This window comes from Mustela lutreola, chromosome 7, assembly GCF_030435805.1.
Source record: "Mustela lutreola isolate mMusLut2 chromosome 7, mMusLut2.pri, whole genome shotgun sequence".
In the NCBI taxonomy this organism is placed as follows: domain Eukaryota; kingdom Metazoa; phylum Chordata; class Mammalia; order Carnivora; family Mustelidae; genus Mustela; species Mustela lutreola.
Window position 1 is genome coordinate 53,736,276 of NC_081296.1, and position 71,857 is coordinate 53,808,132.

At 47.5% G+C, this 71,857-nt stretch overlaps 1 long non-coding RNA gene across 1 annotated transcript; it reads left to right on the forward strand.

Moving 5' to 3' along the window:
• The first annotated feature begins 19,033 nt into the window (after window positions 1-19,033).
• LOC131835231 (uncharacterized) lies at window positions 19,034-29,661 on the forward strand. Its single transcript, XR_009355114.1, has 3 exons — window positions 19,034-19,860; window positions 22,415-22,537; window positions 29,423-29,661. It is a non-coding gene; the product is annotated as an uncharacterized LOC131835231 (long non-coding RNA).
• The last annotated feature ends 42,196 nt before the right edge of the window (window positions 29,662-71,857 follow it).

The window sequence follows — 71,857 nt, forward strand, 5'->3', positions numbered from 1 at the left end:
ATTTGAGCCTGTGGATCATCTTTCCTATGGTTCAGGGCCATTTGCATTTCTTTTCCTGTGAATTGCCTGGTAATATTTTTAGTCCATTTTTCTAGGCGGTTTTTGGTTTCCCTTTTCTACTTTTCCAAGTTTGTTACAAATAGGAGACGTTAATCCCTTGTCTGTGATAAAGGTTCAGGTATTCCACTGATTGCTCATTTGTCTTATTTGTTCATTCATTCGCTCCTCCCAAGCCACTGGATGCTGGAGATACTGCGGCGAAGAGGGTGGCCCCAAGGGGTCCCACCACTGTGTGCTGCCCAAGCAAGAACCTCATTCCTGTCCTGGATGCTGTCTACACCAATCCCTCCGGGGTTGTCCTTTCTGCCTCAGGGCCTCTGGCCCCCTGTCCTACTCAGGCCCTTAGCATCTTCCAGTCTGAGCTCAGCAAGGGCCAGAAATGAGCCCAATGTACTCTGTATCTCCCCACATGCCTAGCACCCGATGGATGAGGAAGTGAAGAGTGAGGGAATCAGTGAATGAATGAGTGAATAAATGAATCTTACAAGGATAAAACCGCCTTTGGCTCAGGAAACCAAGTCAGAGGGGAGCTTAGAAAAGCCCCTCCACAATCAAAGTTTCTTTATCCCTTGCCTTCTCTTCTAATTCAAATCAGAATGCTACTCTTTATTTATTTATTTTTAAGATTTTATGTATTTATTTGTCAGACAGAGAGAGAGTGTGCACAAGCAGGGGGAGTGGTGGGCAGAGGGAAAAGCAGACTCCTCGCTGAGCAGGGAGCCTGATGCAGGACTGGATCCCAGGACCCTGGGATCATGATCCCAGCCACACCCCACCAACTGAGCCACCCAGGCGTTCTCCCCCCCTTTTAAAAATTTTTTTATATTTTTATTTTTCAATTTTTATTTTATTTTTTTTTTAAGATTTTTATTTATTCATTTGACAGACAAAGATCACAAGTAGGCAGAGAGGCAGGCTGAGAGAGAGAAGAGGAAGCAGGCTCCCTGCCGAGCAGAGAGCCCGATGTGGGGCTCAATCCCAGGACCCTGAGCCGAAGGCAGAAGCTTAACCCACTGAGCTACCCAGGTGCCCCCCAAATTTTTTTATTTTTTAAAGATTTTATTTATTTATTTGACAGAGATCACAGGTAGGCAGAGAGGCAGGCAGAGAGAGGAAGGGAAGCAGGCTCCCTGCTGAGCAGAGAGAGCCCCAATGTGGGGCTCCACCCCAGGACTCTGGGATCAGGACCTGAGCTGAAGGCAGAGGCTTTAACCCACTAAGCCACTCAGGCATCCATAAAAAGAATTGCTACTCTTTAAATTGCTTGCAGACAATTTATTTTGTCTGTTTCATCTCATGATTTATTTATTTAAGATTTTATTTTATTTTAAGATTTTATTTATTTATTTGACAGAAATCACAAGTAGTCGGAGAGGCAGGCAGAGAGAGAGAGAGAGAGGGAAGCAGGCTCCCCGCTGAGCAGAGAGCCCGATGCGGGACTCGATCCCAGGACCCTGAGATCATGACCCGAGCCGAAGGCAGCGGCCTAACCCACTGAGCCACCCAGGCGCCCCAATTTAAGATTTTATTTTTAAGCAACTTCTACACCCAATGTGGGGCTAGAACTCACGACTCTGAGACGAAGAGTCACAAGCTCTACTGACGGAGCCAGCCAGATGCCTCTCATTTCATGTTTAAAAGAACATCTGCTTATTGTCAAAAGTGGGGAAATTACAGGGAGGTACAAAGAAGAAGAAAATCGATATAACCCCTCGTCCAGCGTAAGCCACTATGAACACTGGTGTGTATTTCCATTCAACTTTCTTCTTCAGTTTACATTTTATTTTTGTCCCTCTGTTTTCAACGTATCTACATATGTATATATGCATACATGTACCCCCTTTAACATTCTCGCATACCTAATGACATTGAACTTCAGCACATCATCATAATTGTAAATGGTCATATAATATGCCAGGCCATGAATGTATCATATCCGAGCTAACCTCTTCCTCCATGTCCTCATCTGTAAAGTGGAGATAACTGTGTGTCTACTTTGTAAATTCCTCGTGAGGGTCCACTGTGGTCCCAGGCATGGCAAGCTCCCGGTGGCTGTTAGACACGGTCATCATTGTTATTACTCTATCCTAATTGTGGACATTTAAATTCTAACCTCATTCTACTGCAAATAACTCTGTAAGGAACCTCTCTCCAGCTCCGGGAAGTTTTGTGGGGGCCTCAGGCTGCTACATCCCACACACCTACTGAGCACAAGGGTAGACAGAGTGAACAAGGTGTGCTGGGGAGAACCAAAGTTAGGATGGCAAATTGGCCTGGGGAGAGGGATGTCTGCAAAGGCTCAGAAGCCTGAAAGCCCATGGGAATTCCCAGGAGCTTGGTGGAGCAGCAATGGTAGTCCCTTCTCTATCAAGAGGGCAGTTGTGACCCAGGAAAGGAGGGTAGCTTGTCTGATAACAGGGATGGGAACCAGCTTTGGACCTCCTGACTCCCTGGCCAGCATTCCACATATGCCGTGGGCGATCCTGCCCTCTCTAGAAACATCTGGAAGACTAGGTGAGCTCTGATCGCCTCCACATCTCCTGGAGGTCTCCCAAATGCAGACCCTCAGGCTAGCGACTGGTAGGTCTCCAGAAGTCCTACCCTCACCTCCCACCCCTCAACACAGCCCCTTGGAGACAAAGGCTGGAAAGTCCCAGGGCCCCTGCAAGTTACCAGTCAGAGTACATAATTCAGCCACGGCCTGCCCTGTGTTTATTTTTTAAAAGACCGTGGCCATGACACCCAGGGCTTCTGCCAAGAGGGTGGAGCCCTAGCAGTTCAAGAAAGAGTTGGGGGCTTGAGTAGCATGAAGGTTCAGGGCCTGCCAGGACAAGCCAGCCTTAGGGACAGATGCTGACAAGTGGAAGTAGAGGAGTCCTGCCTGTCATCATTCAAGGTCCACCATTAAGACTGGTTCTGTAGCATCTCCAAGGCTTTCTACGCATCAAAAGATTAGTAATTCTTGGGAGGGAACATGTCTCCTCTTTTGTGGGCTGAATTCGAAGGCCCTGTCTATAATAGCAGCTTCATAGCTTCATGGTCCAAACACACATGTGTAATTCTCTTCCACACACTGCTCCTGTTCCCTGCTGTTTCAAGAAGACAAGGCCAAGGACTGGGAGATGGCAGTTCCATTATGGGGGAAGGTCCACACTCCAAGCCTTAGACATTTTCTGCGAAGGGGGCCTGATATTTCTCTGAAGGGCCTTTGGAAGTTAAACCTTAGATTCAGATCAAGGGATCCCAGAGGCGTTTGGCTTTTCCTCTCATGGGCAGGAATGTAGGAAGACCTCAGAGATGAAGAGGGACTTAAGCACACCATTTGGTGGCGGAATGGGGCTGAGAACACAGGTCTCCTGATTGCAGTCCCAATTCTCTGGGACCATGGTGTCCCCCTCCAGCAAAGAGCAGCAGTGGGGAGACATTTAGCAGCAGCTGGGGGGAGGGGTAGGGGAGGCTCCAAGTCAGGTTGTGCCAATGAGGGGCTCACTGTACCCCCTCACCCCCCTGCCTGCCTTGAGGAGCTACTAGAGGCTAAGACATCTGAATCAGGGTGGATAGAGGGCTGGCAGGGGCGGATCCCGAGAGCTGTGGGGAACAGGGTGGAGAGAGACTGGAAAGTTTCCAGCGGGAGTTACATAAAAGGTTGAAGGGTGAATGGGATCTCATTACCAGAGAGGTAGAGAAGGGGTGATCCAGGAGCGGGGAAGAGCAAGGCGACATCCTAAGAAAAGGAGGTGGACCTTCCCACTCCTAGCTGCAGTGAGTCCCTGGGGCTGTCGCCAGGACCTCAGTAGCTAGTGCAGACCTCCCCACTTCGGGGCCCCAGAATGCCATCCAGCACCTTTAGAGGGGCATATGCGTTTATACAGAGATTCGTGAGATATGGGTATTTTATTCTAAAAGAGTGAGAGTCTAATGCCGGCAAGCAGGAGTTGTGCCAGCTGGTGAGGAAAGCCCTTTTTGGAGCAGTGGCGTGTGGATCTGCCTGTGCTGGTGGGGGCAGGGGCTGCTGCTTTCTAGGTCTTCATTCTATTGACTTGCAAATTGCAGTTTAAATGCCATCTGTTCACATTCAGGTGTTGAGGTGGCTACCCTCTCCTCCTTTCACCTTGATCACGTTCCGACGCCCACCCCCACCAGCCCCCGTGAGTGGCTCCGTGAGCCTCGGTTTCCCCACATGCAAAATGAGGCAGGCTGGTTCTTAAGGCCACTGGCAGGCTCTTTGCTGGGATGGCATAGGCGCCCTCTGGTGCCCATCATTGTCCATGCAACCTGGGAGCAGGCTCTGCCTTTTGCCTGGCGCTGGGAGAGTGTGCGGCCCGCCCTGTGTCAGAGTGGGACTGTGTATTCAATGGTACACAGAGGATGTGTCAGGCTTGGGGTATATAGAAGGCACAGCTTTCCTGACTCTCAGTCCCTGATAAAATCACAGACAGAGGGGCACCTGGGTAGCTCAGTCGTTGAGAGTCTAAGCCTGCTTTTCCCTCTCCTGCTCCCCCTGCTTGTGTTCCCTCTCTCTCTGTCAAATAAATAAATAAAAACCTTTAAAAGAAAATCACAGACAGAGAGGTAGGGCCACTTAAAACAAAGGCAAACGAGCTGCTCACTCAGTGGGGGTCTACTCTCTCTCTCCTTCTGTACCTCCCCCATTATCTCTCTCTCTCTCTCAAATAAATAAATCTTTAAAACAAAGGCAGAGACTGCCAAGACCTTCCTGGGGTGGGCCTGGGATGCCCATCTTGCTAATACACATGGACTGCATTACTCCTTTGCTCAAAATCTCATCTTGCTACCTCTCTGCTAAACTGCATGAATATCAAACTCCTGGCCAGGGCACTTAGGGTCCTCCTAAAAGCCCCTTCTTGGTCACCCTTATGGCTTCATTTTGACACTTTTCCTTCTTTCCTGTCCCACTTCAGGTGAACTATTCAATCCTTTCCCATCTCCTCGCCTCTCTTTATGCTGGTCCTTTTCCCTAGAGTGTCCTACCCTCTCCTTTGGTCCCCACAGCATCTTTCAAACGTTGCCAAATGCTACCTCCTCCAGGAAGACTTCCTGGATTTTTCCACTTGGGTCTGAGCTCTCCTTCCCCTGAATATCTTGGTAACTCTGTCTACAACTGTCTCCTCAGATGTAGAGAGTTTCCCCAGGTAACTCAGGTTGAAAATGTCCAGTTGTCTAGCTCCTCCCTGGGAATGGCTCCATGTCTGCTTTGTAACCATCCTTTCAGACACTGAACCCTCCCTGCTGGCATCCAGGCTGTCCTCTGCAGTACCGTGACTCCCACGAGGAGTCCCCCTCCTTTGTGCCCTCAGTTTTAGTCAACACGGCTGCTCTTGTGGAAGGAGGTCTGGTGGTAGAGGCGAAAGACATGCCACTTAGGTCAGACTCTTATTGGGTCCCAACCTTCAGAGTGCAAATGGCTGTCCAGGACATAGGTTCCAGCTGCTGAGCTGTGTGTGGAGGCTGGTTTCTGCATGCCCCAAATTAAAAGACCCCATTAGCCTGGCTCTTTCTTTCCTTCAAAGACAGAAGTAGTTTAGCTGTAGCCTTAATAGTCAATACTTCTTTGTTATTTGTTATTTGGTTATTTGTAGAAGTCTGTGATTATCAATGTGTTGTGCACTGTAACATGAAATTCTCACACAACCCATTTATAGATGAGGAAATAGGGAATCAGAGATGGTGGGTTACATAGAGATGGTGGGTTACTGAGCTCAAACTCAGACCCTGCTTTCCAAGTGTCTCCAAATCCTGTGCAGTTTCTGGAATGCTCTGTTGTCACTTTGCCCTGCACATAGTAAGTGCTTGATAAAACACAGCCATGAACAAATATATAACTGTCTCCTTCTGCTAGCCTTCCAGTCTGTGTCAGTTCCAGGCATTCACCTCTGTGTGAGGAAAGAGTCTCAGAATTGGGATTGTCTGAGAGAGGAGTAGCTTCAGGGGCTGAAGGGGGAGGTGGTGCCTGCATCCCAGGAGGGGTGAATTCCCTGTGGCGGGGTGTTAGGGGGTAGTGGGTCCTGGGTATGGTGAGGACAAGCAGGCATCTGCTGGGCCACTGTCCCAGTTGGTGTGTGACTCTCGAATGTCCCATCACTTCAGGAGCCGCGATGTGGCTGCAGGGTGCGGACTGGAGTTAATCTGGGTTCTCTGAGAAGCAGAAGCCAGGGCAGGGTTAGATGTGCAAGAGTTTTATCAGAGGACGTATCTGTGAGGGGAAGCGAGGGGTGCTCCGGAGGGTTAAGTGACTCGCAGAGAACGATGCTGATCTGACTGGGTGAAGGAGACAGGGAAGGAGGAAGGCAGGCGAAGGGGCAGGATTTTTGAGCGTAGAGCACTTCTAAGAAAGTTGGGCAAGACTAAAGAGGAGGGGGGTGGTGTCCTCTGGCCAGGTGCCTGTGTGTAGGGTCCTGCCCCTCCTGGGAAAGGGTCTCCTCTGTAGTCCTGCGTGCTCAGTCACCGTGTGGTGGGCAGCGCCGCCCCTGCAACCACATGCCCGGGCTCCGTGCCTGGGGTGGAGAGGCGGGCATTGTGGGCGAGGGTGAGGAAAACCCTCTCTGGCGTAGAGCTGGTGTGAATGCCGCGTGCACGGACGTAGGCATGTCTGTGTGTGTGTGTGTGTGTGTGTGTGTATGTATGTGCGCGCGCGCCCACACACTCCTCTTTCTCAGTGGTAATTCTGTTGACTCCTGTTCATATCCAGCTGTAGAGGAGGCCATTTCCTCTCCCCTCCTTCACCTTGACCTTGTCACCTCCCACTGAGCCTCAGTTTCCCTGCGTGTAGTATGAGGCAGGCGGACTTGCTGGTCTTTAAGGCCTGAAGCGCAGCTGCTGAAGCCATCTGCTCCCCGGTCAGAGAGCAGAGAGGGGCGTCCTCACCCGCCCCACCTCACCGGCCTGGCCTGGGAGGACCGCCATCAGAGTCCACCGCGGTGAGGAGGGAGAATGTGCACCTCCCGGAAGCCAGCAGAGAGGCTGATTGGCCCAGCCTGTGTCACGTGTCCATCTCTGGTCCAACCAAATATGGCCAGAGGGTGGAGCCACTTGCCACCACCCACTCAGCAGGGCTTTGGTCCTTGGTCTCGAGAGAGCGGAGGTAAGCACGTTGGAGTTGGGGCACTCGCGCGGCAGGTGAGGAAGTATGAGGTGTAGGTGGCACTCTGGCTCGACGTGTCCTCTCAACATGACACACCTGGTACCGCCACAGGGCCAGGGGCTGGACTTTTGTTTTTCCCAGTGCTGGGTCGTGCACACTGCCTGACTCCTAGGAGTGTCCGGGCTGGCTTGCCCTGCGGTTGCCCACCCTGAAAGACTGACCTCTGCTGGCCACTGTAGGCACTACAGCTCCCTGGTGGCCACCACCCCAGGGCCAGAACGCAGGATCTGCCTTCCCGTTAGCCTAGAAGCCTCTTGTAGGTGGGGACACTGCCGTTAAATAGCCCAAGCTCTACTTTTGGGCTCAGATACGGTTCTCCCACGAACTCAAGGAAGTTCCTTTCCTCCTTATGGTGTTTCCCTCTTCTGTCAAGTGGGTATTATCCCACTGAACTGGTAGGAAGAGGCTATGTGGTATGGAGGTTGGGGGCTCAACTTTTGAGCTGATTTGAATTCAGCTTCAGCATAAAATGGGAGGGAAGAATTTCTCTTTTGTTCTCTGAGAGGTGATGTGAAGATTCCATAAGAGAATGCATGGAAACCTCTGAGCATGGCATCTGGTATCAGTCGCATCATTGCGGGGTGACGATGCTAGGCAGTATGCTGGGGGCATGCGCATTTATTCCTTATCCTTCACCTCTTCCCCAGCCCCACCTCTCATAGCGCCCTGGCTAATGGGCCAACCAGTGATAGGTGTCTGGCCCACAGTGGGGCTCAGCCATGCGTGGAGAGTCGGAATGCACTGCAGACCTCTTCCTGGGTGGCCTCAACTGCATCCATTAGCTTTTATCGGGTATTCCTCACCTAGCAGCTAAGTCTCTGTTCTGATGGGTTCCTAGGCATTTCTGCACAGGCAGGATGCTTTCTACCATGTGAGCAGTCACTGCAGGCTTGGGAGGTGTCTATCTTAGATGTCTGAACATCTGGATTTCAGTCCGTTCTTTGCTGTTCACTCCCTGTTTGCTAAAGAATCAACTAAAGAAAGATTCCGTGAGCTGGGGAGGCAGAGGAGCCATAAGGGAAGTGAGAAAAGAGGGTGGATCCCCCAGTTAGGTCTGGGGATCCAAGCAGGGAGAGGCCTTGAGCCTCTGGTGCAGCCAAAGAAGTGGGAGGAGCCTGGACCTCCTTGCACCACAACAGGTAGTGTGGAGTGGAAATGGAAGTTGTTCAGTGGGTATACCCAGGCAGGTGGGCCTGATACGGCCTCACAGAATTGCTAGGATCCCAGTGGGCTAGTTAACTGGGCGGGGGGTGGGGAGTGTCCACAGAGATTTTTCTGCCTGTCTTCACTGGAGTTGGAGCAGAAGAAAGAAAGGTCTTTCCTGAGACTCTCTAGGAAACCAGGACAAGCCTAGTTTCAAGTGAATGTGGTGCCAGAATTCACCCTGCCTATTGCCCCTCCATTCCCTTGCAAAAGAAACAAAACAAAACAAAACAAAACCCCAAAACAAAAAACCCAAGTAAAAATGCAGTTTAAAGTATTCCCCAGATGCCTGATGAAGCAATTGCAAATGCTCCCGGGAGAAATACAGTTTAAATCTAGGCTTCAAAGAATTCTCACACATAAACTTCCAAGGAACAGGAGGTCATACTAAAAAAAGCCATTAAGCAGAAGAGAAAATAAGCTACATGAAATGAGAGTCAGCAGAAAACAACATTGCTGAATCAGACCAACAGTACCACTGACTGAAGATACTGAGATTATGTTATAGAATATAAAATAATTATATGTGGTTTGTTTAAAATAATTAAAGAAGAGATCGAATGTATGATAAAAGAATGAGAGTATCAAAACTGATCAAATGAATCTGAAAAAAAATAAAAACCACGTAGAATTTCTAAAAATGACAAATCAAATTGAAAGTGAAGCCTGATAGATGAAGGGCTGGTTCTGGGAAAGATGGAGTAAACATGATCTGCTTTGTCTCCTCCTGAATGCATTTATAATTCCTGGACAGAATGTGTAGACCATTGAAAAGTAAATGGTAGTCAGTACATTGGTGAAGGAAACAAGGATTTGAAATACAACCGAATTGGGTTGAGTTTCCCATTTTTTCCTTCCAGAATTGGCTGGCCTGGACCTAAAGGCAGCCTGAAATCTAGAAGTGTGTACCATGTACAGGCAAAAAGAGCTTCAAGAGAAGAAACAGAATTTTCTTTCTGGCCTGAAGAGTAGGAAAAGGGCTCCTAAGGATCAGAGGGAGAAGGAAGTTTCTCTGTTTCTTTTTTCCATCTCACCCATGCCAGTGCCTAGTCAGTCTTGCAGTGGTGGTAAGTGGCAATGGTGAGGGTAGCATCAGCAAGGAGATACCTAAAATCCTGAGGGAAAGAAAACCTTCTCTCTGTTAAATGACCTGTGAACACAAGAGCTTGAGCAAATTCCTGTTGCTGTTTTCTCCCTTTGTCCCCCACTGTCTAATCCCACACATGGATGCAGTCATAAGAAGGGCATAGCAGAGCTGGGAAGCTAAAGCCCCAGATTTCTGTCTGGGAGCTAAGGAGGAGAGGCCCCAGGGAGCTAGGAAGTTTTAGAGTGATTGTGGAGACGAAAGAGCGCCAGAGAGTAATTCTATAACTTTGTAAACCTCTGGGGTCACTTCCAAAATGTGCATGCATCAATCTGATGTTAAACAGAATATGAAAGATTTTGAGAACTGAACAATGGGGCAGACCACCACCCAGTTTTCAGACTGGTGTGGCACATGTAGGATACATTTGAATAGCACCACAAAAGGCTTTGAAAATTGAACTGATACTGGAACCAAAGCCTACAAAAAGTGGGTTGAAGCTTGTGGTTGAACCTCGCTTCTATCATTTGTCTGCTAATATGCATATTTTTTTTAATCGACATTCTTTTGAGTATTTAAACAAGACCCAGAGTCACATAACATGATATTTAAAATGTCCAGGATGCAATCTAAAGTGACTTAGGTTATAAAGAACTAGAAAAATCCCAACTCACAGCAAAAAGACAATCAATCTCTGTCAACCCCGAGAAAATATAGATAGTGAAATGAACAGAACAAGATTTTAAAGCTTCTACTATAAATATGAGAAGTGAGTGTGAACACTCTTGAAATGAAAGAAAAAATAGAAAGTCTCAATAAAAACAAGAAGACTTAAAGAAGAATCAAATGAAAAATATAGAACTGGAGAAAACAATAACCAAAATTAAAAAAAAAAACTGGATGGGCTCAATAGCAGAATAGAGACAACAGAGGAAAGTATTAGTGAACTTAAAGATACATAATAAAGATTATTCAATCTGAACAATGGAGAGAGAAAAATTAAAAAAAAAAAATTGAACAGAATCTCAGGGGCCTGTGGGACAATACTAAAATGTCAAACATTCATGTCATTTGAGTCCTGGAAGGAGTGGAGAAAGAGTGGCATTCAGGAAATAATTTAAAAATAATGGCTAAAAACTTACAAAATTGATAGGTTCCAGAAACTCAGCAAACCTCAAACAGGATCAGCTCAAAAACATCCCCTCCCAGGACGCCTGGGTGGCTCAGTTGGTTAAGCGGCTGCTTTCGGCTCAGGTCATGGTCCCAGCATCCTGGGATCAAGTCCCACATCGGGCTCCTTGCTCGGCAGGGAGCCTGCTTCTCCCTCTGCCTCTGCCTGCCATTCTGTCTGCCTGTGCTCGCTCTCTCTCCCTCTTTCTCTTTGAAAAAAAAAAAAAAATCACCTCCCAAGAACAAATGTTTGATCATAAATGTAATCAAATGTTTTCAAACTGAAGACAAAGAAGAAAATCTGGAAAGTAGTCAGAGAAAAATGTGTTTTATTTATAGGAGAACATATATTTGAATGACTGTTGATATCTTATCAGAAACCATGAAGGCTAAAAGGAAATGAAATAACATTTTGGAAATGCTGAAAGAAAAGAACCACTAACCCAGAGTTCTGTATCCACTGAAATTATCCTTTAGGAATCAAGGTGAAATAAAATATCCTCAGATGAAAAAAATCTAAGAGACTTTGTTGTCAGCACACCTGTTCTAAAATAAATACTAAAAGAAATTATTTAGATGGAATGGAGGTATACCATAGGAAACTTGGAACATCAGAGATAAAGGACAAACCAACAGAATTAGTAAATATCTGGGTAAATGACTTCACTTTCTCTTGAGTTCTCTAAAATATGATTGACGGTTGAAAGCAAAAATTTGATTTTTCTGATGACATTTTCAGTGTAGATCTATTATATAAGACAACTATAATATAAATAAAGGAGGGTAAAGAGACTTACATGGTGGTGATATTTCTACATTCCATATAAGTTAAGTATATGTTCAGAGTAGACAGTGAAAAGTTAAGTACGTAAGTTGCAATCATAAGAAAATTGTCAAAGAGATACAGTAAAAAATACAACAAGATAAATTAAAATGGAATGCTAAAAATGTTTATATGATCCAAACAGAGAAGGAAAGGGGAGACAGAGCAACAAAGACCAGAGAGAGCAAACAGAAAACAAATAATACAATGACAGCCCTAAATTCAAAGATAACTATTATTACATTAAATCTTAATAGACTAAACATACCAATTCAAGAAAATGGTCAAAATGGATTTAAGAAAACAAGATACAACTATACGCTACCTACAATTATATTGATACAATGATATAGATAGGTTAAAAGACTAAGACATATATACTAACCACTGAATAGGTGAATTTATGATACATTATAATACATGAATTATATCTAAAAAAAACAGTTAAAAAAGATTTAGATACATGATGTGACACCAATCAAAAGAAAGCTGGAGTGACTATATTAATGTTGGACAAGTAGAATAAAAAGCAAAGAAAATTACTAGGGATAAAGGGATGCATGACATAACAATAAAAGGGCCAATTCATCAAGAGTGCATAACAATCCCAAGTGTGTATGCACTCAATAACAGGACTTCAAAATACATGGAGAAGTGGAAAACTCCACAGTTATAATGGAGACTTCACTGTTCCTTGCTCAATAATTAACAAAACAGGTAAACAGAAAATAGCAAGCATGTATATGAGCTGAGCCATAAACCAGCTGGAACTAATTGATGGTGATAGACCATTCAGTCAAAAACCAGTTGAAAACAAATTCTTCCAAGTGTATGAAGAACCTACATCAAAGAAGACCACATTTTTAGTCATAAAACAAGTCTTAACAACTTTAAAATAATTGAAATCATACAAAGTATGTTATTTGATCACAGTGAAATCAAACTAGAAATTTATAGCAGAGCAATAACTGGAAAATCTCTAAACACTTTGAACTTAAAAAACACACTTTTAAATAACTCATGGGTCAAAGGAAAGTGTTATGGAAATTAGAAAATATTTTGAGCTGAATAAAAGGAAAACATACCAAAATTGTGAGATGCAGCTTGAACAATGCTTACAGGAAAATTGATAGCATTAAGTGGTTGTATTAGGAAAGAGGAAAGATTTCAAATCAACAATCTAAGCTTTCACCTTCAGAAACCAGAACACGAGAAATATAAACCCAAAGCAAGCAGAAGGAAGAAAATAGTAATGACAAAAGCAAAATTAAATGAAATTGAAAATAAGAAAACAATAGGGAAAAACAATGAAATAAAAAGCTGATTCTTTGGGGCCCCCCAGGTGGCTCAGTCAGTTAACTGTCTGCATCTGGCTCAGGTGATGACCCCAGGGTCCTGGGATCGAGTCCTGCATTGGACTCCCTGCTCCTCAGGGAGTCTGCTTCTTCCACTGCCCCTCCTCCCACTCATACTCTCAGTCTCTCTCTCTCTCAAATAATTAATAAAATCTTTATAATATAGCTGATTCTTTGAAAAAAATGTATAGAATTGACAAAGTCCTAGACAGACTGACTAAGAAAAAAAGAGAGAAGACACATTATTACCAGTATCAGGAATGAGAAATGAATAATCGCAACAGACCTCACACACATTAAAAGACTAATAAGGGGGCACCTGGATGGCTCAGTGGGTTAAGCCGCTGCCTTCGGCTCGGGTCGTGATCTCAGGGTCCTGGGATCAAGTCCCGCATTGGGCACTCTGCTCAGCGGGGAGCTTGCTTCCTCCTCTCTCTCTCTCTGCCTGCCTCTATGCCTACTTGTGATCTCTCTCTGTCAAATAAGTAAATAAAATCTTAAAAAAAGACTAATAAGAGAATAATGATATGAACATTACAAAATAAATGGACAACTTAGATAAAATGAACTAAATCCTCGAAAGTCATGAACCACTAAAAACTCATCCAAGAAGAAATAAATGACTCAGATAATCCTATATTAAAGAAACGGAATTTATAGTTAAAAACCATCTGAGAAAGAGAACTCCAAACCCAAAAGATTTCACTGGCAAATTCTACCAAGTGTTTAAAGAAAAAAACTAAACCAATCTTTTGACATATAATCCAGAAATATATACAGAAAATAGAAGGGAACACTTTCCAATTAATTTTATGAGTCTAATTTAATCCTGATGCCCAAACCAGGTGGATAGTACAGGAAAAGAAAACTACAGGTCAGTATCCCTCACAAACACAAATGCAAAAATCCTTGAGAAGATATTCACAGATTGAATCCAGCAATACATAAAAAGATGAGTGGTCTTAGGAATGCAAGGTGCTGAAGATAAGTCAGTGTAATCCACTCTATTAATGATCTAAAGAAGAAAGACCACAGGAACATATAATCCAGCAATGCAGAAAAAGTATTTGAGACCAACAGAGCCAGTGACAGAGGCTTTGCTAAGGCCAGAGTCAGATGGGTACCACAAGGAAAAGAGGAGATGGCAGCAAGGTCTAATGGTGGTGGAGCTTAAACAAAGCCACCCCTGGAAAATAGGAGTTTCGTCCTGAGTGGTGTAATACTGAAGGATAGTGTCCTGTCTATTGGGGCATTTAGTAAAGGGGCTTGAGACTATGAGACCAAGGGTGGCAATCTTATGAGGAGTCATTTTTGTGGGAGAGAGATGACTTGGAGAGAGAGGAATCTCCTGGATGGTTGATGGTGAAGGAAAATAAGGAAGGGAGAGGTAGAAATGAAAGGTTCTATAGAAACAAAGGAAACCTGTGAAAACTACTTCACCTTACTGTAGAAACAGAAGAGGACACTTTTTTAAAAATTTTATTTATTTATTTGACAGGCAGAGATCACAAGTAGGCAGAGAGACAGAGAGGCAGAGAGAGAGAGGAGGAAGCAGACTCCTCACTGAGCAGAGAGCCTAATACGGGGCTTGATCCCACAACTCTGGGATCATGACCCGAGCCGAAGGCAGAGGCTTAACCCACTGAGGCACCCAGGTGCCCCAGAAGAGAATACTCTTGAACTAAAACTGAGAGAACCTCTCAAGTACTTTACCCTTGTCTACACAGAACCACCTGCAAGTCCTGGTTGAGAAAAACATCAGATATTTAAAATAGAACATGGAAGCCAACATCTACACAAACCTATGATAAGACAGGGAATGAGAGTCAAAATATTTTCAGCCGATATAATTCCCTCCAAAACCAGTGGTGAAGGAGAGCAAAAATGTTTGCAGAACACCCTGACTTGAATGAAAGTTCCTTAAACAAATATTTGCAGATAGGAGGAAAAAAAGCCAAAAACAACCCACCTCAAATCATGAATTTGAAAACTCAGACAGGAAGTGGGCAAAACAGAAATGGTAGATGCAAAATGAGTGTTTACTAAATTCAGGAAAGAAATAGGAAAGAACATAATCTCAGAAATGAAACAAATTGCAAGGTGCCCAGGGCGGAATAGATTTGAACGAACAATATAATAGGGGAGGGATGAAAACAGCTAAGAATGCCAAGTTCATGAAGGAAAGAGATTTAATAACACCAAAGAGAAACTTGTGTGGAGAAGGCAAGCAGAAAAGTGTCAACTTGTATGTAATTAAAGTCCCTGAAGAAAGAAAGAAAGAAAGAAAAAAGACAACAAAAAATTAAAATGATAATACAATAACACTCTCTGGAAATAAAATAAGATCTGAATTCCTGTGTTCTAACTGTACCTGGGGTAATAGACCTGGAACGCTCAGCTCCAAGATGTTAGACTTTGGGGGTAAAGAAACAAATCCTCTGGACCTTGAATTTGAAAAGACCAATTCCTTATGATGGAAAGGAAATCAGCTTGGCATCAGACTTCTTCATAGAAACATACAAAGAAGGACAACAATGGGACATTTTCAAGGAACTCAAGGGAAAAAGTACAAACCATGGATTTTTAGGTCCAAGTGAACATATATAGAAAGGCAAAAGGATAGTTCCGAACATGCAAGGTCTCAAAATACCACATTCACAAATCATTCTTGAGGAATCTGAGCATCCCTATTCTTCTTTTTAATCATAAGGAGGCCTGGGCTTGAGTCTTTCTAGGGCCACTCTGTTGTGTGACCTTGGCAAGTTATTTCCTTTCCCTGGACTGGTGGCCGGAAGTCTTTGAGATCTCTTGTGGCATGAAAACCATGTTGGTTTTCTTTGGTCTTAATGAAGAGCCTAGGACTGCGGACCTGGTGAAATGGAGTAGAGAGAGCGGGGTGCTGTGGCCAGATGGACTTGGGTTGGAATACTTTCTCTGCCCCATCCATCACCTATCCATCCTCATGCCAGCCACTCATCAAATTTCGGAGATCCTGCAAAGTTCGAGAAGCCACTAGTAGGCCCTGTGGATGGATACAGGACAGCCAAGCAGATCTGGGGAGCTTACGTCCTAGTGGGAGAGGAAGACATTCAACTTAGAGTCCCACAAATGTCTACTTACAAACTGTGGTAAGTGACGTGAGGAAAGTATGCAGGATTCTCTGAGCATGGATAGAGCATGGGACTGTGAGAGCCCAGGGAAGGCTTCCTCCAGAAGATGACACCGAGCCTGGAATGATGCGTGGTCTCCCAGGGGAAGGGGGCAGAGTAGGACATTCTGGGCAGAGGGGACAACACAGGCTGAGAGTACCGTGGTAAGAGAAAGCACAAATCTTTGTGGCTCCAGGTGGCAGAGGCAAGTGGCCAAGTGACGGGACAGAGGTAGGGGCCGGATCCCAGGGCAAGGATGTGGTCTGTCGGTAATAGCACTGGGAACACATTGAAACTTTTGGAACAGGGAGGCAGGATGAAAAGATCGTTCTCACTGCATTGGGGAGAATGACTCAGTGGTGGGGGAGCAGGCAGGGAGGAATGTGGGCAGCTCATGTCTTTGCTGTGTGGCTCTGGGTACGTCACTGAACTTCTCTGAGCCTTAATCTACTCTCTTGTAAGAGTGGAATAATAATGATAGCCTACAGAACTGCCAGGAGGATACGATGAAATCAGGGATGCCAAATGCCTCGCACCAAACAGAAGGTTCGGCGGCTCTGACTCTGTGTTACTGTTTAATTTACCTCAGAGGAATGTGGAGTCTCTAAAAACAGTTTATGGTATGGTATCGTCTTTTCCTCTCCTCTCCGTCCCTGTCCGGGCCTTCTGCCCCCCACACCCGTTTAGGAATGTCTTTGACAGGAATTGAATGTAACTTCACTTTGAGTAGGTAAAATGACTCCCTGGGTCAGAAACACATGTGGGGAGCACGAGGACCCATGAACCAGAGAAGAGTGGGTCCCTGGGATCTGATCTTTAAGCCTCTCGTTCCCTTGTCACTGTTTTGAGGCTTCAGCTCAGCACTTGATTCAGATCTCCTAGAACAAGGATAAAATCCTTCCTTTCCAAAGGAAGCATTGAAGTGTGAGAGATTTTCTTTCTCTTGCTGCTCTCCTTTTTTTTTTTTTTTTTAAAGATTTTTATTTACTATTTATTTGACAGACAGAGATCACAAGTAGGCAGAGAGGCAGGCAGAGAGAAGAAGGAGGGAAGCAGGCTCGCTGCTGAGCAGAGCCTGATGCAGGGCTCGATCCCAGGACCCTGGGATCATGACCTGAGCCAAAGGCAGAGGCTTTAACCCACTGAGCAGTCGCCCCTGCTCTCTCCTTTTAAAAATTCTACTTTCTGTTTGCTTCAGACATGTAAACTAGTTTGAATCTCCAACTTATTGAGCCCCAAGGCAGTGAGAACCCAGCTTTGACAAAGCTTCCCCATCCGCTCACCTGTTAGGAGAAAGACAGGCAAACAACCATTCATTGCATGCATATGGCCTGTGAAGACTGGCCTCAGAATTTTATGTACTGACCTCTTTTATTTTTATGTGAGGTTTAATATACATATGATGAAATGTACTGCACATTCCAATCTTAAATGTGCAGCTCAGTGACATTTTACAAATCGAACTTCGACTGTATCCAAGATCTAGAACATTCCCAGCACCCTAGAAGGTCTCCTGTGTCCTCTTCCTGGTCAGTACCACCCCTGCCCCCAGAGGTCACGATTCTCTGGACTTCTGTCACCACTGGGTACTTTCACCCATTCTTAAATTTCACACAAAGGAGATCTAGTCTCTTAGTTTCTAAATGAATCAGGAAACCTCTTTCCTGATGGATAAAAAAGAATAAGCCCCTTCTTTGCAAGTATTTAATAAGCCATAACAGCTGATGCATCTCAGCTACAATAGATGGTTAATAAATGTCCCTTCCCTCCCTGTCCCAGCAGAGCAGGAGTTCCTGCAGGGCTGGGATGTGAACCCTTCTGCTTAATGATTCCAACAACTGTGTTTTCTATCAAAGGGCTGCTGCTTCTTGCCATTGGCTTTGGGAACAAGGGGGTCATCACTCTGAACTGTATATGAGCTTCCTGGTGGCTCTGTCAAGTTTACCCTGCACTGGATTCAGTGGGAAAGGAGAGAGTTGGATGCTGGATCCATTAGGAATGATGCTCTGGAATTTAAAACAAATTAGTTTCATTTCCTTCCTTGAATGAAAGAAATATGGAGGCAGACCCACCCAATGCTGATGCAGCCGGTCCTTGATGCCACCAGGGGCCCAGAATCTTTCCTGGTAGAACCATTCCCATCACAGAGTACCCAGTTTGAGCTAGCTGGACGGACCCTCTGCTCCTTGCAACCAAACATACTGGCCTTTAGCAGTTTTAAGTCAAGATCACCGAGTGCTTTATAAAGAAATTCAGCTTATGTCAATAATGGAATCAGAGGAAGTTTTTGTGAGTTCATTCTGGTGAAGGCAAAACATCTCACATTGTTGTCAATAGTCTTCCACATTTGTTTACAAAGTTTAATATGGAAGAGAGGGTTATTTGTGCTGGCAAACACGGACATAAATTTTAGTAGAACACAGCAGCATGGTAAAAACAATATTCACATCCAATTAGGAAATTCATGGAGCAGAAATGAACTTGGAATTGGTGCTGGTGCACATATTTGAAAATAGAGATAAAACAAGCTGTAATGGTATATCAATTGAAATAGATATTGTACTTATTTGTATGTACACACATGCATGGAGAGTAATTACAACATTTTTTGTGGCAAAGATGATATTTAATAGAAAACATGTTTCAATATGGTAGCAGGGCCAGAACTAGGGGTAGGGGAGGAAGGTGTCCATCTCTGGGGCAAAGTTCAAGGGGGGTGTCTCCAAAAAATATAGTAGTCAAGACAAATAGTATATATATATATATATATTTTTTAATAGTTCTGTTTTTTTTTTTTTTTTTAAAGATTTTATTTATTTATTTGACAGACTGAGATCACAAGCAGGCAGACAGGCAGGCAGAGAGAAGGAGAGGAGGAAGCAGGCTCCCTGCAGAGCAGAGAGCCCGATGCGGGACTCGATCCCAGGACCCCGAGATCATGACCTGAGCCGAAGGCAGCGGCCCAACCCACTGAGCCACCCAGGCGCCCCCAAATAGTATATTTTTTAAAAGATTTTATTTATTTATTTGACAGAGAGAGAGAGAGAGATTACAAGTAGGCAGAACAGCAGGCGGGGGGAAGCAGGCTCCCTGCTGAGCAGAGAGCCTGCTGTGCAGCTCCATCCCAGGACCCTGAGATCATGACCTGAGCTGAAGGCAGAAGCTTAATCCACTGAGCCACCCAGGTGCCCCAACAAATAGTATTTTAAAAATCAGAATTAATGTAAAAATCCATGTGAAAAAATATCAATATTTTGAATAGACAGGATCAGGATTATCGATTTTTCCTTTTATCTCAGTCATCCAGTATGATTTGGTACAGCACTGAAAGCAAGATGTTTTGGTTTTGTTTTTGCTGTTTGCCCTCAGTCAGATTTTTTAATGTTTGAACCTTTGGAGAATTACCTTGTAAATCATTTTAAGTGTTTACAGTGGAATTTTGTGAGTCCTCTAAATTGTGTTCAGAAGAAACAAAGTCTTTAATCACAATGTTCCACAAGTGTGCCAAAAAACTCTGTAACTTTTAAAACTTGTATCAAATTTTAGGTATTATAAACAAAGCCTTGAGCAAATTTCAGTGATTTCACACTAGAAAACATTTACATTTATCCCTCCAAAGCGAGAGAGTTGTTGAATAAATTAGCTGATGGGACCTTAAATGGTGGCCAAGATTTAAATTAGGAATTCAGTAGTTTTTCTTTGACTTGTGGGAAGAATGTTTTGATGGAGTGCCTATTTTTAATTGGGCAAATTTATATTTTGTGCTTGAACTGCAGGGAAGACGGAAGGGCTGACATTTTGCGGCATCTGTGATTGGCAAAATATTAAAAAGAATTACAAAGTCAAGTTATGTGGTGAGTTTTATCTTCTCATCATATTTGTTAAAGAAAGATATTTTAAATGGAGGTTAAAAAGACACTACCTGTGAAAATATTTGGGCTTAAATAGTTGACCATTCCTATCTAAAGAAATTAGAAGTGAAAATATCCTTCAGTTGACAAAATTTGCTCAGAGCTTCCTAGGCATCTGCAGAGAAACTATATTCTTACTGAAGAGTATTCTTATTAAAAATATTGTGATTTCAACAATAGCCAAACTATAGAAAGAGCCCAAATGTCCATCGACTAATGAATGCATAAAAAAGTTGTGGTATGTGTGTATATAGTGGAATATTATGCAGCCATAAAAAAGAATGAACTCTTACCATTTACAACAATATGGATGGAGCTAGAGTGTATTATGCTAAGTGAAAAATAAGAAAGAGAAAGAAAGAAAATACCATATAATCTCACTTATATGTGGAATTTTTAAAAAAATTTATTTGACAGAGATCACAAGTAGGCAGAGAGGCAGGCAGAGAGAGAGAGGAAGGAAAGCAGGCTCCCTGTTGAGCAGAGAGCCCGATGCGGGGCTCGATTCCAGGATCATGACCTGAGCTGAAAGCAGAGGCTTTAACCCACTGAGCCAAAAAAGGAGAAAGGTATACAAGCCACTGAAGGTTGCTGGAGGGGAGGTGGGTGGGGGCTGAGCTAGGTGGCTGATGGGCATTAAGGAGGGCACTTGTGATGAGCACTGAGTGTTATATGTAAGTGATGAATCATTGACTTCTACCCCAGAAACCAATATTATACTCTATGTTAACTAAAATTTAAATTAAAAAAATATTGTGATCTACAGAGAAGAGTCTTCAAAGCAGATCAGCAATTCCCATTTTACTAATCCAAAAATATAATCTTGAAGATGATTATAGCAATTCTTTGAGAGAGGAAAAGGGAGACCATATATATATATACATATATATATATATTTTTTTATGAATAGATTTTTAAAAAATTAACATATAATGTGTTATTTGCCCCAGGAGTACAAGTCTGTGAATCGTCAGGCTTACACACTTCACAGCACTCAACATAGCATATACCTTCCCCAATGTCCATAACCCAACCACCCTATCCCTACCCTCCTACCGCCCAGCAACCCTCAGTTTCATTTATGAAATTAAGAGTTTTCTTATGGTTTGTCTCCCTCCCAATTCCATCTTGTTTCATTTTTTCCTTCCCTACCTCCCAACCCCCCCATTTTGCCTCTCAAATTCCTCATATCAGGGAACTCATATGATAATTGTCTTTCTCTGATTGAGTTACTTGGCTCAGCATAATGTCCTCTAGTTCCATCCAGGTCTTTGCAAATGGTAAGATTTCATTTCTTTTGATAGCTGCATAGTATTCCATTGTATATCTATACCATATCTTCTTTATCCATTCATCTGTTGATGGACATCTAGGTTCTTTCCATAGTTTGGCTATTGTGGACATTGCTGCTATAAACATTCAGGTGCACATGCCCCTTCAGATCACTACATTTGTATCTTTAGGGTAAATACCCAGTAGTGCGATTGCTGGGTCATAGGGTAGCTCTATTTTCGACTTTTGGGGAAACCTCCATGCTCTTTTCCAGAGTGGTTGCACCAGCGTGCATTCCCACCAACAGTGTAGAGGGTTCCCCTTTCTCCGCATCCTCGCCAGCATCTGTCATTTCCTGACTTGTTAATTTTAGCCATTCTGATTGGTGTGAGGTTGTATCTCTTTGTGGTTTTGATTTGTATTTCCTTGATGCCAAGTGATGTGGAGCAGTTTTTCCTGTGTCTGTTGGCCATCTGGATGTCTTCTTTGCAGAAATGTCTGTTCATGTCCTCTGCCCATTTCTTGATTGGATTATTTGTTCTTTGGGTGGTGAGTTTGATGAGTTCTTTATAGATTTTGAATACTAGCCCTTTTACGTCATTTGCAAATATCTTCTCCCATTCTGTCAGTTGTCTTTGGTTTTATTGACTGTTTCCTTTGCTGTGCAAAAGCTTTTGATCTTGATGAAGTCCCAATAGTTCATTTTTGCCCTTGCTTCCCTTGCTTTTGGCAATGTTTCTAGGAAGAATTTGCTGCGATTGAGGTCGAAGAGGTTGCTGCCTGTGTAGGAGACCATATTTAAAAAAAAAACAACAACACATATTCTTTAGAAAAATACCAGTAACATGATATTAGAAACAGATGTGCCTAAGAAATTGATTGAAGTATGCGCATATATACCAAAGTTCTTCTTTTTGTTACTTTAATGCTCAGATAATAAATACTGTAAGTTGCTAACAATTTAATGTATATATGAAATAACAATTTAATGTTTCTTAAAAATAAATTTTCAACGTGAGAATAGCTTTATATTGGCTGAAAAATTGCAAAGATGGTACAGAGACCTTCCATGTACCTCCTCACCCAGCTCCCCCCCATACTGACATCATACACTCGTGTGGTATATTTTTTATCATTAATGAACCAATATTGGTGCATTCTTATTAATTAAAGACCCTGCTTCATTCACATTTCCTTCACTTTGGCCTTCTTTTTTCTTTTCCAGGATCTCCTCCAGGCTGTCGCACTAAATTTAGTTGTGAAGTCTCCTTAGGCTCTTCTTGGCAGTGACAGCTTTTCAGCCTTCTTGTTTTCGACGACCTTGACAGTTTGGGGGATTACTGGTCAGGTACGCCTCTCCTGGACTTTGCTGTTTTTCTCAAGCTTAGACCAGGGTTATGAGTTTTGGGGAGGAAGACCAGAGGTCAAGCGTCTTTCTCATCATACTTATCAGCATACACTGTTCATGTTGGCCTTGATCCCGTCAGCTGTCTCCACGGGTATGCTACTCTTCTCACGGTTTCTCCACCATGCCTTCTGGGGGGAAGCCATTAGGTATAACCTCCACTGAAGGCTAGGGGCCTGTGCCCTTCTTTCCTGAGCCCAGAGCATCTGCATGAGTTATTTGGAATTCTTTCACACCGGTGACTTGTCTCGTCTCCCGCATTTATTTATTCATTCAAGCATTGATTTATAGCACCATGGCCCCATGGATATGTATTTTATACGTCGGGTTATAATCTGATACTTTTTTATTTTGTTGCTTAAACTGTCCCAGCTCTGCCCTTTTGAAGCTCTTTCAGTTGGCTCCTGTGTCTTTTTGACGTAACCCTCATTGTGAGGTTTTTGTGGGAGCGTTCGGACTGGAGCATTTTAGACACTTTGGCAATTATAGTTTATATGTTGATTTCTTTGTTTTTGAGGAAGGGAAATTAGGTGTAAAAGTCTCTAGCCTGAGATTTAGTTCCTATTCTTGAAGGATGGCTGGAGACCAGTCCTTCAGGCTGGCTCCCTCTCCAAGGCCCTGGGCCCATGGCCTGGGATGCCTGTCAACAAGAGTTCTGGGGCTAAACGGATGGAAGCACAGCTCCAGACCTGGGCTATTTTCCTCCCCTCCCCAGGGAATGGGGAGCTTTGGAGGAGAACTTCGAGGAAGGCCTAGCCTAAGCCAAGGAATGGGTCCCCAGGCATGCCCTTCCCAGAAACAAGGCAGTATGGGTGACCCCTGGGGCCTGCCCCCAGCTCCCAGCTCCCACGATCACTTGCTTCAGAATCTTGGGCAAGCCTCTTAACCTTTGTGAGCTTTGGATTCCTGACCTGTAAAATGCCTCCCTCGTGGGGTCCGTGCGAGGGTTAAGGGGCATAATGTGTGTGAAGGGTGTAGAACCCTGATGAGGAAGGTAGGCAGCCCATCAGTGATAGCTTGCTGCTACTGTGTTTTGCAATGACTAACAAACTGTTTCAAGGGGCACCTCGGTTTTGAAAATAAATGGTGCAGTTATAAAGGCAGATGGGTTTGCAGTATGTAAAACCCTCAACCTCAGCCAAACTAGGCTGGGGACGGCGATGGTGCCCAGAAATGTGACCAAATAACTTGCTGTGAATAGACACCATGACCCTGCCCTAGGTCTGTGGGAGGAGGAGCTCCTTAAAGAGCAGTTGAATGGGGGTGATTGCTGAGGGGGGTCCGGGGCCACCTTCCCCACCTAGGCCAACCCTGGGAAGACATGGATGGGAGGGTATGCCAGCACCGCCCTTCTCCATCATGGGATTCCCCAGCCCTCGCCTCTACCCTGCTCCCCGCTGGGAGGGAAGTGGCCACCTCACTGGCTGCAGCTGGGCCTCAGAGAGAGGCTTCTCAGGAATGGGGGTGGATGGCAGCTGTTGCTTGGCTGTGCTGGAATACTATGAGCCTGGGGGAGCCGTAGCTACTGGTACCCAGCCCTGCAGGGTCTGTATACGCCCTTCCCCATACACACCCATGCTTCTGGGCACATACATGCTTCTGGGCACACACACCCACATGCTGTCACTCTCCCTGCCTGTGCTTCCATGCACTCACACTAACCACAGGAGGTAGGAGGAAGAAAGACCCCAACAGACACGCACATCCTAATTGCAAAATCTGTGACAATGTTACCTTTCACGGCCAAAGGAGACTTTGCAAATGTGCTGAAGGATTTTGAGATGGGGAGAGTCGCCGGCATTTTGCAGGTGGGCCCAGTATAATCACAGGCCTCTTTATAAAGGAAAGAAGGAGGCAGGAGAGAGATTTGGTGTTGACTCTGAAGATAGGAGACGAGGCCCCAAGCCCAGGAGTGCAGGCAGCCTCTGGGAGCGGGAAAAGACTGGGAAACAGATTCTCTTCTGGCCTCCAGAAGGACACAGCCCTTCTGACCTGTTTTGGACTTCTTACCTCCAGAACTGTAAAATAATAAATTTGTTGCTGGTTGAAGCCCCTATGGTTTAAACACCATTAAAAGTCTTCATGCACGTTGTGTATATGGCATCAAGATCAAGAAATAGAATGTTGCCAGCACCCCCGAAACAGTAATCATTCATATATTACCTTCTTGGTTTCTGGTTCATTCAGAAACCACTGCACGTCACCTTCGGGATTTTTCTTGAACTTATTTACTCAACGTTTTTCTTGATTCACATCTTTTTCTTTTTCCTTTTCTTTCTTTTTTTTTCTAATTTTATTTATTTATATGACAGAGAGAGAGATCATAAGTAGGCAGAGAGGCAGGCGGGGGAGGGGGTGGCGGGAAACTGGCTCCTTGCTGAGCAGAGAGCCTGATGCAGGGCTCAATCCCAGGACCCTGAGATCATGACCTGAGCTGAAGGCAGAGGCTTAACCCACTGAGCCACCCAGGCTCCCCCCTCTTGATTCACATCTTTACTTAACTGAATCTATTTGAAAAGAAACTTTCTATCACTTTGTTGAAAATTAAAAACTACTAATAAGAGCCATTATTTATGGGAGCCTGGATTGGCTTAGTCCCCTAAGCGTCTATCTTCGGCTCAGGTCATGATCCTAGGGTCCTGGGATCGAGTCTCACTTCGGGCTCTCTTCTCAGTGGGGAGCCGACTTCTCCCTCTCCCTGTGCCCCTCATGCCTGCTTGTGCGCTCTCTCTCCCCACGTCTTTCAAATGATTACATAAAATATTGATGGCAAGTATTCTATTTGAAGGCAAGTATAAAGATAATTGTTACTTAAATTCTAGGCAGACCCTCCTCCTTGCTACCTACTCTGCACCTGACAGTTGTTTTCTTTATTAAAAGGGGGAATTAGCGGAGGATTTGACAGGTGGTAAGGACTGACTTGCACCAGACCCAGGCTTTCACTTGTATCTAATCATGAGGCTTGGGTCATAAATGAAAAAGAACATTAGATAATGTTACTTAATACGAAATCGGCCTCCCCTTGGCCCCCACCCCGCACTTAATGTCCCAGGCCACCAGCATGTCCCAGCCCCACACCTCACGAAGGAACCAGGTGGAGGGGGGCACTGAAGTGTGACTCCTCTCAGAATGGCCTGCCCCTCACTAGCTGTGGAAGCTCAGATGGGTGACTTAGCCTCTCTGAGCCAATAGTTTCTTCACTGGCAAAGGACAAAGATAGTCATTATTTGTGGTAGCCATGTTCTTGAAAGCAGCTGGGAACACCAAACCAGCAAAAACTGAACCCTTATTCTAGGGAAAATACAGCGTTAGTTTTCTGCAAGCCTCTGGTTGCATTTTCGTCAGTTGATCAATGTGTAGCCTTGTTTTATGTGGGTTACTGTTTAGACAGCTTATTTAATATAAATGATGGATTCATTAACAAAAGGACGCTCATCTGATATGCTGATTTTCTCTGGAAGGCACACGGTAGCCTTTTTGCACCTAGAACAACACTTGACAGAACTTCGACACTAAATTTCGGGCCAACTTAAATAGTGAAATCCCCAGTAAAAAACACAAAAATTTGAAAAGTGTGGCTCTAAATAGACTGCAGAAAGGCCACTTGTTTGCAGTGTGAGACTATAAAGCAGGGTGTCACCTTGTTGAACTTCATCTGGGAACGTGGGAATAGGGGCACTCAAATTTTTTGCCACATTGCGCATGTCTATAAACGATCCTGAAAGACAAGGAGTATTGATTGGGGGGTTCAAGACATTTCATTGAGCAGGTGAATGAGTAATTATGGAATCAGTGAAAACTGGGACTGACCTCTTTGGGTTGACCCAAGGGTTAACAAAGTAAGAGAAAGAGGCCCTACTATGAGGCTTGCCACACAGTAGGTCCTCAGTCCATGGTCATTGTCACTGCTCTTTTTCCACTATTCCCTGGCTCTGTGACTTCAGCACATCAGACTCTGGGACAGTGAGGTGCTTTCAGAACAGGTGCTGTGAGGCTGGGTGACAGGAGGGAGGCGGAAGGGTACAGCACTGAGCTGGTGCTCAGAACTATTGCCGAATCTGAGTTGAATTTCCTGCAGCACCTGTAGTTCCGTTCTGAGAGGTCATGGCTATCCCCCTCCTGAGACAAGGACAGCTGAGCATATGCGGGAAAGCAGGACAGGCTGGACCACCAGTGTGAGGGGAGAGATGCCCTCACACTGTGCCGGCCCTGGCACCTACCTCGAAGGATTTTCTATAAAGGCATGTTGGGCCTGGGTGCTGGAGGAAAGCAAAGCACAGGCATGGGATTTGATGTTTAGGGTAGAAGGGAGCCATGGAGGTCTGTGGAGCAGGGCTGTGATCAGAATGGAGAGGGTGTTTAGAATGCAGCTCTGGAACTAATTAGTATGGAGGAGGCGCCTAGAAACAAGGCTGGGGGGAGCCTGCCTGATGGGTGGTGAAGGCCAAGGGAAGGGAGCTGCCACCCAGTCCGGGGTCTTTCGGAGCCCCTACTGCTTCCTGTTCTGTGGCTGCGGTTCACTCAAGGAACCCCCTGACATGGGTATAGTGAGTGCTGTGGGCCCTGCCCCTCTCCCTAGGGCTTCATCTGCTGAAGCCGCCAAGCGTGCAGGGCTCCCCAGTGCTCGGCAACCTTTCCTCCGCTCGCTGAATTTTTCATTAAGAAAAATGGTCACCAAAGAGCAGCGGCTGGGTAAAGTTTCACCAGCACTGCATGGGAGATGAAGGAGCCAGACCCAAAAGTGTGCTCAAGTGTGACGCGGCCTCCCTCTTCGGTCTCCTGCACACACACACGAGCGTGTAACAGCCCCGAGGATCCAGGCAAGTGCACACCAACGTCAGCACTGTCCTAGTAGTGCTTAACACACACAAGGATGACGTGTGCCACAGCCACGGGCTGACACAGGACGCGTTATAACGTGAGGCTTGGGAGTCGGGCAGTGGCTTGAATCCACACTCCAAAACTTCCCAGGCAAGAAACTTAACCTTTCCGTGCCTCAGTGTTCTCATCTGTAAAATGGGGGTTACTTAATAGAACCTCCCTCAGATGTCTGTTGGGAGGGTTTGATGCGATCACTGACGCATAGTGCTTAGCAAGGGGCCTGGCACGCCATCTGCGCTCCATCAGTGTTCGTTTCGTGAACATTCTTAAGGAGAAGCTCACTAAAATGGAGTCAGGAGGTCGGGCAGGCGGAGCTCGCAAGTCTTACCACTCATAGCCGATTGAAAATCCAACAGGAAGCCAGGGAGCATGCAGGTGGATGCAATTTTACTACCCCAGTGGTAGGGAGAAAGGCTTTCCTTGCCTCCCCAGAGCCCTGCCAAAGAGAGACTGTCTTGCTCAGCCAATGAGAAGCCGCTATACTTCAACTCCCAGTCTACTCCAATGGGCTCTTTGTTTACAACCTTTCAACCCCACCCCTGCCTCTATAAAAGGGTATTCCTCCTAGTTGGTCTGTAGCTGTACCTGTAGGATTGCCACGGTTAACTGTTTCCGATTGCAGTTCTCTGCTATGCCCGAATAAACCCATCGTCTTCTGGTAAACTAACTGGCAGTTTGATTTTTAAGGTTAGCAGCCATTATCATTTCTTGGGTTTGGCGGTATGGACACACACCCCATAGACCAGTTCCTAAACTTCTGATTTCCCCTATTTCACAACCTCTATGTGGGGTAGGGCTTAAGGCGAGGGCCTTAGGTTTATTCAAGCAGCTTTTGACCACTTACTTTAAAATTGTGCACAGTGAACCGATTCTCACTTGGACAATGGTATTTCTAACACTTTAGGGGCTGACCCAAAAACTTTAATTAGAAAATCCTAATGGGGGCATCTGGGTGGCTGAGTCATTAAGCATTTGCATTTGGCTCAGGTCGTGATCCCAGGGTCCTGGCATTGAGTCCCACGTTGGGCTCCTTGCTCAGCGGGAAGCCTGCTTCTCCCTCTCCCCATGCTTGTGTTCCCTCTCTTGCTATTTCTGTCAAATAAATAAATAAAATTAAAAAAAAAAAAAAAAAAAGAACCCTAATGGACGGGCACCGGGGTGGCTTAGTTGATGAAGCCTGGGACTCTTGATTTTGGCCTGTTCTGATCTCAGGATCCTAAGATCAAGCCCCAGGTGGGCTCAGCAGGGAGTCTGCTTGAGATTCATTCTCTTTGCCCCTCCCTCTGCTAACACACACTCTCTCAAATAAATAAATCTTAAGGGGGGAAAAAAAAAAGACCACAAAAGAAGAAAATCCTAATGGAGAAGAGGAGGAGAAAGGGGTAAGAGAGGAAGGGGAAGTGTGGAGGGTGACCCATTTCAGATTTTGGCCCTTCCTGAGGCCAGCTGCATCTCCCTGGGCCCCTCCTAAAGCACATTCATAGCCTTCCAGCAGATTCCCCTTTTGATTAAATAGCTTTGGTTGGATTCTCTTACTAATGCTGCCAATACTAGTTCAGAGCCCGGTAAATGAGACACGGCCCTCCCTTCCTAGAGCTCAGCCAAGTGCAGGGATAGGCAGGCGAACAGTCCATAACCGTCCCCTTTGAGAAGTGGAGGGAAAAGTGTTTCTCCAAGGAAATGGTCTCTGAGGTGAAGAAGGGAGGAGGAGACAGTAGCCCCAGCAGGGGGTCATCAGACACTTCTAGGAGAGTCTGGCATATGCTATGCACCGACATCCATATGTGTACCTTTATACCTGTCATAAACGTTAACCATCTCTGCTGCTGAAGAGCTTCATAGTCCCCATGCATTTCCCCGCACATGGTCTAAGTGGGGACAGTGTTATTCCTCCCTTCCCAAGGGCAGAGATGAGTCTCAGATGGGCCTACCTTTTCCTTCCAGCAGACTCCAGGAAGTACTCAGAACCTAGAACCCGAGGCTGAGGCATCAGTGAAACGTCCATCAAGAGGACAGGAGGCAGAAGCACCTGTGTCCTCCACGGAGGTGTTGAGAACCAAGGAAACCAGGTTCTGGGGCAGTGGGAAACCTCTGGAGTTGGGGGTGGTGATGGGAGACTTGGGGATGGGCAGAGGGGATGCTGACAGCCAGTACCAAGCCTAGGGCAGAGCTGGGCCTGCAGGACACATGAGGGAGATGCTTTGGGCTTTTGGCCTTGCTGGGCGCTGAGAGCATCTGTTTGAATACAGTGCCCTTGGGGGTGCTCGGAAGGCACTGGATGCCAGGGGGAGCTTTGATGGCCTACTGCATTTACCTAGCGACACAGCCCAGTCCCCTGTGCCTGGCCCTAACTTAAAAATATTTACATCAACATCTTGGGGAGAGAGAGAGATGGAGACAAAAAGGGAGAAGGCGAGTGCTTGGCGCCACACCAGATACACAGCACCGTCTCATTTCATGCTTTCAACCAGCCTGTGAGGCAAATTTCTTATTCTCCTTTTTCAGATGAGGAAAGAAAGAGTCAAAGAGATGATGCCTCAGGCCTCAGGTCACACAGGTAGCAAGTAGCAACAGAGCCAACCTTGTTACAAAGGAACCACTCCAGCCTAGCGTTTGTCTAGCCAGCAGACCTATGGTCTGAAACTCAGCCTGTGCTGTGGGAGGGAGCAGTGTGCCTGCAGACAGCCAGGAGAGAGGTCAGGGAGCTTGTCAAATCCATCTTCTGGCAAGAGCCCCGTTCCCCACCTCCACCTCCCTTCCTGGCACTTACTCACTCCTGGTTTACACAGACTCCTAACAAAGGGCCCCTGTGGGGAAAGAGTGCTGGTCCAGCAATAGTCATTAGCATCTCTCTGTGTCTCTTCCCTTATCTGTAAAATTGAGATGAAAAAAGAAGTGCTTCAGGAAGGAGGGTTTTCTTCCAGTCAGAAAACCTTAAAGTCGTGGTGCCCTTCCTAGAATGCTGTGACACTTGGACATACGTCGTTCCATGGTACAAGAGCACATTTATGGAAGAAAATGTAACTACCTATCATGTCTTTGGGATAGTGTATCTTTAAAAAAAACCTACATGTAGAGCTTAAAATCGAGAGAATGCCTCCCTTATTTATTTTGAGACTTTATGGGAAAGTCTCGCTCTGTGATGTTTCAGGCAAGACACCCAGGTCCAGCTCGTCCACAGGTACCAGTTGGAGAAGCCCTGGGCTGGGGATGGGAGACTGGCATTCCAGCCCCTGGCTGGCCATCACCTTGAGGTTTGCCTTTGGACCAGTCACTCACCTGCTCTGGGCTTCTGTTCTCCGTGGATGCAGAGAGGGCATGAGGGTGGATCAGAGGTCATCTGGGGGCCTTTTTAGTGCCAACCTTCAAGGATGGACTGGATTCCTATCTGCCAGTGTCATTCTCAGGATCGTCCTGGGCCATGGTCAGACGTGAGGTCATCCTCCCCTGCGGTTCTCCATCTGTCCATCTGTGCCTCTACTCCCGCCCAGTGGAAACCATACGTGGGAGCTCTTTGGGCCAAGGAAAGGCTGCTCTTTCCCCTCACCTGAGACCCCGTCTCCCCAGTCTAGAGTCTCAAACCCCTGAACAATTGTCTGGGGGGGATCCAGGCTATTAAAGTAATTTACATAGTAATTAACAAGGTTCCATCAGCTGATTCCTGGAGCCAGAACACTCTGCCTCCATTTCCCTTTAGGGGTCCACATCCCAGGCTGGGACTGGGGTTTGGCTGGTGAGGCAGCGAGGGGAGGAATTTTCCATGCTCACGTGTTCCAGCTCCATACCCAGGGATGAGAAACAATGCCTGTGCGAGGGCCCCAGCTGGCTGGGTAATGAGGTCTGGGGCAAAGAGGTGCCCCGTGAGCATGCAGGGGCCTAAAGCCCCAAGAAAAAAAGGCAACCACGAGTCTCACAGCCATGTGTCTGTTCTCCAGACCAGGGCCCAGCGCCTCTCAGAACGCCTATTTCAAAATGACATGAGATTTCTCGTGTTAGGGCCCCCTAACAGCAAATTTTATGTAAAACTATAAGGAATGTAAAACTACCCTGGTTATCAGCTTTGAGCCTCTCAGCAGTCCTGTGAGGGAGACACTGTCTTCTCCATCATGGGGTTGAGAAAATTGAGGCCCGGTGCAGTGACTGGCCCAGGGCTGCTCAGCCTGGGAGTAGCAGAGTGGGACCCAGCTCTCCCCACGTGGCCAGTGGCTTCTAAACAGCTCCGGGGCGTCCCAGGGTGCTCTCAGAGTGATTTGCCTCAAGGATCAGGGGTTGTTGAGAAGACTCTATCCACAAATACTCCCCTCTTCAGGGCAGCTGTTTACCTGCTGGACTTCTAGGGAGGGTTTTGTTTGAATTCCACAGCTAGAAAAGCTTTGAAAACCACTGTACTTGCATAGAACTGTCCCAAGAAGGAACCTGTTATAGGGTGACTTCACTGTGTGTCTCTAGTTATGAATGGAATCTATGCCATGGTGGCCTAATTGACTCTCTTAGGCTCTGATTGGTGGTCCCAACTCCCTGGCCTTTGGTGACCCCATCAGGCTCCTAGTAGCTGGGGGAAATGGGCGATTCTGGGGTCTCCACAAGCTTGGAGTGATTTTCCTACTCTTAGTCATGTAGCACTCATTTGTAGAGCTGTTAGTGCTCTGAAGATCTGAGCATAAAAAGAAAATGAGCCTGAGCCCTGCCCTCAGAGACCTTTGGGGAGACCTAACACAGACTCATCAGCAGTGGTTCCCCGTAGACCACGTTCTGGTTGCGGTGGTGGAGGTTGTTCCAGATCCCATGGAAGGGAATGAGCAGGGGACTCCTGGTGGCCAGAACAGGGTGTATGTTCAAGAAGGCTACATAGAATTGGAGAAGGCTGGTCTGCTTTGAAGAAGAGGAGTTTGCTGGTGGGAAGGGAGGGAAGCACATTCTAGCTGAAGGGAACATATGAGGGCTGAAGGGAACATAGGAGGGCAGAGGGCATCTGTGTGGTTTAATTGGGTACATGGGACAGAGTGGAAGCAGGGGGAGGGAGGGCTGGTGAGGTTGGCAGCAGCCAGGACCAGGAGCCCAGGGAAGGGGCCATGGCCCTTGGGCCCTGTTACTGCCACCCCCTCTCTGGTTTTCTCCACAGGGCCCTTCCCCTTGGGGCACCCTAAGGAACAGCATAGGCTGTGGGTAGGGGTCTGTGGGGGTTTATTTGCCTGGGAGAATCCCCGCATCGGTGCCCCCGCTTCTGTGCTCTCCCCGACTCTGGGTCACAACTCCTAGGTCTTGCCCCTGGCTGGAGGTGGGGCCAGTGAGGCTCAGCAGGCTGCTTTCTGGAGATCTGGGGAAGAGGGTGAAAGTCACACCAGTGGGACAGCAGCTTCTCCCTGGGGACCTCAGTTGCCCCTTCTGCACCATAATGTGGTTGTTGCAGATGGTGGGTGCGACTCTTCTGGGCTGGAGTCCTCCTTTACAATCAAGGAACGTGTTTTAGTTTGGCTCCTCCCAGGAGTGGAGCCTGGAACAGGATTTGAGTGCAAGTTCTTCATTTCGGAGGTGGTCTCAGGAAGCAGCGGTAGGGATGTGAGAGGTGGAAGGAAGGGGTAGAACACAGGGTGCTTGACGGGCAGAGGACCCCTGGGGGCAGCTGGGGCTCCATGCCACTGGAGAGGCTGTGAACACGCGCCTTCAGAGCTGTCCTGTTCAAGGGGACAGGAAGGCCAGTCTTCACACCCCCCACTCCTGTCACTGTTTTGTTGAGGGCTGTTTCTGAGGGCCAGAGTGCCCCCTCTTCTGGCCTATCCCACGTTGGGTGTGCCATCCTCCTGCAGCCCGAGAAGGTCTTCAGGCCGAGTGATGGAGTCTGGCAATAAGAAGCCGTTGGGATGAAGGCAATGGTGTGTAGTGAACAGTACTTTCAATAGGAAGGTTGGCCAGGCACGGAGAGCATCCTCTTTAGAAATCAAAACCAGAGGGACCGAAGTGACTTCCTCTGGGTCACATAGCACATCAGCAGCAGGCTGAACAGAGAAGCCAAGCCTCAGGGCTCGTCCCCTAGGGCTCTTTCTGCCATCACTTGCCTTTCCCTCCACCCCCCATGTTGCCAGGTCTCCAGATCATCCTTGCCCCTCCTTCCACACATGGGGTAATAAGAAAATTTTGGTAGCACATGGAAATGTATCTTGAAAAAACACCAGATGGCTCTTCTCTAGAAGGCTTTGAGCCCTTCCCGGAAAAAGCCTTATCGCCTCCATCTTTGTACCCGTCCTCGACCCAGTGCCCCACACTCAGCAGGACCTCAGCATACCAAAGCTCAACTGATGCTTTGGCCATCTTGGCATGGAGAATCGGGGCAATTCCTTGGCCTTTCTGACTCTGTTTTCTCATTTGGAAACTGGGCATATTGTGCCTCCTCTGCTGACTTCCATGGGTTGTCCTGTTGGATATTCAGTGTAGTGCCTGGTACGTAGTAGGTGCTCCACAAATGTCTGTGCTGGTGAAGAACGTTTGGGAAACTGCATGCGGCTCTCACCCCACCGGGAAGGGGCAGTCACGGTGGTTAGCCGGCAAGAATGCTTTATGAGTCAAAGGATCCGCGCCTGCGGTCGGTTGCGTCTCGCCCCCTCCCTCCCGCACATTCCCTCCGTCCCCGAAGCTCATGAGTCAGGTTTTCCACCTCCTGCCTCCTGCGATTTCACTGCTGCCTGCCAGCCAAGCTGTTTTGCAGACCCAAGTTGGTAATGACAGATTCCTCTCTCCTGGCCCTCCACTGGCGAAACCGCGGAAAGTATTTGAAACACGCAGCCCGGGAATGTGCAAGCTTCCCTTCCCTGGGCTTGGCAGCGCCCAGCAATTTCTCAGCCAGCGCTTTTGACTAAGACTTCTGTGGCTCGGGTTTCCCCTGAGCTTGTCAGCTCAGTTTTTCAGCAGTGTTTATACCTTTCTTTTTTTCCCCTTAAAAAAAATTAACCCTAAAGCCAGTTCTGAATCATGCAATCCCTGGAAGGATGTCTTTCTGTTACAGGTGTTTGTGTGCACCCCAGGAAAGCTGGCCTTGGCCTGGGAGGTGGTGGTTGGGGGGATCTGCTGCCCATCGGGGCTCCGTGGACCCAGGTAGCCTGAGTCGGATGATTCTCTGCTGAAAGAGATGCCCAGAGGTCTTTCCAGATCTTCTGCTTCCAGAAAGATCTGGTTAACCCATTCCAGACTTCTGTAACTTTGATTTTAGAATATCCTCCCATGGGGATGAAGGGAGGGAGAGAGGAGGGAAAGACCATGGGCTCTGGACCTGGGTATACCTAGATATCAGTGATACATCTACTCCTGCTTGGTTTCACCATCTGTAAAATGGGCAGTAATAATTCCAGGTTATCGTGAAATTTAAGTGCAGCCTATGAAAGCACCTAGTACAATTTCTGCAGGCCGTAGATGCACAATAATTTCCCCTCTACCCTATCTCTGATTCGTGGATTTTCCTATCTCATGACAAAGTTGTTTGGTGAATGAATGCATGCATGAATGAATGAAGGTCTTTATGCTGCTGAACACCCTCTGCTCTTCATGACCCCTTTCTCCTCTCAGGCCAACAGTTCAAGGCCATGGAATAAATATTCCCCGAGCATCCACTCTGTGTGAAAAGCAGAGCTAGGGGTAGCTCCTGATGTCCAGCCCCAGCCCCTGTTGTAAAGGATTTTCTAGTCTAGCGAGGAAACAGGCACCACAGGGAAAATGTCAGATGGAGAAAATACCGGAGGAACTTTCAGCATGATTTTATTCGCTCGCTTGTGCATATTCACCCATTCCTACAATAAGCGTTTACTGGGCCTGGCCACCCCTCCTCCCTGGTGGTGGTTCTGGGGGCTTCCAAAGCAGGCCCTTTCCGTGGGACAGGCTTGCTGTCTATTTGCTGTCTATTTGCTTCTATTTGTTGTGAAGCGATCCACAAAGTGCTTGGGAATGAAAGGACATGCTGTTCCCTCTGCCTAGAAGCCCCCTCCTGCCTCACCCACCTGGAGGATGCAGGACCAAGCCCAGAGAAGGTCCCTGACCTCCCGAGGCCCCCTCCAGGATGTTCATCACAACCAGGATATTGCCCCCCCTTCACTGCCTTGTGGTGGGCTGCGTCCAAGTCTGCCTCTGAGGGAAGATGGAGCGCCTCAGTCAGGCTACCTAGAAGCGGAGCCTTCCATCCTAGCCTCAGGGGCGAGGGCCATGTTCTTGGGGGAAGGGAGGGAGGGGAACAGGATGGGGCAACAGGGATGTAATCTCAGCTGGAGTCCAGCCTCAGCCTGACGGATCAGAGCAAGAACTCACCTCAGGGCAGGAGCCCTGACAAGGCCATCAGTCATGGAGTCCAGCCTCTGTACCTCTGAGTCCCCTTGTCTGACATCAGAGGGACAGGCGGGGATCACCTCCCAGGAGGTGGGAGGTTTGGCCAAGGACAATTCCCTGCAGAGGAGGCTGGCTGTGAGCGGTGGCTGCCAACACTCCCAGCAGTGGGGGATGCGTGCCTCAGCCGCTTGTGGAGGGGACCTGGGTCACCAGGTGGAGGTCACCTCCACCAGCTCGCAGGGGGAGAGGGGCAAAGATCCCTTTCTGAGATGGCGCATGTGTTCTGTGGATTTGTCTCCTGTCTTTCTGTCTTTGGCTAAAAGACCAGGTAGAGCAGAGGAACTCATCAGAGTTCTGCAGACATCTGATGAGCCAGGGCCAGTGTCCCCGTGGGCCCTGGGGAGGAGCAGTGACAGGAGGATGGGCCTGGCTCTTTACCACTCACTGAGAGTGTCCCGCTGTCCTTCAGGTACTGTGGGTCTGACCTTCCCTGCCTTACCCGGCACCTGGGTCCTTCCATCCTCTAAGCTCTCTCCACACTTGACCACAGACCGAGCAGGCTCACTGAGCCCAGAGCGAATTCTTGTAAGTGAGGGCTTCGTCTTATTTTGATTTTCCAAGTGCCTTTCTCATTGCCTTGGCCTTGATGTCCACTCCATTGAGCAAATAAAATAATGGATTCCTTAATTTTTCTGTGAGGTGGGAGGAAGGCTCAAGACCCGCCGTGATGTTGCCACCTGTCAAGGGTGTAGTTGTGTTCGGGTAGGGCCTGAGTAGTCCTTGCCCTTCCCACCCCAACACGCCAGTCCTGGCCAGCACTGAAACCTGCGCTTGGCCCTCCATGCCTCCCATGTGGCAGCCTCGGGCGAGGGTGGGCAGTGGGACACAGCAAGGACAGAGAGCTCCCGCTGGTCTGGTGCACCAACTCCTCGGCCTTAATTTATATGAAATGTGACTCCATCACTCAAAGCCTGCGCCTGGCCTTGGTCGGTGCAGGTAATGATGATATAGGCTCATTTATGCAAGATTATCCTTTTATCACATTTCCAGACTCATTTATGAGGCTCATGTTTCCCCCCGAGGGCGTCATCAAGCAAGTTAAGTTGTACTATTTCCCTCCCGCAGAGAACTGGCGGGAGCCTCCCTCGTTGACGGATGAGGCCCGCTGCCTTTGCCAAATAGGGTCGGCGTGATGGATCTTTTACTTGTGAATATTATAGCTGGAAATTAGCATGTTTATTGAGGTAGAATGTGTTTGTTTACATTCCACTACCCATGGCATTACCTCTTATGACCTGACTTATTTAGTTGAGGATAAGCACAAATGATCCGCATTTTGGCACCCACAAGAAAAAAATTAATGAACTTCCAGATATAGAATTCAGCCTTAAGTAAACACACCAGCGAGGTCGGGGGTGGGAGGGCAGAGGGGCCAGGAAGGGCTCTGGGGGTTTGTGTGGTGAGCAAGGTGGATGGCCCAGGACCTTGACCCTATCTGGAAGGGGCCGCAGGTTGGGAGGCCGAGGAAGGGCAGAGGCTGGTGGCTTAGGTGTCCGTGCAGAGCACAGAGCCAACACCCAGCTTGTCTTTTGAGTGGAGGTGATGTCTGTGGTTGGAGGAGGGAGCGGAGAGGGGGTGCAATTTGCACTGACTTGATTTTTTTTTTAACATTTTGTTTATTTACTTGAGAGAGAGTGAGCAAAAGAGAGAGGGAGAACACGGGCAGAGGGAGTGGCGGGCAGAGGGAAAAGCAGGCTCCCCACTGAGCAAGGAGTAGATGTGGGGCTCCATCCCAGGACCCTGGGATCTCGACCTGAGCTGAAGGCAGACACTTAAGTGACTGAGCTACCCAGGCACCTCTCCTTGCCCCGACTTTCTGACAAGAGAGAATTGGTAGAGGGGATGGAAAGAGACACCAGGAGAGGGAGAAGGATTCCCTCCGTGTCCTCTATCCATTTCTCCTTGTTGTGTCCTCATTGTGTGAGGTGGGTCCCAGGGCCCTCTCATGGAGCCTGCAGAGCTCCCAGGTGGTGGGTATGGGGACAGAGCGAGGTGTCACATGGGATTTTGGTCCATTTCTGCCACAAATCTGTCGGGGACCTGGGGAGGTCTCATCTATGAATTGGGACCAGCCAGCCTCACAGGTAACCTGGGAAGTAGCCAGACTCCCATGGGGCTTGTCTCTCCATCATCAGGGCCAGCAGCGTCAGGCCCAGGTCACTAGTGACCAGACGATGGGCAAACAGGACGATATAGAAAAGTCTTCAGAGAACTTTATCTGAAAAGGCCCAGGTAGGGAAGTATTTTGAGTTTTGTGAGCCACACAACTCCTCAACTGTGCCACTGGAGTGCAGAAGCAGCCAGAGACAAGAGGTACACAAATGAGTGCGTCTGTGGTCCCAGAAGACTGTATCTTTAAAAATCAGGTGTGGCTGGGTTTGGCCACAGTGTTTCACCCCTATGTGGCGAGACCATGGAAGTTTTTGGACTCAGACAGCTGGACTGAAAACACAGCACCTCCACTCTTTGTGCAGACTTACACAAGTTACTTAATCTCTCTGAACATCCGTTTTCCTCCATTTCCTAAAATGGAGGACAGTGGCATGTGCGGTTTGGGGGATATACCTCTCACCATGCCTGCAGGGTTGGCTCAGGAAAGACTTGTGGGTTGGCTTGAAAAATGGTCTCTGACAATAAAAGTTCTGACCAGCGTACTATTACTGTGTAATTTTTAGTGCCTCCTGCACATGTGTCATTTCGTCATCCCATCCCCTAGAAAATGGTGTGCTATTATTATGCCCACTTTATAGAGGAGAAAACCAAGGTCCAGAAAAACTTAGAGACTTTCCAAAGGTCCCTGTCTTAGTCCATTTGGGCTGCTGTACAGCTATAACAAAAGACCCTGGGCTTTGGAGCTTAGAAACCACACAAATTCATTTCTTACCATTTTGGAGGCTGAAAAGTCCAAGCTCAAGGCACTGGCAGATTCAGTGTCTAGTGAGACCTGCCTCCTCATAGACAGCTATCTTTTCTTTGTAACCTCATAAGGCAGAAGCAGCAAGGGAGCTCTGCTGGACCTCTTGTATGAGGGCACTAATCCCTTTCATGAGGGCCCCACCCTCATGACCTAATCACCTCCCCAAGTCTCCACCTCCTAATCCCCACCCATGGGGCATTAGGTTTCAACATATGAATTTGGGGGAGACACATTCAGTGTCCAGCAGTCACACAACCAGTAAGGGACAGAGCAGTGCTTAACACCAGTTATTTCAGCAGTGAATTGTTGCAATTTCCAGTACACCAGAGCTGTCACCTGTCCCCAGGCTAGCTGCTCCTGCCATCGCAGTGAGCAAATGGACTGGCTCTATCGGGGCTTGAAAGTCCGTAGACTGGGGACCTGATCTCTCTGTGAGAAGAGATGTATGGGCTGGAAATGTGGGGATCTTGGCTGTGTAGTGAGGATCCTAAAGTGGGTAGGCAGATTGGGGTTGGAGTCGGGATTGGGGTGAAGGGACATTGCTGCTGGCCGAAGGATCCCTTCTGGTGCAGAAAGAGGATGGGAGGCAGTACTAATTAGCTCGGAGATCAAGCTTTAGTATTCAGACAGAGCAGGGAAACCCTGTATCAGTTAGGGATAATGTTTGGCAGCAAGTCATCAAGACCCAAAAAGGCTAAGGCTTAACAAAAACCAAACAAACAAAAAAATAAAACAAAAGATCATATCTATTTTTTTCTTAGGTACTGTGAAATCCAGGGTGACCATGGCTGGGGCAACAACTCCAAGATATCATCAGAGTCTCTGGCATCTTTTATTTTTTCTGCTTGGCCAGGTGGCTCTGCAAGGGGCTTCTACACTCAAGGTTACCTCTTGGTCACAAGATAGTTACCAGAGCTCCAACCATCAGGATCCCATTCTGGGTGGGAGAAAGAAGGAAGAAGGGGAAGGGTGCTGGCCAACTGAGTTGGCCCCTTTTAAAGGAGACTTCTTGGGAACCCCACCCAAGAAGGGTACAACTTTGGCTTTCACTTCATTGACCAGAATTCATGGGGCTGGCCCTATCTAGAAGGGAGGTTGGGAAACATGGATGTTTTAACTGGTCATGGCTGCTCCAATCAGGACTGTGCTAGTAAGGAAGAAGGGGAGAATGGATCTAGTCTCTACCTCCTTTTCTTAATTGGCCAGAAGAGTAAACTAAGGCCCAGGGAAAGAAGCAACCTGCCCAAGATTACACAGGAAATGAGGGGGCATACCTGAGACCAGACCCCAAGGTTTCTGACTCTTTGAGATAGACACTTCCTCTCCTGTCCATACTGCTTCATTCCATAACCACACTCCTGGGCCCAAATAATAATAATATTATTTGTTAAGCATTAACTGTGTGGTAGGTACTATGCTAAAGACTTTCCAAGCCTGTTCCATTTCATCTGGTGCCAACCATTCCAGGCAGGCATTACTATTCCTCCCATTTTACAGGGTAAGGAACCGAGGCTCAACAAAGTGAGGGGACTGCTCCAGGTTACAGAGCTCATAGGTATGGAATGGGCTTGAAACCCAGGTTCCCGGCCCAGACTGTAAGCAGTCTGGTGCCTGTGGTTAAAATGACCCAGGGACGTCCCCAGTAGGCTGCTGCGGGGAGGTGTGTCTCAGTGACCCTGTCCCTCCAGGCACGCCTTTGGAGCATCCCCATAGGCAGCAAGCCTTCCACAGACCAGGGGGCTCCCTGCTCCCAACCCACCTGGCCAGCCTCCCTTTCCATAGCTTCTCATTCCAGCCAATTACTCCTAATGGAGTGATATGAAATGTAACTAACTTGGGGAAATATCTGTATACTTTAATTAAATCAGTTCGCAATTAGCCATCTGAGTAATGAGGCTAAGGTGTTTTATCTCCCTGTGAGCCAGCGGGTCAGGGGAGCCAAAGGCAGGGGGATTTTGAGCAAATAGCATGGTCCTAGTGACACATTCCTCAGGGGTATAGAAGCAGGTGCTGGAAGCCCCAGGAGAGAATTTGACCCAAATTTACTATGATTAAATAACTACAGCACCTCAGAGAGGAGTTCCTAGGAGCTATTTGTAGGACTAAATTTTTAATGGCTACAGCCTGTTTTTCTTATTAAAGAAATACCAGGGCCTTTAATCCAAACACCTCATGCAAAGCGCTAAAAATTGGACATGCCCACTCTGTGACCCCAAAGTCCCTGAAGGCCCAGAATGCCCAGAATGCCTGGCTGGGCAGGCTGGCCCCCATCCAGCATCAGGCTCCCTTCACGCTCCCTAAAGCTGGCAAGGACAGGGTGAGAGGCCAGGGAGGGATTTGCATTGGGTGCAGAATTTAAGGCGGGGACGGGGGAGGGCAAAATACTCGGTAATCAAATAACAGTTTAACAGAATGGACTCCTAAAAGCTGAAATCAATGCAAAAAGTTGATAAAATTTCAACATTTCAAATAAACCAGGGTCAGTAATCAGGCCACGCCATGCTGAGCCATGCCGAAGTCTGAAGCAAAAGGAAAAATCAGTAACATTGATCTTGTCTTTATTTAAAAAGTTGTTACTTTGTTCAACATGGATTTTGGGGGATTAACTTGGACTTAGAAAATGTTGCATTAAAATATTGTGTATCTTGGGGTGCCTGGGTGGCTCAGTGCATTAAAGTCTCTGCCTCAGCTCAGGTCATGATCCCAGAATCCTAGGATCAAGCCCCGCATCGGGCTCTCTGCTCAGCAGGGGGCCTGCTTCCTTCTCTCTCTCTGCCTGCCTCTCTGCCTACTTGTGATCTCTGTCTGTGAAATAACTAAATAAAATCTTAAAAAAAAATATTGTGTATCTCGATGACTCCATTTTTTGGCAGCTCCTTGTATGCCTGTAGGCAAGTGCCTCACTCCCCTCCTCACCGTTGTGCTGGCCCTGCTGGCTGGGTTTGCCTCTTAGCGCTTGTGTGTTCTTCGGTAAAGTGACCATTCGGTGTGCCTCTCTAGGACCCAGCTGGGTTCTTAGGAGCTCTATGTGGTAGAATTTATCGTGGCAGAGATGAGAGTGGCCTTTGGGACTTTAGACCATGAATGCAGACAGTAGTCTCCTGGTTGCTCTAGCAAGACCCAGAGACTAGAAGAAACTGGCCCGAGGTCACACAGCAAGTAGCAGAGCTAGAACCCAGTGCTGGGTTTTCCTGATTCCCTACAGTAGGGCTGTTATTCATCAGAAGAGAGATGGGCTTTTCAGGTGACTCAGGGTAAATGCCATTGTAGAGCTCCCCTCCATGAAAAGAGGCCCTAAGAAAGTGACCCAGGATGGATGGTACTGATGGGGGGGCCCGGGTCTCACCTACAGTCCCCTTCTCCCTCCCAGTGACTGGTGCAGAGGTAGCCCTGTGACCCAGGTCTGGCCATTAGGACACAGCAGACGTTGTTGGCTGGGGCTAATGGGGACGGAATCAGCTGATGTCCTTTTAGATCTTTTTGCCTGTTCCTCTTCCCTCTTCCTGTCTTGAACTTGTACTCTGTGCCTGGAAGTAAGCAGCTGTCCCATGACCTTGAGGACAAAAGCCACATGCTAAGGATGGTGGAGCAGAAAGAGAGGAGGAGACTGGGCCCCAAGGCCCCTTGAACCCTCCGTTCCAACCATGGGATCCTACCCCCACCCCCTTTCCAATGAATTAAATTCATGCTGTCTGCTCAGGCCAGAATTAGCTGGATTTTCTACAGCACTCACAGCTTGCATGCTATCCTAGCAGCTCCGTCACCCACGATGACAAGAGCAGTTTTTGGTGAAAGTGATTTGGTATGCACATGGCTCACTCTTCTTCACTTCCTGTCACCTCCTCGGGGAAGGCTTCCCTGACTGCCCTGTCTAAAAAGCAGCTCCCATCACTCTCCTTTCCTTTTCTCTGCACTTGTTTTTAATGGTTCTTGTCGACCTCTCCTAGACATTGTGTGATGTGATTATCTGTTACTTGAAATCCTCCACAGGAGTTAGTTCCATGGGGGCAAGGCTCTTCTGTCTCCTTTCATGGCTCTATCTACAGTGCCTAGAAACAGTAGTTGGCATGTGGTAGGTCCTCAGTAAATATTGTTGAATGAATGGACATAGTCTGAGCCTGAGCTGGTCCTGAGCCTGTGCTCCTGCCTCTGACATCTGCCAGCAAGTTAACCTGGTCCCTGGAATTAGGATTTCCACTTCCTCTCTGGTGCCGGTTCTCGGGACCCAGTGGAGAATGCCTCTTACTGACCCTCTGCTCTCCTGCAATGGATACCATTGGACACTGCAGCTCCTAGTCAACTTGTCTATGGACTCTGTTGCTACCTGGTCTCACCAGACATCCACTCTACTTGACCCCCGTGATGGCTGGGCACCTCTGTCCCAGCCTTCCTCATCTTCATTCTCAGTGTCATTGTCCTTGTGGGATCCAGGGCAGTGAGGACACTGCGGGAACTCCTGACTCTTCCGTTGACAGTACATCAAAAGCCCTTCCCTCCTGGTTCCAATTTCCAAGATGGGAGCCTGCCTCTAAGGAAACAAAATGAATGGGTTTGGTTTGCCAGACTCCATTAACTGGCTACCCGAACTAATCAACACACAGTTCCTTCAAGGAAACTGCAAATTGAGAAGCCAGATTATTTGGGTCTCTTGATTAAGATTGGAAAAATAATTGTTGGAGGGTTCCATTTAATAAGCTTTGTTTACTAACCCTAGATCTTGTTTTGATATTTTAGTCCCGATTATTGGGGTGTAGGGTCACACTGAAATAAATAATTGTGCCGTTGTTGCTAGTAGGGACCTCAGAGCTCCTCTACCCACATCCTTCATTTTATAGATGGAGATAATAAGGCCCAGCGAGGGAAAGAAGCTTCCCCCTGGTCCTCCAGGGGTTATAGACCCCCAGCTAGGGCACTAGGGCACTTCTGCTTCTGAGAAAACCAGCAAGAGGTTCAAGGAGCCTCAGAGGGCATTTTTCTGACATGGCCATCAGTGTATCTTGAAGGAGTTAAAGAGCCACATCTCCTCACCAGTTAAGGAAACACTTAGACAAATATGATGGGAAGGGGCAGCATGTCATTATCTCCAGACCCCTGAGTTGTCTTTGGAGGGTGAAAATGCCAGCCACATGGGTGTCCCCTCTGTCAAGGAGCTGTCTTTCTCTTGTAGTTACTGAGGATGCCCTCAGGATGGCCATAAGGACACAGCAGAAGTTGTTGGCTGGGACTAATGGATCAGAATCAGCTAATGTCCTTTTAGATCTTTTTGCCTGTTTTTCTTCCCCCTTTATGTCTTGAACTTGCACTCTGTGCCTGGAAGTGAGCAGCTGACAGCCAGATCATTACAGAGAATCACCGTGTGTGAGGGACAGTCTGGAGAACCTTCCTTGAGGCCCCGAAATGCCCAGTTCTCTAGCAGCCAGGGCTAGAGTTTGGGTGCACAAAGCCCCAGAAAGGCTGTGGTTCCCAACTCCCCATCCCCCCCCTCCAACTGGTCCAGCTCCCAGCTACTGTGATGTTGATTAGACCCAGATGGCTGTGCCTGCAGATGACCGTCCCTACAGGTGGCTCCCCAGGGCAACTGGAGAACAGTGTGCAGAACCAGAAGAGACAAGGAAAATCGTGGTTGAGTGATGTCAGGAGGTTCCCTCAAGGGAAAGGAGGCTCTGTACCTGGAGAATGGAATTTAGTGGACAGGGGATATTTATAATCAGAAACCAGTAGGTGCAGGAGACATGTTCCGGGAAAGTTCATTCATTCTATACAGTTTTCTTGGAGCCCTTTGGAGCCATTAAAATAAACATAGCCCATTTATTTTAATGCTCACAACAACCCTATGAAGGAGGCACTATCTTGCTTGTTTGGCAGTTGTGGAAAGAGGTGCAGAGAAGTTAATATGCCCAGGTTCACACAAGTGGGAGGAAAAGATTTTGGACCCAGGAGTGGATATCTCCTTTCACTACTATAATTCCATTTATAATTGGAATCACAGGAATGGACTGTCATGTATAGGTTTGTGGGTGGGCTCACAGGAAAGGGGGCTGAGGGTACTAAAGATACTATGGGCCCCTAGCACGGTCAGGCCCTGGTTCCCTCTTTCCTGAGAACACCTTCCCATCTTCAAAGAAAGCCCCCTGAACCTCCAATGAGGTTCCAATCGCTCATGTATTCATTCTTTTTTTTTTTTTTTAAGATTTTATTTATTTATTCAGCAATCAGAGATCACAAGTAGGCAGAGAGACAGGCAGAGAAAGAGGGGGGAAACAGGCTCCCTGCTCAGCAGAGAGCCCGATGTGGGGCTCAATCCCAGGACCCTGAAATCATGACCTGAGCTGAAATCAAGAGTCGGACATTTCCCTGACTGAGCCACTCAGGCGTCCCTACATTTTGTGTGTGTGTGTGTGTGTGTCTGTTAAACTTCACATTATTGCATCCAGTCTATTTTTTTTTTTTGTAGACTAATAAGTACTTTTCTAGTCTGTATTCTGTCGCTGACGTGTTTCTGCAGTGCCTAGAAACGAGGAAAGTCTGCTTTGAAAGTCTTCATTCGAGGTAGTAAAATGTAGACCAGAACAGAGATAAGGATAGGCCTAATGGCATTTCACCAGTGACCTCCTTCCGATCAATTGCCCCATATTGTTTGTGTGGGGTGGATTAGCCAACTTGGAATCTGCGTCTCCAGGCTCTCATCTTGCCCCATCTCTCCATTTTGTTCACAAGGCCGACAGGTCTCACAAGGAGACTTAGAAAATGCTTCACTGAAATCAAAATGCATTACATTTAAAGCATCCTATCAGAGGGAGACCAGGTAAGCTGAGCATCTATATGCCTTTTCTTGACGAATTCCCACTAATTCCTTGTAGTCATCATTTCTTTGGTTCCTAACTGCTTATCAGCTAGGAGGATACTCTGAATTGCAAAAGAAAGTTCTTCAAAGGAAGGCAACAACTTCACAGGTCAGGGATCACTTGCTTCCATGGCAGCAAGAGATCCAGCCCCCCCTACTGGCAGCAGGGGGAGGGGCGGGCTTGGGAGAAACTAGCACAGGAAGTCGCATTAGGCTAAGACATGCTAGGAACAAAGCCACGAGAGGTTTTCCAGGAGAAAACAATTTAAAACCTAGATCTGGAATACCTAGTAGAAACAGTATGAGATGGAACATTTCATCTGACCTTGGGGTGTAGGGCATGGAAGAGAGTGGTCCATCCAGTACTAGGAAGGCGGAAGCATGCAGTCCTACACTAGAGGCAGGCGATACCAAAGACCTAAAACAGTACTGGTTCTTCTGGGAGCTAAGGTGTGAGAGGGAACGTGAGAAGCAGCAGGAGCTATGGGGCATCCTCAGAGCACTTATGCTTGCAGTCACTGAAAGGGCTGGCTTTTTTTTTTTTTTTTTAAGAGTTTATTTATTTGACAGACAGAGATCACAAGTAGGCAGAGAGGCAGGCAGAGAGAGAGGAGGAAGCAGGCTCCTTGCTGAGCAGAGAGCCCAATGCAGGGTTCTATCCCAGGACTCTGGGATCATGACCTGAGCCAAAGGCAGTCGCTTAACCAACTGAACCACCTAGGCGCCCAAGGGCTGGCTTTTTAATACAGATGTGACCCCCTTCAAGTCCTGGTTAATCCCCACCTAGGCACCGTGCCTGCAAATCTCTCTATAGCCACCGGAGGTGGTTATTTGCCATTAGCGATACAGGTTGGGTTTCCCCATTTGTGCCACCTGGTGGTTACTAGTGGAACCACAGGAGCGATGTTCAGGATAAGGATAACAAGGCATCGCATAAATCATTGGATTTGCAAAAAAGCAAGCCAATTAGATTTAGTGTTTCTGAAGTCACAGTGGCCATGAACAATTCCAGGTGGTGAGAAAAACATTTGTGGAGGGAGCACAAGAACAAAATAGATCAATGAAAGGAAATGTAATAGGAGTATTCGTGTGTTGGAGATGGCTGGAAGGGGTTGTCCACACAAGATAGAAGACAAAAGGGAGAAAGACAAGAAGGAGATGGAAATGGACCAACTGAATGAGACTGGAGGGATTCTTGAGCTATGGCTTCTCCCCAGCTAATCCTGTCATTCTTTGGTGTCTCCCTCACTTTACCACTTAATTTAATTCAGCAGGCCTGTATTGAACACAGACATGCTTCATGATAGGTGGGCAGTTCTGAACAATCGGGAGGAGCTGTTCTTACCTCTTCCTCAAGCTACCGACTGACTTTGGCCCCTGAATGCTGCGGCATGCTTGGGGTCTTGGGAGAAATGTCTTCCTACTTCACGCATTCTTTTATTTATTTTTTATTTTTTAAAGATTTTTATTTATTTACTTGACAGAGAGAAATCACAAGTAGATGGAGAGGCAGGCAGAGAGAGAGAGAGGGAAGCAGGCTCCCTGCTGAGCAGAGAGCCCTATGTGGGCCTCGATCCCAGGACCCTGAGATCATGACCTGAGCCGAAGGCAGCGGCTTAACCCACTGAGCCACCCAGGCGCCCTCATGCATTCTTTTTTAAAAAAAAATTATTAATTGTGGCAAAATACGCATAATGTAAGCTTTGTTACCTTAACTATTTGGAAGTCTGGAGCTCAGTAGAACTAAGTACATTCATACTGTCCTGCAACTAAACCACCATCCATCCACGGAACTCTTCTCATCTTCCCAATCTCCAACTCCGTCGTTGTTAAATACTAACACCCCGTCCTCCCTTCTTCCATCACCATTGCGATTTCTGTCTCTACAAATTGGACTATTTTAGGTACCTCCTGTAAGTGGCATCATACTGGGTTTGTCTTTTTGGTAGCTGATTTATTTCACTTAGCACAATGTCTTTAAGGTTCCGCCTGTTGTAGTCTGCGTCAGACTCTCTTCCTTCTGTAAGACAGAATGATCTTCCGTTGTCCGTACATATTTTCTTATCCATTTATCCCTTCCTGGACATTTGGGCTGCTTCCACCCTGCGTCTGTAGTGAGTAATGCTGCTGTGAGCATGGCTATGCAAACATCTGGTCGAGTCCCTGCTTTCGTTTCTTTTAGGTACAACACCCAGAAGGGAATGTGCCAGATTATATGGTAATTCTATTTTGAATTCTTTGGGAAACCACCGTACTGTTTCCACAGCGACCTCATGCGTTCTTATGAGGAAATGCCACCCCGGCTTCAGCCAAGCACAAAGTGCCCCGAGGAATGAGAATTGGAGGCTTCCTGAGATGGAACGTCATCCCCAGGTGGAAAAAAAGAGCTTGCATTTTTCAGGTTTCGCCTCTTGCTTCTCTCTCTCATAACCCCCACCCTGAATGTGGCGGATAGCGACCACATAGTGAAGTCAGGTTTCAAACCCACCAAGGCCGGGGTTGGGAAGAATGCTGACTCCCGTGGCAGGATTGGAGGAGGTAGAGGTCCTAACAGTGAGTTGGGGAGCTCTCTGTCCACGTAAAAACGAATCTTCTCATCCTGGGGGGATTTGGGATCTATCGTGAGGACTCATGTTACTCAAAGAGAATCAAGTGTCCGTGTTGAAGGAACATGCCCCCACACCACTGTCTCCTTTTGCCCTCAGAGCCCCAAGCTTGCTTGGAGAGAGGACAGCTCTTGAAGCCAAAAGCTTCATGGAACCCATTTCTGCCTTACTCGAAGCAACCTGTAGGGGGCAGCCTGGCACGGAGGAAAGCAGGGCTTTGGCCAGAGAGGAGACCAGGGTTTAAATCCTCCCTCTGTTACCTGCTGGTCATGTGAATTTGGACGTGTTTCCCCAATTTCTTTCAGACTCATTTCAGAGTCCATAAGACCAACGACGATCATGTTGGCTTTCCCCTGGAGAAAGGATGACATGACATGGAGAATATGAAGTTCCAGGCCCAGCATTCAGAACATAGGGCTTCCATGGGCATCTCTTTCTTTCTTCCTCTGGTCCTTCTTCAGTTACTGACTTTCACCGTGTTCTGCCTGAGTTCTCAGCTCTCCCGGCTGCCAGGGCCAGTCTTCCAAGGGGCCGTTTCTCACCCACAGTGGTTCTACCTTTGATGATTTCTGGTTGTCCTCTTGGTCCCCAATTAGCTCAGCTGCGTCTCTCTCTTGGGCCTCCCCATTCAGTGGGTACAGGGGTGCAGCATGAAATCACCCCCAGTAGCGCAAACTCCAAGGCCCAGCCGTGCTCTGCGCCCTGCCATCTCCTCTGGCAGCAGACGAGGTGGTGTGAGGGAGGGCGGCCAGCCCAGGTGAGCATGACCAGCCTGGCTCTGGCGCTGTCTGGCTTTTGTTCCATTGGGTTACAACCTTATCGTTACTTAACCAAAGAGGACTTTGTGGGGGGGGGTGTCTGTGTACGCACGCGCGCGCGCGCGCGCGCGTGTGTGTGTGTGTGTGTGTGTGTGTCTGTGTTAATAGCAATTTGTGATAGATGCCTTTGGCACCCACACATTCAGTAACACCCACACTCACAAAAAAAGAAGGGGGGAGGGGAGCCGTTTTTATGGGAGATAACATAACTGCTTGCAATTTGGCTATTCATTGTATCTTTGGCATTTTATGTACTGCATTAGTGGAGGCAATTTCATGCATATGGATATAATGCATTAAGTGGAGGCATTTAAATATAGTGAAACTAATTTTATGATGATTAGTTGAAGGAAAACATTGCATTCGTATCATCTATATAGAAGCCAATTTGCATGAAAATGCCCAAAGTTGCTATGCCAACATTTTCTGTGCTGCTGGTCGGGGTCGTCTCCGAGTCAAGACTTTGTATTAAAAATCGGTCTCCAGTGCCCGTGTCTGTTAATTCATTGCAAGCTGTAGGCCATTTGCTCACAAAGCGCTCGCAGTAAAACAAATGAATAGCTAAAATACTCATTTGCATGATTCCCATTTGAAAACGATTCCCCTGAAATTAAAAAAGCGTGTTACTCGGTTGTGAAGATGGATGGGCCAGTGAGGCGGGCAATTAATATTTTCCGCGTTCTCTTTAAAGCCCTCCCAAGACTGAGAACAGCACATGCCAGACAAATTGGGCCCCACAACAGTTCCAGGGCCTCGGCGGCAGCAGCTTGCTTCCACTGTCTCCCCTTTATTGTCTCACTTACATTATGCAGTAATTAAAACTATTTACCATTCCTACTTATCCGCCATCTGCTACCACGGAAGGTTCCTCTTCTTTAGAAAACCTTCTTAAAGAACCGCGGAGGAGAGGGGATAGGCCTAGCACTGGCTGGGGGGAAGCAGTTTCGGGGCCCTCTCTCCTTCCTGTCCACCTGTCCCTCCGTGAAAGGAAGGTTGCAGTGATGGCGGAGGTCCTGGGTGTGATGCTGGTGCCTGAGCGAGCTGGTTGTTGTGTGGGAAGGAGGGTGGGTGTTAGGACACAGCGTCCTTCATCTCTTGGGGAGCGTTTTTGTTTAGATCTGGGGTGATGCCTTGGTATAGGGGGAGCCTAGGCCCGTGTCTTCTCATACTTAATACAGAAAAGGGCCTTGTGGTCTTGACCATGCAGTTGGGGTCTGGGGCAAAGCCACCAGCGCCAGTTGTACAAGTTGTTCACTGCACAAGTGTGCCGAGCCCCAGGAGCTGTAAAAACTGAGGTCCATCCTGGGATCCATGTGCCAGTCTGAGGTCCTGAAGGGCAGCATCTGCCCCCAGAGGTCACCGTCTTCAAATTCACACAAAGACACTCTGTGGTCGAGCTGTGGCCTTGTCTGACAGAAGCCATTTTGAAAGCAACCAAGTTGCTTGCTGCCTCTTTTCTGTGGTCACTGATACCTCTCAGACTGCTTCAGCCATGGGGTCTGGCTTTGTTTGCAGGGGCTGAACAGGCGGGTCCGAAGAGCAGTGTCCTCTGCAAACATTTTCATTTCCTCCTGGGCCCAGCTCCCAAAGTAAGGAGAAAGCAAACACAGCAGGAAATGAGGATGGACTGTAGGCGGGCCGGCAGGTGGGCCCAGATTGGCACACTTGCGGACATCCTGGGGAAGTCAGGGGCGGCATCGGGAGTGCTTTCTGCTTTCTCTTCTCTTCTCTTCTCTTCTCCTCTCTTCTCTTCTTTTCTCTTCTCTTCTCTTCAGAGCCCACCTTGGTGCTGGGCACACAGCAGGTTTCCCCACATACTTGTTGAATGAAGTCAACAGTGATCTGTGCCCAGTGGGGAAGCCGCTTCTGAAACTAGATCCAGCAGACTCCGCTCATGCCGCGCCTTTCCATGTCAATGGTCTTTTTCTGGGACTTAGCCAAAGGGTTTGCATTTGCTTAGAACCGAGCTTCTTGGCTGTGACTTTTCTGGCCCTCTCAGTGGAGACCTCAAGGCCATGCACAGCAGCACCCTATGCCTTCTCACCTCCAGTAGCATCACCCCTTCCCCCTACCCACCTGGCCCCAGAGACAGCTCTCTCCACCTCCACTTACTTACCTGGCACTGAGCTGCTACCCAGCATCACCGAGACACCTCCCTCTCCCGGTGGCTCTGGAACCTCCCGACTCTGGTAGGCCAGAGAAGATGCCAGGCCATTTGTAATGAAGTCATAATGTTTTACTGAAGAGGCTGATTTGGGTTCCACCCAAGAAGGGTGAATTTCCAACAAGGGCTTTGCCCACCAATACTGTGGGTGTTAATGGCTTTGCAGGCAGTGAGTCCCACCTTGTTGTCACTAAAGATGCAATGACATCTGGGAGTCACACATCAGAATCTCCACCCCAAGGCACAGCTCCCCACCCGGCACCGAGAGCTCTCCTGTTGCTAGACTAACTAGAAACTCATTCTCACTAATGGGACACAGAAGGAACTGGGCAGTGTGGGATATATAATTAAAGCAAATACATAGGTGTGGGGAAAAGGCAAGGCTTACCCTAGAGGCTAGTTGTTTTGAAGGCTTAGCTCCAGCCAGGAAAGGAGCAAGGGGTGCCTTCTGGGGCCTCTCGAATGCTGTCCCCAAACGTTAGCCACCATCTCCCTGGGGTCCCTGTAAACCGGCCAGGGTGCCAGATACCACCAGTGTGCTAGGAAGGGCACTGACCTTGGCCATAGTCCTGGGTTGGAATCTCCCTCCACCATTGATCGTCTGACCCTAGGGCAGCCGTCAAAACTCTTGAGACAGGCCATCTTGAGCCTGCTGGCTAATGCCTACATCATATTTCAGTGGCCCATCTATATCTCCAGAGCAAGCATGTGCCCTCCCGGAGTCGATGGGAGCGTCTTGTTGGCTGAGAACAGCAGGGCAGTGCACATGTCTGAGATGTCGGTGCTTCTTGTTTACACCTGCAGAGTCCGTCTTTGCAATTCACAGTCAGGTGCTTGAAAAACTGGGCCAGGCCTTGCCGAGGAAGGGCGAGCACGTTGATATCCAGAGCACCCACCTGCCACGGGAGTGACCTCCCTCTAATTTATATGGTCCTCATTCAGCTGATGGAAAATTAGGGCGCGGAGGATCCAGGTTGAATCCCAATGTCTACTGCGCTTCCTAATTTGCTGTGTGATCTCAGGCAGGTCACTTGCTCTCTCTGAGCCTCCATCTCCCGATGTCCGCCTCATCTCTGCGGCAGTTCCAACCCCACCCTACCTTTCAAATTCTCTCCTAGCTGCTAAGCTGCCTCCCCTGGCAAATCATTATCATTATTATTGTGAAGCTTTGTTGTTAAGAGAGTGAGAGAGAAGCATTCCTAGTCACCAGAGAAGACATTAGTAAAAGTAAACCCAGAACCAGGAACCTGGAAGGGGAGGAGGGAGAAGGGCAGAAAAGGCAAAATAACCCCCACCGAAACCACCTGGGAGGGATTGGCCAGAGGAAAAGAATGGGTTGGGTGGGGGAGCCGAAGACCTACTTAGTCACCACCACTAGAGATCAATACTGGACCAAAATAGAATCCCACGTAGGAAATGATCTTGCTCCACAGCCCTGGGAAAAAAAAAAAAATTTTAACATAGGGAAGCCATTTAAAGCAGAAAAAATATTTGTATGTAAAAGGAAATATTTTAGGTAGGAGTTGAATACCAAATGATTTTGGGTCTCTGTGGGGAGTAATGAGGCATAGCAAACACACAATTCTATATGCATGTAATATTATCATCGCACGCTTCGGAAAGCTTTTAAATCACAGAAATGCAGTTAGGGACCATTGTACAAAATAAACATCCCACTTGGTGTCTTGCCTGCCCTAAGTTCCTTGATCTAGAGCAGCACTGCCAGATTTTTACAGCCCCATAAATTAACGTGGTGCTGATTTGATTGAGCTAAATTAATAAGACTTGTGCTTTGTTGCAAAATAACTATTACAGTATGTTGTGGGGACGTTCTGCCGATAAGGAAATTGCCGCCTTTAACAATCCCACTGAAGTTTCATGGAGGATTTCAAAACCGATTTTAATTAAAACAAAAGCCGATGTGTGGCAATAATGTGGGTGTTAAGGAGAGAAAATGCAAAATGTCTTTTTAAATCCATTTTAATATGTCTTAAGGACTGGATGATCGATGTGGTGGGAGCCGGCAGCTGACATGGCGATGGGATGCCACTTGCAAGCCCCGCTTTGGTGACACGGGCACCTTGGGCCCACTGTCTGGCCTCTGCACCGGCTCACAACTTCTGGGCAGGGAGGGGTCAGCTCTCCAGTTGGGGGCTCCAGTGGTGGGGAGGGGGGTGGGGGAAGACCTCCCTTTCCAGGGCTTTCTCGGTGGTTCTGGAGACCGTGGCAGAAGCTGAGCCCCGTTCTCCTGGGAGTGGAGGCTAGCAGGCCTGGCCCCGGCCCCCTGGCTGGCTGCTGCCCGCACTCAGGGTGGCCTCTATCTGGGAACCCTGAGGGGCAGGGGTTTTAAATAAGAAACAGCAGGAGTGTGATAGCAAGAGTGGTCCAGCCCAGGGCACCTGCAGAGCGGGCAGCCAGACAGGGAGGACCAGTAGAGAGGGCTGGCCCAGGGGCCTCAAAACTGGAGCCACTGTGGGGGGCTTGGGGTGGGAGGAGGCAGGGAACCAGGGCCTGCAGTGCCTCTGGTGCTGGGCACTGAGTGTGACTTTGTTCGGACTAGAGACTCACTAAATCTGCACCTCCCTGGGCACCTGGGGGGCTCATTTGGTTAAATATCTGCCCTCAGCACAGATCATGATCCCAGGGTCCTGGAATCGAACCTGGCATTGGGTTCCTTGCTCCGCCGGGAGTCTGCTTCTCTCTCTGTTTCAACCCCCGGCCCATGCTCTCTCTTTCACCGGTGCTCCCTCTCTCAAATAAATAAAATCTTAAAAAAAAAAAAAAAAATCTGAACCTTCCACTCCTTGTTCCTTCAGCTGTAAAATGGGAATAACATATGAATTCACCTCACAGAGCTGCTGTGAGGACATGAAGTTGGTTCCTGGTGCACTAATGCCTAAGCATGTAGGTTATTGACAGAGAAAAAGCCAGCAACAAAAATACTAGCTCCTTTTTTAACTTGTTTTAAATCAGAGATCATTAGCCCTTACTTGAGGTCTTATGATGTGTAAACCATACTCGCACAAAGACCAGGTACTGACGTTCTGAGATGCTGTGAGGTCCTGGGTGCTGTTCTGAGCAGCTGGTCTTCCATGAGGGTCCGACGAAAAGGCAGGTGTTCCCATCACACAGTGTCATAAGTGGTGCAGCTGGGATTTGAACCTGACCCCTGCCATCCCAGACCCCTGCTCTGAACGGCTAGGTCAGTGGCCTTCAACCTTCTTGGAAAAATCCTACATTTCCCCACATGCCCCAGCATATATATATATACACACACCCTTACAACTAAGGTAGAAGTTTCACTGAGATGACACCCTTGTTACCTATGATGCATATAATGTTCTTATTTCATTTCTTTTGTAAAAGAATTGTTTGTAGCTAACTAAATTCCTTGCAACCTGTTCTTGAGACCCAGTCTTCAGTTTGGAAAATGCCGTCCGCATCTGCCAACCTGTGGGAGAGTTTTTGTGCTCTGTCTCCTTTGAGCAGCGCACCTGCCGGGGAGGTGTGGGTAGTGGTGTGCCCCTTTTAGAAACGAGGAACAGAGGCTGAGGAAGGAGGAGTGGCTCTGACCATAGGGCTTGTGATGGCTCAGCGTCCCAACTGTCACTATACCATATGCTCCTTGGGGGAAGTCCCACATCTGCCTGGTTCTTGCCCTGTGTTTGCCCCATGCCCAGCATGGAGCAGCCCCCCAGGAACTATTGAATGAATAGATCAGTGCTGTGGCTAGGGCCCCCGTTCCTATATTCTTGGCCTCCCTACCTCACCAGGCTCTGTTCTGGAGTTCTCTCTGGCTTCTCTCGGGCACCTGTCCTCCCTCCTTGTGTCTCCCAGAGGCCGGGGCCGGCTTGGGCTCACAGGCCTTCATCAGGTCAGAGGTTGCAGCAGAGAGGACCAGAAATATTTTCGGAAGGGGAGGAGGGGAGGGGCCCACTCAGGAACTGTGGCAGGGACATCGGGCAGCTCATCACCTGGGGAGCCCAGAAGGAGGACATGGTGACATTCGCAGGAGGCGGAGAGGAAAGTACGGGGGAGCATTGGCTCATCTGTTGGAGGCTGTGTGGAGGTGGGATCAAGTCCTTGTAGGGAGGCTGCAGTGTCCTCATGGGTTAATGAGGAGATAATTACAGGCAGAACCAGCAGCCTCCACCAGAGGTTTGCCTTAAATGCAGAGGGAACTAGGTCTGCCTGTCCGCTGTGCTGGCCTGGGACTTGAGGCTGAGCTGTGGGATTCTCACCACACTGACGAGGGAGTCTTAAGGATCCAGACAGGGCTTGGAGCAAGTGCGAGGCCCAGCAAGAGGCTGGATGGGGGAGAGGGGGCTCAGACGCAAGTTTGGACACATCCTGAGTGCCCAGAGCCAGCGAAGTTGGTGGGAGCTATGGGGAGACCGTGTCTCAGAAGACCTTGGGGAGGAAGATGTTGAGAAGAATGCACTGGAAGGGGGCATGGGCCCTTAGGAGGCTCTGTGGTCCTCCAGGCTCAAAGTTCCTTCCTCACAGGGAAATTTCCATCTCCCTTTGCCAGGGACACCAGTCCCTTGGCTGTTTCTTCCCTGGGTTTTGTACTAAAGTGGCTGCTCTGTTCTGTTGTAGAAGATTCCATTTGCTTCAGCTCCCATGAAGAGGGGACCTCAAAGGGCTGAGCCAGCATGTGGGAGCCCCGGCTCCCCAAATGTAGTCAGGTCACTGCATCCATGCTCTGGCCACACTATGGCTGCCTCCTTCTGTGGGGCTCAACATAACCTCCTCTCCAAATCATGCCTGTACCATTTGGGCTCTGAGGTCCAGGTTGGCTCCCTCCCACTCACCTCATAGCAGAATGAGGAATCTCACCACTTTGGAGCCAGCATACCTGAGTCTAAACCCCGGGTTGTCCCCTTCCTAGCTGGGTGACCTGGGGCAAGTTATTTCAGTGCTCTCAGTCTTAGTTTACCTATCTGTCAAATGGGAAAATACTCCTACTTCTAGGGCTGTCGTGAGGATTAAATGGGCCCATTCATTAGTGAGAGCACCTAGTAAGCATTGGCAAGAGATAGAATTATCATTTTTATTGTCTTTATCCCTCATACAGACACAGAGCAGTGTGTTAGCAAGGTCTGTGCTGGGAGTGGGATACAGACCTTCATAAGATAAGGGCCTGCCTTCAAGGAGCTGAGTGCCCAGGGACACAGAGAGTAAGAAGCTGAAGCAGCCCTGCCCGGGGGCACTGCTCATGCTGCAGCACACAGATGGATGTCCTAGCGGTGAGGTGACCTCCATGGGTGGCTGTGGCCTGGGCACTTGGGAGAAGGCAGCACTCCCCGCCCTGCCACCCTCCCCACCCCCGCCCTGCCACCCTCCCCACCCCCGCCCCAGCCCTACTGCCTGCTGAACACCTCTCATTTTCTGCTTTCTGCTGTGTTCTGGAGCCTTAGAGAATCAAACCCAGAATCAAACTTCAGATTCCAGATTCAGTGCTCCCTCTAAGAAGCCATAAAGCAAAGATCCTGTCTCCTGCTTCCTGCTGGTGCCCCTTCCAACCCAGAACATCAGAGCAGAGGGAACCCCACACATATCAAGTTGACTCTATGCTCCGAATAGCCAAGGAGTCTGAGGTCTGGCTGGGAAGGAGCTGGTGTGGACCCTGAAGGAATGAAGTTAGACCCAGCCGGGACCCAGGTCTCTTGCCTCTCAGACTGGGGCTCCCCGACCCTTCTCACAACCATCTCTCTATCACATGCTCCCTCTTTGTGCTGCAACTGAGGGGGTTGAGAGGTGGAAAGAGTAGAAGCCTTCTGGATGGGGCCCCCCCATTCTCCCCAGGAGCTCTTAGGCCTTACATTCATTGGATTTTTCCTTTTTGGTTTCCCAATTTTATCCTTTTTTAAAATTTAAAGTATCATTAATGTACAGTGTTATATTAGTTGCAGGTGTACAATATTGTGAATCAGCAATTCTGTACATCACCCGGTACTCTTCATGGTAAATGTACTCTTAGTCCCCTTCATCAATGTCGCCCTTCCCCTGCCCACCGACCCTCCGGCAACCACCTGTTTGTTCTTCATATTTGATTCTGTTTTTTCTTTCTTTTTTGTTTGTTTTGTTTCTTAAGTTCCACATAGGAGTGAAATCCTGTGGTGGTTTCTTTCTCCCACTAACTTAGCTCACTTAGCCTAATACTCTTATTCCATTCATGGCGAGGCAAATGGCAAGATTTCATTCTTTGTGATGGCTGAGTAATATTCCGTTGTATAGAGAGCACAGCTTCTTTATCCACTCATCAGCTGATGGACACGTGAGCTGCTTCCTTGTCCTGGCTATTCTGCATAAAGCTGCCGTAGACATAGGGGTGCATGTATCTTTTTGAACCTAATTATTATCCTTAAATCATCTTTTATCTTCCTCTCATTTTAGATTCTTACCACCTACCTCATTTTTTTCTTTCCCCATCTTCCTCTTTGAACTCCCTTTACCAGTCCTCCCATTTTTTGCACTTGAGCAATTCATTTATTATCATTCTCACTGTTTGAATTGAAGCCACTCTTGCAGTTGCTCCAAGGGAATCCCCCTCACTTAGACAGCTTTTTATTTCCCAGCTTCTGATATCTTGGCTTTTAAAATCCAATTGAAATTATTATCCATAAACTCACTATTCTCTCTTTTTTAAAAAGATTTATTTATTTATTTGTTTATTTGACAGACAGAGATCACAAGTAGGCAGAGAGGCAGGCAGAGAGAGAGGAGAAAGCAGGCTCCCCGAGGAGCAGAGAGCCCAATGCAGGGCTTGATCTCAGGATCCTGGGATCATGACCTGAGCCAAAGGCGCAGGCCTTAACCCACTGAGCCACCCAGGCGCCCCTAAACTCACTATTTTCAACTCTTGTGTTCCTTTTAATATTCACTTAAAAAATTTTTTATCCTCTTAGTCTCATTCTAATTTTGACTTTTCTTTTTTTTTTTTTTTTGAGGATTTTATTTATTTATTTGACAGACAAAGACCACAAGTAGGCAGAGAGGCAGGCAGAGAGAGAGGGGGAAGCAGGCTCCCCGCTGAGCAGAGAGCCCAATGCGGAGCTCAATCCCAGCACCCCGGGATCATGACCTGAGCCAAAGGCAGAGGCTTTAACACACTGAGCCACCCAGGTATCCCAACTTTTTATAATTTTATTATCCTACCTTTATTATCTCTCTATTTATTTTTTCCTCCTCTTGCTCCCTCTTTGTAATCATCTTTACCTGGAATGGGTATTTATGCCCGGACGCAAGATGAATGGGTGCGAGGGAATCAAAATGAAGAAGGGCCCTGTGCACACCTGGGGATGGTGGGATGCTTCAGCCGCCCACTGTGTTTGTGGTTATCAATCTGGCGTGCCCATTTAAGGAAGGGGCATTGCCTCCCTCAGTTAACTCAGTGTGGTCACAGGATGGGTTTGTTGGGATCAACTTGCCTCCTGGCCATTCATGTCAGTTGAGACTTAGGAAGAGATGCACCTCTTGGGGCGTCTGGGTGGTGAAGTCGGTTCAGTGACTGACTTTCGGTTTCAGTTCAGGTTGTGATCTTGGGGTTGTGAGATTGAGCCTCATGTCAGGCTCTGCACACTCAGTGTGGAGTCTGCTTGAGATTTCCTGATATCAGTCCTTCTTCCACTTCTTCCCCTTCCCTGAGCTCCATCCAAGCTCCCATCATCTCTCACTATAACCACTGCAACAGCCTCTGGACTACTCCATCTAAATTGGCACTGTCTCCAACTCCACACAGCAGCCACAGCGATTTTTCTTGGAGTAACATCTGACTGTATTATCATCCTGCTTAAAAGCCTCCAAGAACCTTGACAAAACAGGGGGAGGTTAGGAGAATCAGGACCGTGCTCTCTGCAGAACACAGACTAGTTGCCTAGGTGTATGGGCAGGGCTTACATTTAGTGAGCTAGGAACCCCCACCATCCTGAGCAGGACTTTTTGCCCAATAGCCACCACCCTTCACCCCCTTCCCCCAGACTGGATCATCCTACTTCCTGTTTTGGTTTCCCCCATTGAGAAAACATGCTAATCCAGGGTTGTGGAGAAAGCATAGAGCACACTCTATTTCCAGCAATATGGCAGTTTGGGTCCTTTAGGTTAACTCTCAGGGTAGAAACAATTAGAAATGCTGAAAAAAGTGAAAAAAAAATCTTCTTAAAGACATTGAAGAACTGACAAGATAGTAAGGCCAAAATCTAATTGAAAGCCAGGGCTCTGAGAATGCTGCAGCTACTTGTCCCTTATGGGCATTTGCTCAACCAGCAAACTTGAGCTTCAGTTTTGACATTGCCAAGGGTTTGGGAAAGTGAATCTAAAACCCAAGGCTCAGCAAGGATGGGGAGTCTAATAAGATGTCCTCCCTCATAAAGGTGGAACTCCAAAGGGAAACCCTCAGTGTATGTGTGAACCAGAAGAAAAACTGTCTGATTCCTTTCACACCCAGGGACTGCAAGAAAAGTTGCCTTCATTCTGAGGAGGGCAGGTGGGAAAAAGAGCTACTTATCACATGAATAGTCAGAATGACTGTAACCATGAACTCAATGTAAAGTAGTCTTGGACTGGTAATGCCTTTAAGCTACCTAGTAGAAGTAAACACAAATCTTTTCACCCCAGTTTTCAAAGAATGACCAAAAATAATTTTTTAAGGAAAATGAACAACTCAGACAAAAGAATAACCAAGTATACAAGGAAGCAAGGCATTGGGAATGAGAACCTGAAGCAACAGCAGAAACAGATCAGCAAGATCTGGGTTTATCCGATACAGAATATAAAACAATGGTGCTTACTATTTAAAAGTAGTAAAAAGACAAGTATAATATCTGCAGGGAACAGGAACATGTTTAAAAAAAGAGATTTAACAGATTATAAAAAGAAGGGAATGTTACATTTAGAAAAGAAAAACTTAATTGAAATGAACATGCAGTGAATCTGTATAATAGCAGGTTAGACACAGCTGAAGAGAGAATCAGAGAACTGGATGAATGCAGCAAAGACAAAAAGGAGATGGGGACTATGAAAGAGAAGTTAAGAAATATGGGAGATAAAATGATAAGATCTAATCTATATCAAATCAGGGTTCCAAAAGGAGAAGCTTAAGAGAATGGGGCCAAGACAATAATTTAGGAAATAATGGCAAAGAATTTCCAGACCTAGAGAAAGGTATTGATCCATCATTTTGAGACACTTAATGAAAGGTTAAATAAATGAAGTTTAAATAAATAAAATAAATTAAAAGTTTAAATAAATAAATAAATGTAGATTCTTCCAAATGAAAATGGAGAACACCAAGGACAAGGGAAATATTTTTAAATCCACCAGAGAAGGAGGAAAACATGTTACAGTCTATTCAAAAGAAAAGTGTAGATTAGCATCTGACTTTTAACAGCAACTATGGGAACCAGAAGATAGGAGACTATTTTAGCACATCATCGATAAAAAAAACAACCATCAACTTAGAATTCTGTGGTCAGTAAAAGTATCTTTCAAGGATAAAATAAAATTAAGCTTTTTTTTTAAATAAAAAAGAAGAAGAAAAAAAATTGCTGTTAGCAGAGACTTAGCAAAGGTGATGAATGGCAAGGTTGTATTAAAGGGAGAAAGATAGCTATCCTGGAATGAGGAATAAAATGTATAAACAGATGATGAGCAGAGAAGCCAGCAGCTATATAGGTGGACAGAATTAACAGCTTTAACTAATTAATAGTGTTATTTGGGATTTTTAAAAAGATAGAATTTAACATTTGAAAATACCAACATATAGGGGTCAGATGGATTTAAAGTATTTTAACATGTTTGTATAGTCCAGGAGAATATATCGATTAATGTTAGCTGTTGATCACTTTTGACTGCAAGTTGTTGTATTTTCTGGGTTAACTATTAAAAGAATAAAAACAGAGAACAGAGCTTTTGAACTAATTGAAGGAGCAGTTCTGAGTGGTAAAAAACAGCAGCAGCAACATTCCATTAATACAAAAAATACAAGAAAGGAGAGTAAAAGAAACACAGTAAGGTGAAGGAATAGAAAGCACAAAGTAATGTAGCAAAATAAATCCAGATATTTCAGAAATTACATCAAATGTGAGCAGAGCAAATGTTCCAGTTTAAAAACGAGATTAGCGGACTGCATTTAAAACTACTAGAAAAACATCTAAAGTGCAAGGATCCATCCAAATGGATGAAATAAAACATGTCATACGAATATCAGAAGAAAGCAGGTATAGCTATATTTATGTCAAACAGCATAGTCTTTAAGGCAAAAAGAACTATTTAAGATAAGTATTCTGTACAACAACAAAAAAATGAATAAAATACAATTACCTGAAAACACGAGTGAAACTCAACACATAATGATGAGTGAAAGAAGCAAGACACCAAAGAATCATTTTGTATGATTCAATTGACACAAAGTTCCAAAAAAACCAGGAAAAACAACTACATAGTTTAGTGACTCATAATTGCTAGTAAATTATAAAGAAAGGCAAGGAATTAAAAATCACAGAAGTCAGAATAGTGGTTACATATTGGGAGGAAAGCAGTTGAAATCACAAGGGGCACACAGGTGTTCTGGGATGCTGATGAAGTTCTAGGTCTAGTAATCTGGGTGGCTCAGGGGCTCATTTTATAATTACCCTTCACACTGTGTATGTAGAATTAATGTATGTGTGCACGATTTGTTTCACAACTGAATAAAATTGGATACTGAGTTCTGGCCCCTTTTCCAGCATGTGTTGCCTGCCCCTGACTTCTTTGATATTCCTCTCTCCATGAGATGGAAACTACTTCTCCTCTCCTTGGATGTGGACTGGACTAAGTGCCTTCTTTCTTACAAGTAGAATAAAGTGGAAGTGATGACGTGTGATTTCAGAGACGAGGATGGAAAAGGCCCTGTAACTTCCTCATCGTTTGCTCTTGGATTGCTGCTCTGGGGGACGCCATGTTGTGAGAGCACTCAATCAGCCTCCGGTGCGGCCCTGAGACCTTCAGCCAACAGCTCAGTGAAAGGGCTTCCTTGGAAGAAGATCTTCCAGTTCTAGTCAAGATACTTAGATGACACTCAGCTCCTGCCAACGTCCTGACTGCAGCCTCATGAGAGACCATGACCCAGAACTGCGCAGATGAGCTGCTCGTGTCACACAGAAACTATGTGTCAACAAATGTCTTTTGTTTTAAGCTGCTGAGTTTGGGGCTAATCTGTTAAGCCCAAGAGATAACTAATACACGTCACTAATTGGCTGTTGGCCACGCTGCATTTCCTCTCTGGAATCCCTGTTTTCTCAACTGTGTAGCAGAGAACATTGTGAATAGAAAATATATATCATCTTGCATTAGAAAGGCCGATCAATTAAGGATTCTGAGACTGTACCTAACATCGAGATCATAGTGCAGCCATTGACTGGAGGGCAGCTCATTTACCATGTGTGTCTTCCCTAGACTAAATGATCACTAAATCCATGGAGGGGGCATTATCTCAATCCCTCCCCACCACCCCTGCCAACTAGATAGAATTGTTTTGGAAGCCCAAGCTCCTTACACAGCAGTGACAGAAGCATCTGGTCTCCTAACACAGGTGCCTTGTCCTCCAAATCTTCATGTCCAAAATCACTCAACTAAGAAGTATTGGCCTGAGCTCTGGAGGTGAACTTGGGTTCAAATTTGTCACTTAAGATCTGTGTGAACATCAGTAACTCATTTTTAAAAGCCTCAGCTTCCTTCCCTGTATGATAGAGATTTCTCTAATGGTTGAATGAAACTCCATGGCAACTAATCAGTTGGTTTATCGGGAATCATTGTCCCATATACCATGAGCCCATCCTTGAGCTGGTGGTGTTTTGAGGGATGTGGAGAAGTATCCTAGTGCCCCTGACTTCAAGGAACTTGCTGTCTATTTGAGGAAACAGTGGCCACATACCATTATCAGAAAGCCTTTCCAGCGAGTACAAGAACAGTGCCTAATGGTCTGGAGAGACTGTCTATGCTCAGAGAGTCTTCCCAGTGTGCTTCCCTTGACCAGCAGCATCAGTCAGCATCCCCAGGGAACTCGTTAGAAATTGAGACCTATGGAACCAACTAGGAACTCAGACCTGCAAAGGAGTGGTGCCCATGTGGTAGCAAGCCCTCTCTCTCCAGGATTCTGATCATGCTCAGGTTTGAGAGCCCCTGCTCTAGGGAATCAAGATACAGAGGGACCAGGAGAGGCCTGATAGAGGATCTGGAATTTGAACCATAAGGCATGACTCAAATATGAAGAGGCAAAAGGAAGGGGGAAAGTGGCTTTGGGGACCGGCAACAGCATGAGCACAGGCGAGGAGATAGGACAACTTAGCCTGTGCTGGGCCTGGAGAGGAAGCCAGCTGCTGAAACAGGTACAGATGTTGGGAAGAGTAGAAGCTAGTGTCAGAGAGGTAGTGCCTCAAGTACCAAGAAGGAGGTCAGCCTTAGCGGGGCAGGCCATGGGAGCCATTGCAGGTTTTTGAGTGGGAGAGTGACAACAGTCTGGCACCTCTTTCAGACCCACGGGCCAGAGTCCTTCCCGAGGTTTCACTGGGCTCCCAAGGCAGCTGAAGGCCTACATGCATTAGCAGCCCCCGAAGGCAAGGAGAGCCTGCTAGGAGGTGAGGATGCTGTAAGGGAGAAAGCAGTTCTCCCTCCCACGGAGGACCTCTGAGCCCCAGCCTCACACGGACCCTGTGCAGGTATTGAATTATGAATGGAAATTGCCCAGAAGTAATTGCAAACATTATTGCCCTCCCCCACCATATACATGTGTCCTCTGCAGGGCTGGGGCAATAGATTTTGTTGCTTTAACTCTCCAGGGTAGTTATAAATTAGAGCTCTCACTTTACAGTGGGGTAGGGATCCTGGGGAGAGGGAATTCCTCTTGAAAGCCCAAAAAGGGTCAGACCCCTCAACCGCGTGCCTTGGTTACCCTCAACTTTTCCTTCCATTTGATCTATTCCACCCTTCCCTATTAAATAACTAATTATTTAACATCTTTTAAAGCTTTGTTATATATTAGAACAGGCAGGACACAAATGAGTGCTTTTAATAATATAAAAGCCCATTAGCTTCATTTACTGTTAATGTTAAAATAAACATGAGGCAATTTAGATATACTATTCCAATTTCACGGAAACTTTGATGTTTTTCTTCTCTAGTCACATAATTAAGGGAAAAACTACTAATGATATTAAGTTTGTACAGTGTTAATGACAGAAACAGGCACAAGCTGAAATTGCAGCCATTAATATGAAAAAATAAAATATTTAACAGGGGAGATAGATGAGTGCAATTTTAATAAACCAAAATGAAGAAAATTAATTTTAGAAAGTTCCACCGTCTTTCACATGCTACCATTACACAAGCTGTCTAATAGATTATTTTTGTGGTCTGGATTATTTATCGATGGTCCGGAGGAATGCCCTGGTTTTTGCGTATTGTTTGGTGGATGACGAAGGTTTTGCCTTTATTTGTTTAATTCTTTCCCTTTTCCCTTTACTGTACTGCCAGTCCCCAGATGGAATCAGCTTTATTTACAGTGTGTGCTTTGACAGACGGAACATACCAACAGCCTGTAGGTGAGACAGAAGCGGGGCTATGATGTAACCTGCCGGAGGATTCTAGTAGTGACCGCCGACTGCCAGGGTCTGGGTGGTTACAAGGGCTGAAATGTTGGCTCACAGGTGACAGCTGGCTCCAGAAGGAGAAACCCCTGTGTCTGGTGGGGACAGCCACTGCTCTGTCTTCCACTTTTCTCTCTGGATCTGGATCTTGCCACTTACAGAGGATTGAAGAGTGTGTCCCCCAGATTCATTGAAAATAGGGTCTTTCATTATATTTTGTAATGAAAGTTACATAGGGTAGATGTGATGAAGGTTCAGGATTGAGATGAGATCATATGGGATTAGGGCAGGCCCTACATTGAATGAAAGTGTCTTCATGGAGACAGAAAAGACACACCAAGGCACAGAGAGGTACAAGCCAGGACAGGTCAGAGGGATTGGAGGGAGGCTGGACATGCTGAGGAATGAGTGGGGTGAACAGAGTGGGAAGAGGCAAGGAAGGGGTGAGTGTGGCCATGCTGACACCTTGATTTTGGACTTCTGGCCTCTAGAATAAACAGCTGATGCCATAAGCCTCCAAGCATGTGGTTATTTGTTACAGAAGCCCTAGGATCCCTGTACAGTGCTGAAGGACCACACCATGGAAATGAGCATCCCTGAGCTGTCTCAGGATGGGATGGGGGAATGGTCTAATCTGCAGGGAAGGGAATGGAATGTAGAAGCAGAGCAGAGGGAAGGGCAGTCCAGGCTGAGGGGATGTGGCCCCTGCAGCAAATACAGCGTGGGCTATGGGCTGTGGTAACAGAAAGGCATCGGGGTGAACTGACCCAGAGACACAGCGAGGTGTCCTGGGCCTTGAGGGTGGGCATGAGGTGGGGGGCACCAAGCCGGTGCCCTGAGCCAGGGAGGTGAGGCACAGAGGCTGGCTCTCCCGATGGGGCTCAGGGTGGCACTGGGTCTTGGGGGAGCCAGTGTAAAGCCCATGTGTCAGAACAGCAGCGTGTGAGCCACTGACCAGTCAGGACAGCTCCCACTATTTGCTGTGTGTGAGGCAGGGAGACAGTTCTGGACCTTAGCCTCTTATCACCTTCACCAGGATCCAAGGAGGACGCTCCTCTTACTGTTCTTAACATCCCCATTTCATAGATGAGAAGATGGGGGCTGGGAGAGCTGGAAACTGGCCTAGAATGGCATATTGAGGGGGGAGTGGGAGTGGGGCTTCACCCCTGCCCCCATTTTCCCTCCCATCTCTTTGGCCGGAATTAGATCACATGATCACTCCTCAGCAACAGCACTGGGGAGGGAAGTGGGGGAAGTGATGAGTGTAGATCAAACAGGCTCCATCTCCCCGGGGCTGAGGCACCCTCGCTCCCAGGGCCAGGCAGAAGGGGATCAGCTGAACAAAAGGGAGGTTCTGCAAGCAAGGTGGGAAGAAGGGGAAAGGTCCCATCAGGGCTGTGTGCCCCACCGTCCAGCTACCCCTCCAGCTGGAGACGCCCACGATTACAATTGCAGATCCGGGTGTTCAGTGCAGAATGAGGGAAGGTGCAGCAGGGCACCGTGGGGGCCCCGAGGAGAGAGCAGGAGCTCTGGAGGAGCTCAGGGGAAGATGGTGGGTGTGAGCTGAGCCTGGAGGATGAGGATGGACTTCCCAGATGAAAGACAGCCCGAGCAAAGGGGCAGGGGTAGTGAGGATATGCACAACTGGGAATGAGGTTGTCCATCCAGTGTGATCTGAGCATGGGAACGCAGGGGAGTGACAAGTGACAGGGCCTTTCTGGTCTGCAGGAATGGAGCAGGGAAGGCCTAGTCAGGTATGCAGAGGCCTGGGGTTTGTGATTACAGTGCCTGCTTCCAGAAGAAGGGCCCGCAGGAGATGCCTGCCATGGGTGTCAGAGAACTGCCGCTCCCAGCTCTGGTCCTAGTGGACCACTGACCCAGAGATGCGCTCCCTCCTTCCCTCCTCTTCTCTCCACACAGCCACTGCTTTTGTTAATATCACTGAACAGAAACCAAAGGAGTAAAACAATACAGGCCTGGCCCCAAGGAGCTCACAGTTTAGATTTCATTCTTTCTCTTTTTAAAATCTAAATACAGGTGATAATTTTTAATCATGGTAAAATACACATGAAACAGATCATTTTAACCAGTGAAGTGTGCATGTTGTGTAACCATCACCAGCATCAATCTCCAGAACCTTTCCAACTTCCCAAACTGAAACTCTGTCCCCATTCAACAGTAGCTCCCGGTTCTCCCCTTCTCCCAGCTTCTGATATCCAACAGTATGCTTGCTGTATATGTATCAGATCTGCGTATCTGATTATTCTAGGTACTTCCTGTATGCGGAATCTTACTATATTTGTCCCTTCATGTCTGGCTGATTGGGCTTTATTCAGCATGATGCCTTCGAGGTCCATCCGTTTTGTAGCAGGGGTCAGAATTCCATTCCTTTTCAAGGCTGAACAATGTTCCGTTGTACATAGAGACCACGTTCTGTTTATCCATGATCCATGGACGGATGTTTGGGTGGTTTCCACCTCACACTATCATGAATACTGCTAGGAACACGCGTATACCCGTATCCATTTGAGACCCCGCTTTTGCTTCTTTTGTGTATATACCAGAGGTGGAGTTGTTGGATTAAATGGTAATCTAGGTTTAACTTCATTTTTATTTAAAGATTTTATTTAATTATTTATTTTAGAGAGGGTGAAGGGCAGGGGGAGAGGAGGGGGAGAATCTCAGGCAGACTCCCCACTGAGCACGGGGCCTGATGCGGGGCTCGATCCCATGACCCCGAGATCATGACCTGAGCCGAAAGCAGGAGGCAAGAGTCAGACGTTTGACTGACTGAGCTGCCTAGGCACCCCCTATGGTTAATTTTTTGAAGAACTGCTGTATTGTTTTCCATGGTGGCCATGCCATTTTACAGTCCTGCCCGTGGTGCACGAGGGTTCCAGTCTCTCCACCTCCTCCTTTGTTTTCCTGCTTTTTGATAATAGCTGTCCTGATGGGGTGAGGTCACCTAGCTCAGCTTTTGAGCCAAGGCGAATTCCTGTGAAAATTAACTAGCAGAATAAGAACACCGTAGAAGGCTCAACAACCATGAGGGAGAGTGGGGGACCTTGCAGACACTGGAAAAGACGGGTGTGTAAGGGGTGAAGGATGCCTCAGATCCAGGAGAAGGTGTCACCCTAGGGGGCAGGGACCTTTGGGGGTGGGGATCTGGCCTTGGTTGCTATCTGGGGGAGGGATACTGGGGCTGGGGGAGGGGAGACAGGTCATGGGTATTGTGGGCCAGTGGGGAGGGCCAGGCATTCACAGGTGGGCCCTGTCCCAACTGAATAACATACCCACCTCAAGCTTACCCAACTTGTACCCTCTCCATGGATCTCGCTGTCCTTGGCCCGTCCTACCCCTCTTCTTTCTCTTTCTCTTCCAATTATATTTCCAGTGCCTCGCCCAGAGTTTGCACACACCAGGACCTTAGTGAGTGTTGTTGTTGGTTTTTTTTTTTTAAGATTTATTTATTTGGGGGGGGGGGCGGCAGAGGGAGATGGAGAGAGAATCTCAAGCAGACTCCCCACTGAGCGTGGAGCCCAGCACAGGGCTCCCTCCCAGGACTGAGCCACAATCAAGAGTTGGCTTCTTAACTGACTAAACCACCCAGGCATCCCCTTAATGAATGTTTGTTAAAGGAAGAAAGAGAAGGTGGCTGGAAGCCCGGCTGTTAGCCCCCCCTCTGACAGACCAGGAAACTGAAAGTCAGGCTCGTTCCATAGAACTGCAGCCCTGGCTGGGTTTTCATGACGCTCAGTGCCCCAAACCATCTCCCTGACGCCCTCTGCCACTCCCTCCCTGGGCCATACTAGCTGTTTGTAGCTCCTTAAAAGGAACTCCATGCAGAGAGGACGCAATGATTTTCCCCATGCCCAAACCTTATAGGAAATAATTACAGGAATTAATTAATTAACAGCAGGAAATAATTGAGTAAATTACTTTCACTTGCATGTATGGAACAGCTTGTTGGGGGGGACGCTGCGTGCATGTGAGGGTGTGGGAGAGTTAGAGGGAGGCCCCCAGCAGCCCGAACGGTGGGCACAGAGTCATGGGTCTGCTCCGCTCTGCCATTCATGAATCAGGGTCTTACCTGGAGAGGACTTCACCGAGTGTCACCGGGTGTCACTGGTGTCACTGAGGCATTTAAGCTGGACTGTGTAACCAGGTGGCTGCTGCATTCACCCAGACTGATCCGCAAGCCGGAAGGAAATGCGTTAACCAACAGAACTGTCTAGAAATCCAGCATAATGAACACCCCAAGGTGTCGTCTTACCAGCTTGTTGTTGCCTGCCTCTACTTGTCACCATTTACACTTTTCTTAAATTTCTTGTGTGGGCATGATCCCATAGATGCAGGTCTGGGGAAAGAGGACTTAGACTCTTGCTGCCTGTGAAGGCTCAGAGTCTCAGAGATTTAAACCATCTGGTGTCTTCCAAGACACATTCACCTCTGCTGCTGAAGTGTTCTTAGTAAACCGTGTCAGGGAGGCAGGGCAAGGATGACTTTGAGATGTGGCAACATGGCTGAAGAAAAGGGGGGTCGTGGGTGTGGTGGCAGAATGATTCCAAAGACACATTTCTCTTTTCGAGAAGAGAAATTCTCAAAATGCTCTCCTGTGGTATGACCCAGAGAAAGTCACTTCACCCACTTTGGGTCTTGATTTCTGCAGTGGACTCTATCACTGCCCCTGTGACCGTACCCCAGAAGTACCCTGTATGTACTCACTGCCCCTCCCCCATGTCAGGATTTCTCCACCTTAACACTATTGGCATTTGGGGCTGGAGAATCCTTTGTGTGGAGTCTGCCCTCTGAATTGGAGGCTGTTTACAGCACATGTCCTTGGCCTCTGGACACCAGTCATCCTCTCTTACCCCACCCCCCCTACCCAACACCACAGATGTGCCAGCCAAAATTGCCTCCAGATATTGTACCAAGTGTCCCTGGGGGCACAGTTGCCACACTGAGAACCACCGATCTGTACAGAGGTGTGGGCTCTGGGTAGAGCCGCTCATGCATTTCTCAAACATCGTGAAGCAGGTGCTGGTGCTGGAAATCCCAAGTTGCCTCTCTTCATGGGGTTCCCAACTGTAGCACGGGAGGCAGGCCATTGGGGGGGATGATAGTGGGAGGGCATGAAGCACTCTGGGAACTGAGGAGAGGGCCTGGAGGAGGAGGGTCCCAGCTGAGTCCTGGTGAGAGGCACCTGTGTGATGTGCTCTCATCTTAAAGTCTTCCATGATGCCCAACATTAGATCAGTTCCCTTGGTCTAAGGCACTCAAAGCCCCAGGCCAAAGTCAAGAATGTATTCTGGGAGGCACGGACTATAGGTTTTTGTTAGCCATTAACAACTTGGTCTGGGCTAGTTCTGCAGGATGAACCCCTGCCTCTTGCTGGCTTCCTTCCAGGCTTAGCTAAATGGCCACCTGCTCCGTGAACTTCCGTGGAGGGCTTAGGTAAAAGCGGTCCCATGCATCTCACCTCCCAGAGCCTACAGGGAATGAGATGTACTAAGTTAAGATGAGAGCGATGCAAAGTGAGACTTTCAAACTCTCTAGTGCCTGGAAGGGGCAGCCCAGATAGGGCAGTGCGTTGGCAGCTGAGTCCTAGGCAGCCGGGCACAGGAAATCTGGCTTTGTGGATCTGGGGCCTGGAGACTAACTAGGAGGAAAGAGGAGAGGAAGGTATCTAGCCTAAGCACCATCTTCCTGACAATGTTGTCATTTGCTGACCCTGAGGTTACCCACACAAGAGGGCACACTTGATGTAACTGTCATTCAAAGTGTGGCCCACGGGCCAGAGGCATTAGCATCATCTGGGAGCTGGTTAGAAATGTACAGTGGCCCCAGTGCTGGACCTATTTAATCAGAATCGGCATATTCCTAAGACCACTGAGGACTCACATGTGCTCCTAGGTGCCCCTCTCCATGCCAGACATAGGAGAGGATACAAAGTGGGCAGGTGCACCTCCCCACGGTATTACCTGCTAGAGTCCCATGTCCTGCTCCCTTGGCCCCTTACTCTCTGAAGGGTGAAATCAAAACCCCTTTGCCCATCAGTGAAAGCCCTTGGCAATCAAAATCACACAACCCTTCCCAGACCTATCCTTCTGAATGCCCCTCCAGGTACCCTGGGCCCTTGCCAGATGAAACAGTGAGCAGTTTCTTAGCACCAGCCTTGCCTTCCAGACTCCATAGCTTTGTCCAAGTGGCCTCTCTGTGCCTGTAAAGCAGTCTCCTGAGTCTAAATCTTGCTGGGTTTACTCAAGGGTCACCTCCTCCTAGAAGCCCATCTTGGCACTGCTGCCGAGTGAGAACTATCTCCTGTGACCTCTCCCTGCCCATGGCTGGCCCCTCTCTGAGGATCGAGTTTTCTCTCCCCTGTCCTTAGCCATGTCCCTAACCCCTTGGATCTCTGTTGTGACCTCATCTACAGATAAGCCATGTAGGTTCAGAGATGTTAAGCCACTTAATCCACAGCACACAGCCAATTAGATGCTAAGCTGGGAATCAGACATCCATCGGCTGACTCCAAAGTCTGTATCTGTTCACTATGCCCCGAATGAGTCTCAGAAAACCCACAGTTCTCGCTGTGCTCCAACAAGCCATGCGAAGTCAAGATTTAGAGGCATGAAGAGCACGTGGAGGTCACTTGGTCCAGCTGCTCATTTTTCCTGGGTGTAAACAGGCCTAAGGCAGGAGAAATGACTTGCCTGGGGCTGTGGCGGGGCTAGGGCTGGACCCTGGGTCTGGGTGACATCAAGGCCCCATTCGTTTCCTCTGGGCCAGACTCATGGGCGTGAAAATCCATGGGCTTGGGTAATCGGGAAGCCATTCTAGAAGGGTAAGGAGCAGAAGGAAGTTAACTGGGCATCTCCTTCATACCGGGCAGTTTGCCTCCTGATTCAGTGCTTGCAACAGCCCTTCGGATCATCCCATTTTCCCAAGTTAGGGAAAACTGTGGAAGTCTTGGCAAGAGCCACAAAAAAAAAAAAAAAGGTTACTGGATGTCCTGAATAGTATGCCTTTATGGGAAATCTGTGT